A 69,742-nucleotide genomic window follows, 5' to 3' on the forward strand; every position below is an offset into this window, starting at 1 on the left:
TGGAAATGCAGGAACTTAACTGCACTGTGATGTGAAACCGACTCCAGTAGTCTCTGCCATCTCCTGACACAGATTACATGTCGTTTGATTAGCTGCTGTCTCCTCTCTGTCTTCCAGTGACTGACAATTTTGGCATCTCTAGAGCCCAACTGGAAGAGGCTACAAAATGGGAAAACCCAGGTGTTCTTGGCCATTACCAACATGGAGTCTGCATGGCCTGAGTAACCACTCAGAAGGACAATAGAGCAGCAAGACTCCCTCAATCATTCAATAATCTTCAATCATAACTCTCATCCTATGAGCATACCCTGAGGCTGTGAGACATTAGCACTGTGTGCCATGGTACTACTGGACACTTCTCTGAATCCAAAGTATAAGCTACAACCAGTGTGTGATCACTTGGGCAGGCGCATGCAAAGACAGACCCTGAGCACACACCCAAACCTACAGCATGAGCCTGGCATCAGCAGCTCAAGCAAACATGGCTGGATCAGCTGTCTTCGGGAACAGTGGGAATCTTCCACCACCCCCACCTCACCATAGTGGAAATGCTAGCTGTAACAATAACCAGATAATCTTGGTACATCGAAAACAGTGACCTTTCAAGTCAGTCAGGAGTATGTACATTCTTTATTTCCATGACTCATGTCTCAGAGCAAGCAAGGAATAACCTGGAGCTGATGCGTGCTCTGTTTGTGACTGTAAAACTGAGGTAAAGCTGTAAATAGGCAAGTTAATATCCTGAGCAGCAATAATAATTTATTCATTTATACACACATACTTTCATCCCTCTGGAACCTGCTGTTGTGTAGGGTCCTGTATCTACAGGCGGAAGCAATGAGCTATACATAGAACATCTCTACGCATTCCTACTTGTGGCATAATGGCTGCAGAACACATATTGATCAGAACACACCTTAAACTTGCACAAAGCCTGGTAAACGTACCGTTTTGCAACCGTGACTTTTAATAGAAATAAAAATTTGTTCGTTTAGTGTGTTAATTATTTTTCAGAAATGGTAGAATCAATCACAGAATTTGATCTTCCTCCAGATCTTAGACAATTCTTCCTCTGTGTATTTTAGGGTGTGTTGTTCAAAAGCCCGTTCTTCCTTTTAACTTTTGGGTCTCTTCTCTGAGGACCATTTCTCAATCAACCAAGGACAATGGGGCTGTAAGTTTCTGCAGCCAGTGTCACCTCTCACAAAGCTGCAGAGGGCAACTGAGTGCTCTGCTGTAAGAGGAGGCATGTTGGTTCTCTGTTCCTGCTCTCTGCATAAGCAGGAATCTGTAGGCTCACTCTCAGAGGTAAGAGCAGTAGCAACCAGGGCTTGGGCTTATTTTTGCCATTTGCTGCCCTGGGAGCCCCTCCACCCTTGTGACAGATCAGATTGTTCGTAATAAACCATAGTATCTATTGTTGGTACTTAGTATTTGTCCAAAAATTACTCTCTCATCCAAGACTATATAACATGTAAGGAGGCAGCTACTACCTGCTTTGTACTAGGGCTAAGCACTATTACTGTACAGCACCCATCCTGGACCCTCTACCATTCACCACAGCTGGTGTTGCAACCAGGGGACTAGGGAGTCCAAATACATTCCCTACTGAATGCTCACTTGAAACCTACCGTTTGTGTTCCCAGTAGTCATCCTTGTTCATGCTGCAACTCCAATCACCTAAAGATTCCCACATCTCCTCTTGTAGACATTCCTCAACCCTCTTACTTCAAAACTCCTCCAGTCTCCTGCTCATGCAGTGGTAGACGACTCCTTTCTCACCAATTTGACAAGACCAGGTAGGAACCAGTCACAGATGGAAAAGTCCCTGTTCTTCAGCCCCCCTCCTTCCAGGTCCTTTCCCCCTGAATAACCAATCCATTCCTTACCTTTCACCACAGCAGCTGGTGATGTATTCTTGAACTTCACCTCAGCGTAGGTGATTTCTGATGCCATTTAATCTCAGTGTAGTCACTGGTTCTGACCTTAGTTTTGCCTTTTAGGTCCGTGGCTCCAGAGGGAGATGCCAATAAGTTACTGGGCCTTTCCCATCCGTTCATTCACCCTCTGTCTAAGAAAGCTGTGCTGAACACTGGAAGCACCAGTGATAACCTCAGAATTCCTGGGAGCTCAGAAATTCTCTGAACAGATCTTAGCCCAGGAAATAAGCCCTGGCACTACTAAAACTTCTGAGAAAGAAAACAAAAATGGGAACTTAATAGCTGAAAATTAAGTTGTATTCTTCCTTCCCCATACCAGATTCTCAGCTGATCTTTTTTTAAGATATCTTGTTTTTTACTTTTTTGTGGTCATTGGATATCTGGCGGGGTTTTGGTAGTGGGGGAGAAGGCCACAGAGGTGGCTCCTTAGAAGCCTGTAAGAGGCTTCCAGAAGCTCCCCCTGCTCCAATTTCGGACCCACCCCTGGGCAAGGCCAGGCCAATGGCGCCTCTGCAAACAACTATTTAAGAGTGAAAGAAGCGTTGACTGGGGCTTTTGTTTTGCCTGTCTGTGTTGGTGAGTGGGTGAGCGAAGGGGGACGGCAGAGAGACAACCATGGGAACACCCCAGTCAGTGAGGAAGCAGAGGGGGAGCTGTGCCGGAGCAGGGGTTCCCCTGCGGCCCGCGGGGCGGGGGCGGCTGAGCCCCCGCAGCCCCTGGAGCCCAGCGGCGGCCCAGAGGTCGCCCTGCAGCCCGCGGAGGGCCCCGGGCCGGAGGGGCAGGGACCGGGCCCGGAGCAGAGCGCGACTGCGGCCGCGCTGGAGCCGCCCGTGGGTGGGAGGGCGGCAGCCCCGGGAGGGACCCGCGCTGGGGGGTTCTGGGGAGCTGCGGCCCCGCGGGAAGGGCTCGCGTTGGGGCAGTTGGAGGAGGGCTGTCTTTCTCCATCTTTCTCATAAGCCCCCTCTAAGTATTGAAAAGCCACTATAAGGTCTCCAAAACAACCAGAAGGAAGAAGGAGGAAGATTTGCTTGGTTATGCTTGGCTAGCTGGAATTTCCTCAAGGCAGCCAAAATGAGACACTTGAAGGACATCCAGGGAGCTAGCACGGAGGGTACACAGGCAGAGTTGGACATGAGACAGGACAGCACAAGGAAGAACAGGCATCAGATAACAGAGGAGAACAATGTGGCAGAAAGGTAAAGGGCAAGGGAGGAGCGTAGTGGACATCTGAACATAGATTAAGGAGAACTGCTACCCTAAACAGAATGGGGCACATGTAGCTGGATTTCTTTACCAAGGAGCCTCCTCATATCTGTTGTGCACTGGGCTGGCTTCACTTCTTTTTTGTATTGTGCACAAAGAAGGTGACTTTTATACAAGAAGAACAGCTGCAGGACAGAAGCTTGTCCCTTGAGAAGATGCATGCTGCCTGCTTTTCTTTCCAACATCCTTCCAGCACTTTCCTTTGTCTTCAGGCTTGGTCCTCTCACTAGAATTAAGCCTTCCTAAGTGTTTGCTGAAACAGTTATGCCCTCAAATTTCATGCTGAGATTTCAGTCAGAGTAAGCCTCTGTGTGCTTCCCCCTGTCCCCAGCCAACTAAGCCACAACAGCCTCATAGGGAAAAGGCTTGCTTCCTGGCAGGGTTTTGAAATTTCCACCATGAAGAAATGGGAAATAAAATCAGCAGACAGAGAAGGAAGTCACAGTGTAGCTTCATGAGCTTTTTGCCTTTGAAACAAGTCTCCAAACACAGCTGAGGCATTTCAACTGTAAATTCAGGATCTAGCTGCTGATTTTATTAAATACACTAGATTGCACTCAGACATCAGGAGATGACTCAATTCTTCCTTCTCAGCCATCAGAGTTGTTGTTTGCTGTCAAACTTCAACCCTGAATCATATTTCCATAGGGTACAACCCTGGGCTCCTGTGCAACAACAGTGAGGTGATATTCCTGAGGGTAAAATTTGTGGTTTGAATTTCATATGCACTGATGGCATGTAAATGGATGGGACACAGGGAGAATCAAACCCAGAAGTTAGTTGTGGGGCCGAAAACAGAAAAAAATATACCTTTCCTAACACACACACAGCCCCCCCCAACCCTCACACTTTGTTTCCTTGCATTTCCACTGCTGTTCCTCAGTTCCTCCCTTCCCCCTCCACCTGTGTTCTGCCCACTCCATGCAGTACTCCCTCATCCTCCCACATACCTGTGTTTCCCCACAGACATCTTTCACCTCAACCCCACTCAGCTCTGCCAGGTACCTCCCACACTCCTAACTCCCATGTACCTCACAAGTCCCAACTCCTTTCTAGGACTCCTGTGTTTGCTCACCACAACAGTCCTTCTCTCCCTCCTTAATCATGCTCCAACTGCTGCCTTTAGGTGGTTGCTCTGCAAGCTGTGCGGGCACCATTTGGCTAGCTGACCCAAACAGAAGGCAGCAGAGGCACTAATGCTCTTTCTCCCCTACCTGCCAATGAAGTTTGAGTAAGGTTGCATCTGCAAGCCTTTCACCTCACAATCAGTTTCACCCAACGTAGCAAGCAGGTCCATGTAACAGCAGAGGCTACAGCACCATTGCACATGCCTTACTTCTTTTGAAAATCAAGCTGAATCAGTTGAGTTAAAATTGAATTCATAAGCAAAGAGAAGGACTTCAGTCCTAAAGCTGTGACCCCACACATTCAAAAAAAAAAAAAAAAATTTCCCCTTTTGAAGTTGAGCACAGCTGAGGTGGAAACAAGCCAGCCAGAATGGAGAGAGGCAGCTGAGGGAATTCAGTCATCACAAGTGGTATAGAGGTTACACAGGGACATCACATTGGCAGCCCAAAGCCAATACCTAGTACCTCTTTAGAAGGTTTGACAAAAGACAAAAGGAAGCTGACGTAGAGCCAAAGGGATTGTCAGTATGCATTCTTCAACCAGCTGACCTTGCATCCAAATGAGGAAAACTGAAATGATCATGACTTCCATTAAAACCACAACAAAGCAAATGTAAAAAAGGATCTGAAAAGCAACTAGGAGAAGCCATCAGAACTAGTAATAATTCCTCTCCTATGCATACTGAAAGCAGAAACCTTTTCACAAGCTTTGAGGACAACTGAAGAGCAGGGTAAAAAAGAAGCAGTCAGTGAGAAGAAGGACCTCAAAACAAGGCTAAATTAATTATTTGTGACAGTGGAAGAAATTGGAGAAATTCCCACACAAGAAGCCTGTTTTGTGGGGGGGGACTAAACCAAAGGACCTGCCCAAAATAAAAGTGATTGTGCAGTAGGTCTGGGCAAGATGGTCCCAAGAACCTCAGGGGTGAAACAGTTGCTAATAGCAGTGGGTGGCCTCTTACTTTAAACTGCCTTTTAATCAGCAAATCACAGGATGGCAAGGAATATATCCAAGAGGGGGAAGGGGAGAAGTCTAGGGAGATTTAGGAATTTAAAGTTTTGACATTTGTAGTAGCCAAGTTAATAGAAATTATAACAAAAGAATAAAATGAATGGACATATACGTATGATGTACTTCGGGAAGAGTCAATATAACTCTTTTAAGGAAATCCTACCTCTTGTAGTTCTTTGAAGGGGTCAATAAGGATATGCATGAGAATAATCTAGCTGCCTGCAAAGTTCCTCAACAAACACTTGCAAGGAAAGTGGCAGCCATGGGATAAGGCAGCAGATCTTTTCATGGGAAGCAGACAGGAAAGGTGGGTAGGAATTAATGGTCAGTTCCCTCAGTGCAGAGAGAGCACCTACAGAACGCTACCAGGTCTGTAATAGGACACACACTAACATTTCATTAAACAACATGGCAAAGAGGAATGGTATGACAAAATCTGCTAATGATTCCAAATTATTCAGGGAGTTATTCAAAAGCCAATTGCAAAGAACTGCAGAAGGATGAGACTGAGTAGCAGAGTGAAAAAAAAAATCAGCCCTAACTTCACACGTAAAATAATGGGCTCTGAGGTAACTCTGGGCACACACAAACTAATTTTTTTCTTTACAACCATTGTACGAGAAAAATCTATTCAGAGGCAGAAAGAACAGCAAATCAAACATCAGGAATAGTGAAAAAAGGCACAAAGACCAGAAAAGAAAATATTGGCACTGTACCATTATGTCCTCATAACTCAAATCATCTCAAGAAGGATACAGTGGGTCCAGAAAAGACTCAGAGAAAGACAAGGGTGGGAAAAAAAAGGTATAGCATGACTGCCACATAAAGAAGAACAAATTAAGATAGGGCATTTCCACCCTGAAGGCGGGAAGAGACAGAGGTTTACAAAATCATCAAGGAAAGGCTGAGTGAGGACTGAGTAATTTCTGTTTCTTTTAATACAAGAACAATGGGGCATTGACAGAAGAGAACAGGATTCAGTTAGTCACAAAACAGAGTAGGGCAATGGAATCCTTAACCCAGGATGCTGGGCATCCTGAAAGCTTATTTGGCTTAAAGGTGGAAACTGGAAAAAAATAATGAGAGAGAAATGCACTGAGGGTCTACTTAATGCAAAGTAACCACACCCTACTCGGCAAGTTCCTGTTCTGGTAACATTTAGAATGGGGCAAAGTGTTAAAGGAGAACATCTTCTATGCTTGCCCTGTTTTTATTCTTTAGGCATTGACATCAGTATGGTCTTTCTTAGATTATTTGTCCAAAGGGTCTACCAGGTAGAGGTTGGTCAGGAGACAGTCAGGTGCTAAGAGCACTGCTTGAGGTTCTGTAGCCAGCAGCATGAAGGGCGTTGCTGATGTGGCTCTCATCTGCTGAGCAGGCTTCAGCTTCCCCAGCCAGCTGGGCTGCCAGCAGGGCAACCTTTGGTACAAGACCAGTCTTCCAGGGAGAAGTCTCTGCTGTTCTGCCAGTTGTGGTGCCTCCCCCTGAGCACAGACACAGGGAAGGCAGCTTGCCACATCCTGGAAACAAAGCAGAGAGCAAGAAAGGCAGAAAGAGAGAAATCGGGGTGGGGGCGGGAACTTCTTTAGCCAAATTGTATTCTCTCCATTTAATGTCATTCGTGTAACTAGGTTTTTGTCATCCCTCAGCCTTATGTGTGGTTTTGTTCAGTCTCTTGAATGGAGCACTGATAGCACAAGACCTTCTCACAAGACCTCTTCCCACAAGACCTTATTCAGGCACAGCCCACAGCCAGTCCTTTCATAAAACTCTCTGCTCTGATCTTACCTGGACCCTAGCTGCCCGCCGACAGAACAGTCCTGCATCTCTAGCTAGTGCAGTCCTCCAGGTCACTCAGATAAAGACTGCCTAAACCCAGTCCTTGAGAACTCCTAAGGGATTTGGCTGGTTAGAGGGGATCTAGTGATCCCACTGTGTACTGTCCTGCGAGGAACTGGTTAGGGCAGGATGCTGCAGGTCTTACTGCAGGAGCTGAGTTCCCTCAGCTCCAGGGGACAGTGTGGAAGCACTGTAGCCTGCTGTGACCTGAAAGAAAGGCATCCTATACCCTTCTCTCGCATGGCTGACAACACTGGCCCGAGCAGCAGGGAGAAGAGACCTTCTGGAAGGCAGTGAAACCTGCTGATGACAGAAGGTGAACCAGGGTGCTACACAGATACACTAGGAGTCTAAGAAGAATCGGGTTATATGGAGCTGTGACAGCTCAGACAAACGGACATTTGAGCATCCAGGGGTGAAGAGGAAACAGGGAAGAACTGAACGGAGAGTGAGTAATGGAGGCAAGAGCAGGGTGCGGGATGGTAGCGCTGCAAAGCCACACTTACTTCTGGCAGGTGGCAGCACTTCACCACAGGCAGGCCTGAGTCAGCAGAAACACTTTGTGTCCTGAGCAAAACCACCTAGAGTGACACTAGCACTTTGACAGAGACCAGCAGCTCTCCAAAATGCTACAGTTACAGTACCATGAAGAACATGGTGGAAGGAAAGAAAAATAGGAGAGATGAGAAAGAAATATTCCTCCTCAAAAGGGCTTATGCATTCCTCTGCCAAGTTTTAGCAAAAGCTGAGGGTTTCAAGCAGAATAGACAATGTCCCCAAGCTATCTGAGTTGAGGGAGCTCAAACTTAGCCAGCTTCTGAAAGGGAAAGTTGTGTGACTACCTGTGATGATAGGCTCCCAAAATCCCTCAAGTATAAGGGAAGGAATAAGAGAAGAAAGAACAGTATCCAGGGAACATTCAAACAGACAAGAAGCTCCAATACACCTCTTTACGTATACTGTTAACCTAGGATTGTTTCTTCGGAAGAGAAGGATATGTTTCATTTATTTCCTCTAATTAATAAGTTATCCGACCAAAGCCAACAGAGGGCACATTCAGATTCATTATTTCACAGCTTTGGTTTATGCCATTACTGGGAACATTGCACCTTTACCCCCTTCCTCTTTCAGATCTGAGCCACAAGTCTCAAGGCCAGAAATTGTTGGAGATCAGATCCAGATACTGCAGTCGCTTGACACAGCTGCACATCTGACTCCAAACCTGAGCCAGTGGTCAGAGCCAGCGGCATGTTTCAGAGGCAGGGATGTGAAGTTTAGCTTCTTAGAGTGGGCACATGGGATTTGCATGAACAAGCTGTGGCCATGTAACACCTCCCCACAGAAGCAATCCTTCATGCTTTGTTGTCAGTTCTGTCCAAGGATGGTACAGATCTCAACGGCCTTGAATTCAGTTTGGCTATACCTCTGCCCAGTGAGGTGAATGCACCTCATCTCCCTCTTTTGAAGAGGAAGTGGAAAGAAAAGCACAAAAATGGAAAACAACCACAGTCACCAAGCAGGCATGGGGGCTATCAGGTAAGGTCACCCAGACCCCTGCTGTAACCTTAGGACCACTCTTATTTTATTTCAAACCGTTTCCCTCCACATCCTCACATCTTCTTCACACATATGAGGGGAATATACAAAGCCTTCTCAGAGGGAGGTTTTGGGGAGAGCTGCACTGGTTAGGTTGTCCCGCCAGATGGCACTGGAATAGCAGCACAAACCTCCCAGGCCCTGCAGAGCTTGCATCAGCGCAGGCATCGCATGGCTCCCTCGGGCTGCTCAAGGGTAGATTTATCAGGAAGATTGTAAATGGCCTGCGCTGACCCTTACCCTGCACCCTATTGCCAAGAAGGCCCTGCATGCCATTTGGAGCCTCTGAACGCATCACATGCTACACTCTCACCAGCAGCAGGGCAAAGGACACCACCTGCCTCCAGAGCAGCACAGTCACCCTATGTGCCCAGTCAGGACGGGACAAGGCAAAAGCCGTCTGGAAACAACCACAGAAAGCTGAACTAAACCCAGGGAGTATGGTCAACTCAGCTGGACACTCCCTGGTCCTTCATCACTGAAATACACTGGGGAAGTTTAAACGCCAGGCAGTGAGGGCTCTAGCTTTGTGGCTCAACTGCACACAGGAGCTTCCTCACAACACAGACGTCAATATGGAAGGGCACTTTTTATTTTTCAAGGGCAGACTCTCCAGGTGCCTGTGTCACCCACTTTTACCACTCTAGGACACTAAAGTCAGTGATGGCACGGTAAAGCAAAGGGCAGGCAAACAGCACTCCCAGGTGCCAGCCTCCAGCATGGAGCCAGCATTGACTCAGAGGGGAAACAGCCCCTGCTGCCACCTCCCTGCAGGCCCCAGAGCTGCCAGCTGGGACTGACGCAGGGGGCAAAGTACTCCTTGCTGATTCATGCTGGCCTGCAGCACTCTGGCCCACAGCTCCTAGACTCTGCCTCTAGTTCAGTTATTTGCGTACTTAGCATTTCAAGACTGGGCAGGCACAGCATACCACTCTGGTCCTTACACAGCCTCTGCCCTTTCTGAGCTGAAGGATCACCATCAGACCTCAGCATTCCCCACCACCTACCAACCCCCTGTATCAGACATCTCACCAGACACCCACTTGCTGGCCCACCATGGGACCCACCTCACCACAGCCTAGCACAAAAGTTGTGCTAGGAAATAGTTCAGGCTGGAGGTCTTGTTCAAACCTTGCTCAAAGCAGGGCTACTTCTGAAGCTAGACCAGGCTGTCAGGGCCAGTTCTTTGCTTACAGTAACCCTACTTCTGTACAGAATATATTGCTTAAGGACTTTTCCTGTTCTTCTATACAAAGTATGCAGCTGTCATTTCCAAGCATGCTTTGTACTTGCACCCATTGTATTGACTTCAGCTTGGGTATTAGTGACAGCAACCCCTAACTCTGGGCCAGATGTGCAGCCTACGCTGCCATTCTATAGTCCCTTAGCACATGCTCTCCAAAAGAAAATGCTTTCCTACCCCTCTCCTTTTGACACTGCCACTCACTGGAGTCGAGTTCCTTGTCCCTGCCAGCTAACCAAAGCCCCCATTTGTGTAGCATTACTGATGTAGCATCTCCACACATCTTTGAACAGTTTGCTTAACACCATAATCAGTGCTTATGGGCAAGTGCTTAGACTTCATTTTTAAAAAGACTGGGAGGAGTTCAGTTCCTGTGGGCCAAACTTTAAAGCCAACGGATGTACGAGCATATACGCACACTGGCAGACCACAGGAGGAGATATGTGTCTGCCCTGGGACATCTCGATTCCAATGCCGTCTGTGCATGAGGGCACTGAAGCACAGAGGGCATCAGGATAGCAGAACATGGCTACATTTGGAAGTGCCAGGTCTATTCATGCCAAACTATCAAGCGAGATGAAGAAAAAAAAAAAAATCTTTAAACTGTGCTTCTATGAATTTGACCAGGGGTCAGTTTTAAGTCATTCAGGAAAGCATTTGAATGATAAGTTGTGATACTGGTGGACATGAAAGCAAAGCTGCTATTGGACTGAGGGAAATGTTCAGTAAAAGCCAATACAAACTCTGCTGTCACCCAAAGCTACTGTGGTCCATTTTAAACCAGACCCACCAAAGTTGTTCTTCCGACATCTTATGGTTGCCTACCTCCTTTTCCTTCATGCCTCCTGTGTGCTGAAGTCAAGACACTCTTTCATTTCCCCTCTAGCTCAGATGCTCCTGGGGTCCCCTCCAGATGCTGCAGTTCTGCTTTGTAGCTCATTCCATATCCAGGTCCAGCCCTTGCCCACAATACCTTTGAGGCACATCTCTCCCCTGCCCAGGGCAGGCCACTGCAGGCAGCCAACCCAGGAGTCGGCATGTTCTTGCTGACAGATACCAGCTAAGATTTCTTTTCAGAGAGCACTTCACCAGTGCTAGCCAGGTCCCAAGTGACGTTTGCCTGCATGCCCCTGCTCCCGACTCCTGGGAGTCCAGCCGGTCCCTGGAGATGGCTAAGCACAGGGATTGCCAGAAGCCCCGCAACAAGGGCATTCAGCAGCAGATGGCAGCACATGGTCATGGGTGAGACTGAACTTGTAAACCCTGGTCGCAGGTGTCACCAACCCAGCCAGACTAGCAGACCAGGCTAGGGGGGTAGGGGCGGGCCACAGCTCTTTACATCCCTAAAACGCAAGACTCAACACAAAGGCTGCAAGTCACAGGCGGCTCCCTCCTTCAGGGAATGTCCCTTCAAACCGCGTCAAGGATTAAAAACTGGTCTCATAAGCAAGCCAGCTGCCTCTGCCCCAACATGGTAGGAGCTGCCATCCTACAATGCCTGGCAAAGAGAAGGAAAAGCAGGCAATTGCAAGTTACTGGCCAGCCTGCCCCAAACGCAAGTGATGCAAGAAGTTCACCACAGGCTCCCATCAGTGACAACTTGTAGAACGTGGCTCTGGTCCGGAGCCGTTACATGCATCAGCTCCTGCTGACTGATCTCCCACGCTCAGAGGCAGCTTCAAGGAATGGCTGTCAGAGCCCCAACTCCACATAAAAACACACAGCTATAGCTAATGGCTGCTGGTAAAATTAGGCTATCAACCTAGAAGGGCACTACATCCTGCAATATGCTTTTCCTGACTATTAACATGGACAAAGCTATTAGCTTGGAAGGAAGACACCTAAAATGGACTCTAGACTGAGAATCTATTGTTCAAATAATGTAATGAGCACTCAATGGATTGCCTAGACCTTGGGGCATTACAATATGTTAACTACATAGACCGTAATGCTGGTTTTATGCATTAACAGTCCAGTTGTTCTCATTCCTAGAGCTTTGTAGGTTTATGCTGATTTAACAGGATAAGTTCAGGTTCAGATCCTGTTCCTTCATCACCAAAGCTCAGGAAGACTTTGCGGGTTTTGGTTCTTGTTTGGTTTTTGTTTGATTCACTTCAGTGGACACCTCTTCCTCTCCATTTCTTCAGGAGTCCACACACAGCACCAAGGCTTTGTTAAAGCTAGTGAGTTTGTGCCTGCAACCCATATTGTGTGGCTGCAGTAGGAATAGTTACTGCACAGCTGTAAGACGCAAGTTTTAAGTCACAGAATGTACAACAGAATTAATGGGAGAAGGGCAGGAAACACATCCCACCTCAACTATAACTCTCGCAAAAGAAACACCAATAACCAGACAAAACTGGGATCTTCCCTTTGACACTTGTTTCTTGACTCTGTGTGCTACAGTATGTCTCCCATTTAGCATGAACTTTTTTCCCCCCTTTGACCATTGTCCCTCTCAGACTGAGGGCAGATCTTCCAGGTGCCTGAGGAAACCAGTTGATGTATTATGTGAAACGTAATAAACGTCCAGGAGATATTGCTCAGTTTCATCTGCTGATCCACATTAAAGGCCTGGCCTTAATCCTTAACCTAGAGAATGCTATTGCCTACAACATCAGAGACTGTAAGTCTCAAGCAGCCTGCATACTGGCTTCTGCTGTGTTAGAAGAAACCACTGGCAACAGAAAGTGCAGGAAGAGATGGGAGGATTCAGCCAGTCCAGTCACAGGCCAAGTCATTTCACCAGTAACTTGCCGCCACAGCCAACTTCTCCCACTGGGGACAGACAGATTGGGGGAGAGGATTTACACAAGACACATCAAGCTGTGCATTCTAGCAGGCCTCACTGTGAGGAGACATGGGAACCAGGAAAATCTCCAAAGACTAAGCTCTCCCTCATGAACCGCTTCCCAGTCCTCTATGCACAAACCAGAGTATATCCCAGTACCTTTCTTAAGTACACCTCACCTGAAAATCTGCCTACTCTGGAGAAATACCCTCTTAGGCTATTCAACTCTTGTTACTGCAAGTACCTACTGAAAAGTCAGAGAAGCTTCACCATAGCTCATGGACAACACCCTTCACCTTCTGCCTGGCAAGGACCCACACAACATATCCACTTTATTCACCAAAAGAGGGAAACAGCTTTGCTCCTAGATCTGAAGAAATGTAGAGATTTTTTTTTTTTTGGCCACCACAGTTGCTAGAATATTTGACGACACCAGCGTTTACTGGTGTCATGCAAACAGCTGACTTAAAAGATTAAGACTTCTCATCTTTACCCAGGCCACAAGACTTCCGCTGTACTTTCAATACAACCATATGTAGAGCTTTGCTGTCTGGCAGAGGTACACTGAGCAAGAGTGGCTATGCAAGAAGAGATGGCTGTAAGCAGCCTTGATAGAAGAATGTCAGTGCCCTGAGCATATTCTCCATCTTCTGGGGGACTGGCTGGCTGGACTCAGGTCCAGCTTAAATAATATAGGTGTCCGGCTTTGAGAAACCTCAGCAAGGTTTGCCTGCAAGCTTATCTCAGCTAAGGTTCTCACCCTTGATCCCTGCCTGAGCTAGCGCAGCCATGGCCATGTACCCTGCTGATCTAAATCCTCATCCTGACCTGCTCTGATTTCCTGCTTAGGTACTGTGGGACTGTTCCTTTTCTCGGCAAGGCCACTGCCCCTGCCTGCCTGGCTGTGTCCCAGCTTCCAGTCTGCTCTTGCTTTCAGAGGAGCCTGCCTTTGCTGCTTTCTGACAAAGGGCCAACTCAGCTGACCTTGCTCATCTCTGCAGTCAGCAGAGAGACTGCCTCCCATTTACAAGCATAGCAAGAATCAATTCTGAAAACATCTGCAGGGTGTAGAAGCCTCTAATGTCTGAAACGCTAAACGGCAGCGCAGCCGAGTTCTCACTTGCTAGTTTTATCCACATTCTTATCAAGCATCATATACAACCCTACATTCGGGCCTGTTTCCATGTTGTTGTTTTGGTTGTTTGTTTTTTACCCCATTTGGAACAGCCATAGGTCATTTTTGTGTCCTTCTTCCATGCTCCGACTTCTTTGCCCAGCCAGAGCCTGTACCTGTTCACTCCTAACGTTGCTCTTGTCCAGTCTGCAGGCCATAACACACTTTCAGAAGGACAAATAGGCTACTAGGATCTTGCTGGAGACAAAGACCTTCAATCTACAGGGCTTCCAAAGCAATGACATTTTGACAACTTAGAAGACACATGATAATTCTTTTCCCCAATATTACTTGTTTAATTACCATTTGCACCAGTACATCTTATGCTTTATATACATATATCTTTAATTTTTGCTTCTTCAGCTTTTCAAATACATAATATATTATCTCCAGAATACTACCTAAGACAATACAGAAGAGGCTCCTAGTTAGTTGTTAATTGGTACCATGAACTTCCTTGGCTTGGGGAACTGATACATAGTTGAAATGACAGGACCTCACAGTGATTTGAGCAAAAAAAATGAAAACAAAAAGCCAACCAGCAGAGTCCATGACTTCGCTAGCAGATTATAGCCACCCACAAATTCAGAGAAGGCAGGGAGTTTAAGTACAATGAGACTGCAGGAGTGACTATGAAGGCAGGGAAGGGGCGGCAGGGAGAACACCAAGAGCGCCAGGGGATCAGGATTAAATGACTACTTAAAATACACCCAAGAGCAGTTTGGTCCCCACTTCCACGAGTGGAACTGCAGCAGCTTTAGAGCCATTTCCAAGAACTTGCTTCCCAGAGGGATGGTCCAAGTGAAACTGTCTCCCCTCAGCATACTAAGACATCAAAAAGGACAAGAGACCTTTGCAAGTACAAGGTGCATACAGCTAACTACTTATCTTTTAAAAGCCTCACCTAGAAATCTTTGTCCAAAGGGGAAAATTTACTTGCACAGTTGTGCTAGCAGAGTGTGTATCTCAGTTACAAAAGTGTTGCTGCTGGTTGAGTGTTCAAAACAGCAAGAAGCCTTGCAGTGAAGTACCAAAACCCTAGTGTTCTAGTAACTGAGCACAGCTGTAGAAGTCACTGAGACCAGCTTCCCAGCTACTCTTTTGGTTTATCAGCTGGCATGGAGGGCAGCTACCATTGTGAGGTTTCCAGCCTGCCCATGGGCTTTGCCCAGAGTAATCAGCAGACTTACACCCCCGATCACATCCATAGCTGCTGAAGATGGAATAGTATCCAGATCAAAGGGCCTTCGGAAACTCTCCCAAAGAGAAGAGCAGAGAGTAAGGGCCTTTTACCTCTTCCCAACCCCACAAACCAGACAGGAAATAGAGGGGGGTTGGAACACATTAAAAAAGAAAAAAATACCCAAGTTACAATAACCAGCTCACACCCCTAGAAAGTTAGCTTCAGAAGAAAAGCCAGAAGAAACACAGGTTGGAGAATTTCACTGCCACAGTTCTCAAGATTGGGCCTACTACACATTTCTTGCCCAAATGGTAAGTGTGAGCTGAAATGGGGAAGGAGACCATCACTTCTCATCAGAGAATAATCCACTGTCCCACCATAGTTCTTACTGTGGCATAGATACGCTATACTTGTAACACAGTGCCAAGTCACAACACAAGGCCAGGGCTCAGGATAGTGAGCAGGAACACGAAAAGCTGAGTCGTGGGATTACCTAGTTGTCGTCTAGTGCAAGTAACTACCAAATTATAGAAACAGGCTTTTTTTTTTTCCTTAAGTTTTTTCCAGTTACAACAGCTCAAAGGCAATGAGGCCTTTGCATGGGGTGGGAGAGAAAAAGGAGGGAAAGTAACAGAAGTTCCACCAGTGAGCCTGCAGGCCAAACAAGGAGCCACAAGATGGGGTGCTCACCTGGAGCTATAGAACAATGGCAGCAGGTCTACTCAAGGATTTGCATAACTCCTCCCATGACCACAGAAACATCCATCACTATCAAGAATTGCACCAAAGAAGAAGAGCAGTGAGTGCACGGGGAGGTTCACTCCTCACCAGACGTAATTAATCAAAGAGGGTTTTGTGTTGAGAAAAGATCTATCTCCTTACAGCTTCCATTTAGAAGCTGCAGTCAAATGCAGCTGTCCTCAGCACTGCAGGCCAACCTGCAGAAAGTTGAGTCACTACCAAAAGCAGCCACAAAAAGCAACAGTCTAACCAGAGAACATTTAAAGGACAAAGAACCCAGAGGCACCTTCCCGGCCTCCTCCTGTACCCACCCTCTTCAGGATTCTTGCTTTCCCTGTACGGAAAGACAGGGAAAAAGAGCTAGGATGTACCATGTAACAGCCAAGTGGGTAGAAGAGATGAGGCTACCGCTCTCCTCCTTGCCCATCTTGTGAGGAGTCAGTATGTTCTCTTTAGGCTCAGTGGTTTCACTGTGGGATCAAAAACACTAAGTTTTGACTGAAGTGTAGATGTGGTCTAAAAAGGAAGGATTGTCCCAATTTGTTTTTGATTGAAGACTAGAGGGGTTTGTGCCCACTCTGATCCCATTTGGTGCCTCTAGAGCCTCTTGGTCATCAGTTTGTCCCATTCCACTGCTTTGACCATTCAGAACTGGACCCAGTTGGACTGCTGAGGAGCCTGATTGGGAACAGCACTGAAATAAAGAAAGGAGAATCAAAGTCGCAGATCTAATAAAACTTCCTAACTTAGGGCTCTTCCAGTGCCCATCAGGACACTACCCTTCTTGTGTGCAGTTCCCTTCACCATAGTTTACCTGGATGCAGTGCTGAAGTCACCCCAGAGGTCTGTGGTAGCTGATGTTGGTGCCTTGGATGCAGATGCTGGAGCATCCAAGTCTAATAGAATATCTAAGGCAGAAGAAGAAAGGAACAACAACAACAAAAAAACAAACAAACAAACAAAAAAATCAAGTTAATCAAGAAGAAAACCCCACAGGCATTAAACTGTCACCATACACTAACTGCTAGATGCAGGGCAGAGAACCTTTGAAGATACTCCAGCTCTCCCTCCAGAAGGAAGTTAGACTTTTTAAGGGTTTTGTTATAACAGCAGCTTCTTTTGCTGAATGTGCATGGAGCCTCCAGCTCATGCTGCAGGGGTACATTGTCTTCAAGAACTATTCAGTCTCCACCTAGCATACAAACTGGCAGATTTGTTACATATTCCCTCTCCCAGTCGACATAAGGCTCAGACTCAGCCCAAGCTCAGCAATTATAACATTTGCCTTAACAGTACAAACTACACACTAGAGCCAGCCCTGTTCAGAAGCTGGTGGTTTCTTCTCACTCTGATTGGTGTATAGCACTGCTAAAGTCTCTGTCTTGACAGGAGTATCATCAGCTCTCTAAACACCTCTGTATGGTCACACTTTTAGTACAGCATCCATAAGACTACAGCAACCTTTGTTACAGAATCACAGAATGGTTTTGGTTGGAAGAGACCTTTACAAGATCATCTAGTCCAACCCCCCTGCCATGGGCAGGGACTTCTATCACTAGATCAGGTTGCTCAAAGCCCTGTCCAATCTGGCCTTGAACAATTCCAATGAAGGGGCGTCCACACTTCTCTGGGCAACCTATTCCAGTGACTCACCACCCTCACTACAAAGAATTTCTTCCTCATATCCAGTCTAAATCTACCCTCTCTCAGTTTAAATCTTTGCCCCTTGTCCTGTCACTACAGGCCCTGGTAAAAAGTCTTTCTCCATCTTTCTTACAAGCTCCCTTTATATATCGAAAGCCTGCAATAAGACGTCCCTGGAGCCTTCTCTTCTCCAGGCTGAACAACCCCAAGTCTCTCAGCCTTTCTTCACAGGAGAGGTGTTCCAGCCTTCTGATCATTTTCATGGCACTCCTCCGGACCTGCTCTAACAGGTCTATGTCTTTCTCATACTGGACAGACCAAAGCTGGATGTAGTACTCCAGGTGGAGTCTCAAGAGTGGAGTAGAGGAAGAGCATTACTTCCCTCAACCTGCTGACCACACTTTTTAGTGCAGCCCAGGATACAACTGGCTTTCTGGGCTGCAAGCACACATTGCTGGCTCATATCCAGTTTTTCATTCACCAATGATCCCCAAGTCCTTGTCTGCAGGGCTGCTCTCAATCCATTCATCTTCCAGTGTGTATTAATACTGGTGATTGCCCCACCACAGGTGCAGTACCTTGAACTTGGCATTGCTGAACTTCATACATACATATGTATGTATGTATGTATGAAGTTCAGCATATACTTTTTTACATTTTATTATTTTCATCTATAAATAATATATATTATACAAAATTATACACTTGTTTTTTTAAAAAAACACTATACCCACAACCCACTTCACTTTGCACCTCCTTCTGCTGCTCATAGTAAATCTTCCTTTCTCCCTATTCAAATCCACTCAAGAAGGGCTTTTCCGGCATCTTTCAACAACTACCACAAGTCTACATATATTTTTCTGCAGAAAGCAAGTGACTGTGCAGTGCCTTTCTGTACACCCTACACAGCTCTGCCAGTGCCCCTAAAGCACAGACAAATTCAGAAAAATCCAACTATTTAAATTACATACCGAGCCCCACTCCACCTCCCAGACTGTTTTAACCAAGTCACTTGATTTCTCCTTTTACAAGGACAGCAGGTGCAATGCTGTCCTCCTCGCAAGGAGAACAACCAGGTATTATTAAACATGCATGGAGATCCTCAGGTCAAAGAGAGCAAAGCCCTCAGGGCGCATCATGTCTCACATGGCATTGTTGGCACTAGACTGGACAGTGGTTCCCTGAAGCAGGCCTCGGTCCTCTCTATGCACGTACTAGTGTCTGACAGACTGTTTGCTCTATGCTAATGTTTACCTGCACTGCTCACATTACTGGATTTCATGGATTTCAGCACAGGAGGTGGTGTGACATGGTTGGCAATGGCTGTGGAAGAAGGGGGAGGTATAGGAGGGACAGCAATTTTGCCTCCTGGTGGGGGTGGCAGCAGGCTTAAGCCCCCTGATCCAGCCACACGGGGCTTGGCTGCTCCTCCTTTCTTTGTCGTCATGTTCTGTATAAAAAGAAAGGACAGGTGAGGAAGGGTCTCCATTTGCATTTCCAGAGAAGGAAGCAAGGTAAACTGACAAAACTTACCCCAATGTTCAGTTTGATGGTCTGCCCTTCCTTAAACCCTAAGTCTAATTTGGGACGTGAGTCAGCTTCCTGGGATTCCTTGGAGATCTCAGTCTCCTGTTTCACCCACCTAAAAAGAAAAGAGGAAGACATAAGACCCTGTGACAAAGGGGAACAGAGTTTCAGAATAATGAGTAGTTCCTTCTCCCATCCCACCAAAGAACTACTTTGCTTTGTCAAACCAGCTACCTCCCTACTCCCAGTGTAGTACAGCAAAAAGCTGGGATCACCACAAACCCAAGACTGTCTAACACTGCACCTGTAGCATCACAGGACCTAAGCTTAAGACTTACAGATCTGACCCTGCAGGATTCTCAGCTTGCTTGACACTTGGCAGCACACTCAAATACCCCTGATGGAGTCAGAGTAGGGCTTCATGACCACCCCAAGGAAGCCTGCGCTAAATGAACATGCACCACCACCCACCATGTTTCTACAAGGCCAGAGGAAAAACAGCATTTCAGAAAAGCACAACTCACTTGAAGTGATCCTGCAAAGAGACGTTGAAGTCAAAGGCATCACCACGATCCGTGAAGCCAATGCCTATAAAAGCACTTCGTCCTAGCAAGGAGAGAGGAGGAGTCACTAGAGGTGCCCTGCAAATGGGCCCTTGTGGTCATTCACTCCAAAATCCTTCTGTTTCTCCTAAAGCACTCTGTGCTGCCTCCCTCTGACGCACCTGCAGTTAGACACCAGCAGCCTACAGCAGTTCATTGTCCCTAGCCTTCAGGATGAACCCTTCTTCCCATGCAGCACTCTCAGAAACTGAATGGTCCTTCCCAGCCCTTGGACTCTGTGCAATGTAGAGAACCTTCCTCCTGTTAACCTTGCCTTCCTACCCCTCCAGGCATACTACCCTGCCTTTTCAGCACTTTCAATACCATTTCAAACCACCTGGAATACACTCAGCTCCATCAAGCTGTCTCCTCCACCCCTTGCATTTGGCACATGCACGATCCCTCAACTCACCAGTCCCATCCTGAATTCGAATGACAAAATAGCGGCTGGAATCTGTCACAGTCTCTACTGCAATGCCAGGGTATTGGTCTATAGGAGCTTGAGCAAAGAGCTCTCCTGCAAACAAAGAATCGATTGTTAGGGAGAGCAACCTCTTGCTAAAGTGTGGCCATGGCTGCCATGCACACCTCTGAGCAGGCTTAGAAGCACAGGATCATAAGTAGTATGATCACAGTTGCAGTCTTGCCAAGCCACAGCCTTTCCCTTACCTGAAACCTTATCCTCCAGTTTTATGTATGCAGTTTTGCCTTTGGAGGTGACACGAAGCCGCCCTGTCCAGTCCGGATGGTCCAGTTTCCAGTCAGATGCCCTGAAAAGAAAATTAACTGTTCACTGACTATACATCAACCCAACCACTTCTGCCCAACCTGCAGCTGCCTTATTTCACTTCTATTCACAAACAATATACAAGGTCTCAGCTCCCCTCCGTTGCTGCCAATCAACACACATGGCTCTGACTGGATTCTCTTTCCTCTAGGTAAAGGGAAATACATACAGTCCAGAGAATATCAATAAGCTTGCAGAAGAGGGGAGGCTGAAACCCAGAAGCTCAGTTGGAACAGTAAACCCAAAAGTGACTAATAAGTGACTTGTGAGCATCAGGAAGACGCAAAAATTAATTCATAGCATGCTGAAGAGCCACTCCATTATTCTAGCCTATTGTTGTAAAATAGCATCAAGTACTTCTGAATCTAGACACAGCTAGCTTACACTAGGTAAAACATCATACATACAGTCATCTTGACTAGTCCATCAAACCCTTTGCTACAGACTGTTGTGAAAGGAAACAAGAAAAGAGAAAAAGAGAGGAAAAAACCAACCTACAGGATTTTACAACTGATACATACACACGTGGCCACGCACAACATCCACAGCGGCAACAGTTTGCAAAGTTCTGTACCACCACACCCATCAGCACTTCAGCGCACAAACCCCCTTTTCCAGCAAGCCTGTGGACACAGTCACACTCCACTGATTTCAACTAAAGAGAGAGAAGGCATTTCTAACTCCTGAATCTGCAATCTCGTCTTAAAAATCGTGCCTAACTCCTTCTGGCTTCCTCCCTGCTACTGCAAGAGGCAGCAGGCCAAGTTCAACATGTCATTTTACCACATCAGACTCACATCCCCGGGAACGGTGCAAACTGGGAGCAGAGGTCAGCTCTGCCCGGAGGAGCAAGTTGCTCAGGTGCCCTCACCTCCTGCACACGATTAGCAGAGCAACCCCCACTCCTCCACAGCAAGGAGCACAGGCTCCCGCTTTTAGGTGCGAACCACCTACGAGAGGCGACTCAAGCCAGTGCGTCCCCCAAAGCCGCAGCCAGTGAGGGGTAAGACCTCAGGGAACAGGCCTGACTTGCTTGCGGCCGCAGGCCACGGCTTCCCAAGGCGCCACTCAGGGTGAGGACACCCCTTCCCGGGCCCGGCCCCTGGCTGCCCTGCCTGCCGGGCTGCGGCCGCAGCCCCACGGGCAGGGCGGCCGGGACTGCCAGGGGGCTGGGCCGGGCTGCGCCGAGCCAGAGAGATCCCGGACGCCACTCCCTCACCTATACCCGCGGTTGGAAGTGCGCGGCGGGATGCGGTAGACGTTGACATCGGGTTTCACGCAGAGGACGGACTCGTACTCCAGCTCAGCCGCCGCCATCTCAGCCGCGAACCCCAACAACCCGGCGAGGAGCGAGGGGTGGGGAACCTAACAGCCGGTGGTGCTTCCGACCGCCATCTTTGATGAGGGCAGAGACCGCCTATAGGCGCTGTGGGCGGCCGGGCGGGAAGCAAGCTACGAAGGCACAGAGGGAGGGATCTTGGATCCTGGCAGCAAAGCGCGGTGGGCGGGGAAGTGGCCATCTTGGGGCCGGTTCTGACACAGCAGCGGAGGTTGGTGCCATCTTGGATCCTGGCAGTTCCCCTACAGGGCCTGGCGCGGCCATCTTTGTTTCGGGCTGATGAAGTGGTGCCAGGCGCCATCCTGGACTTGGGCGCAGCCATGCCAGGAGCGGGCAGAGCTGCGCTAATGAGCCCCTGGGGAGGCCGGGTCCCTGCCTTGGGTGCTCGGGAGGCCCTGAGCTACCAGCAGCTCCGCCGAGGCACGGCAGCGGGCAGGAGGGGCGAGGGAAGGCCCTGACCTGCCGGCCTCCTGCCAACCCGGTACGCGGAGGCGGGGCGCTGGCCGCGGGCTCCAGACCGCGGTGGCACCGAGCAAAAGGGGGTGGTGTCACGCCGAGAACTGGGAAGCCACGGCTGGGCCGTGCCAAAACACGGGGCTGGGTTTCATGCCGCCACACAAATATCGGGGGGGGGCGGGGGGGACGACGACTCGTGGATCCCTGCATGTCCTTGGCAGTGGGCCTGGGCACTTTTCCCCAGCATGCTTTTCTATCCTGCAGCCTTGGGTCAAAGCTTGAGTTTCAAGTGAAAGTGGATTTTTATGTGGCCTGTGGTGCTGGGATGAGAAGGCCTTTGGTAAAACAGCAAACCAAAGAGAAAACACAGCACAAACCATTAGAAGTGGTGAAAATGCTGCAGTGTAAAAGTTAATTTCAGATTGAGTGTGACTTTACAGAAACATGGCCAAAATAAGCGTATAGGTATTAGGTTTTTTATCAACTATGATAAGGCTAGTAGCATTTAAACTGCTGGGGTTTTAACAGTAACTTCTCTGTGAAGACTGGTGTTGAAGTTTACTGCTATGCAGTAGCCTATGACAGTCTCAAAGTACTAAATGTTTACTCTGAAAACTGGAAGAAAAGCATAAGAAAACTTAGAAAGTTACATACCCACAGAGCCAGGCATAGCAGGGCTAATTGTGCTAGAAGTAATTTAAGCTATCCATGGAAGACTGAGTAAGCACAGTTTATTGCTGAGGGTAAAGTAACAAGTGAATGAAACAGCACTAAGTTTGAGGAATTTTTTTTTTCCTGTATGTAATCGTGTAAGTTAATGCAGTGAGAGCTAAAAAGGTATCTGGAGATTTGTTTCTTCTTGTTTCCAGAGATAAGTGGAACAGGATAATAGTGAACCTCATCATAGCAGTCAAACAAGCTGTCCTGTCAGATCGAACATCCAGCTAACCCAGCACTGTATCTCTGACAGTGCCCGGTGCAGAAAAATTTTGAAACAAAGAAAGCAAGTCTGTGCTGCTGATTCCATAGATCTCGTAAGTGAAGCTATTTTGAGGCCAAGGACAGGAATAGGCTTGGGTCCTTAAGACTAACCAAGTAGGATACTTGTAATTTAACTAACTTATCTAGATGTAACTGGCCAAGTTTTCCCCAGAAATGATGTTTGCAGCTGTAGGAATAGATACACAGGAAAGACGCGTGACTGGTGTGAGCTAAGTGCCTGAACAGATAACGGAATGACACAAATGTGCAGCTTCCTTTTCCTCTTCCCTTCTGTCAGCTTGCTCTGCCTCCTTGCAGCAGGAGGGAGGGGCTGGCACACTCTGCTTTGTGGCAGATCTTGGTGCCCCAGGGAGCAGAGGCCCACACCGTGCTGTGTGGGTGCCCTGCCAGGCTGCACGCTGAGGGGACAGATACCTGCCCGGGAAGAGAGGCTTGAACACTTCCACACAGCCTGCACAAGAACTAGCAGGAATACACGGCACTGATACTCAGTGCCACAGTGTAGAAGGCTCTGCCTCCCTGCTTGCAATATGCCAGTGTTACACTGCTTGCTAGACTGTGAGAATTAACCGAGAGGCAAACCTGGGAGAACAGATCTGCTTAAAGAAATCCTGTAAAACAGTACAGAATTATACTTTCCTAGTATACCAGCCTAGCAATCTGTAGTGTAAGGGCTTTGTGGACCAGGGGTTTGGTGTGCATTTGTTAGCAATATTTTATACGCTTTTCTTCTATGGATTCATCTAATTGCTTTTTTAAAAAAAATCTTATTTATACTTCTGGTTACACATAGCATCCCTGAAGCCGTGAATCTAATTATGCAATATGAAAAAATGTATTTTTTTATTTCCAAAGTTCTACCTGATCATTTCATTTGATACCTCTTAGTTCTTGTGCTGTAAGAATTCATGTCACTTTCTCCATGTGTCTCTCATACTTAGATGTCTCTTTCCCAAGGTGAAGTGTACTTGCCTGTTTAGCTTGTCCACCAAAAGAAGCCATTCTGAGCCATGGCTGTCCAGTAATAATTTTCTGTCTAATTTCTGATTCTATAATTGTTTTTAATATTGAGGACCACTACAGTATTCACTATTCAAGAAACAACTGAATACTTCCCGTTATATTTACCTTTTGAATAGCATTGTGTGTTGACATTATTTTTCATTGAACTTTCTCCAGTGACTGATAAGTTTTTTCTTTGAATAGTAATAACTTGCCTAGAGCACATCACTCTGTATGTATAGTTATGGTTGCTTTTCCAAATCCAATAATTCACAATTAACACTCTTAAATTTTGCTTGCCTCATTATTGTGCTGTCATTCATTGTGCCACAATCCTCCTACAGTTCTTCTAGAAGGAGAGTATCTAAGAAGAGAGAGTGGCAAAGGGCCAACTTTTGTGAGGCATGTGAGGAAAGATGCACACAAGGAATACATCTCCCATTCAGTGCCATTAAGAGTTAACCAGCAGAGAACATAACATTCTTCTGTCTTTTTCAGACAAGCATCTCTGGACTGAGAAAATACAAAACACTGCCAATATAGCTAAGGTTTTTTATTTTTTTACTTTTTTTTTTTAAAAGGATAAGCAGTGAGGTTGACATCTTGAGGGAGAACATATTTAAAATCAGACTATGAAAGCAATGGAGGATCCATATTCTTCCCACACAGAAATTTCAATGAATGAAACCCAAGGAATAGCAGAAATCCTGGGTGCAACTCCACAATGTTCAGTTATATGAGATGACTACACAAGTAGGGTAAAATGCACAGTTCATGTCAATCTGTAGGTAGCTTCATAATAAACCATGCAGAAGAATCATTTGGGCTTTTGCTTTGCTTTTTACTTTGCTTATTTAAGAAAAAAAAAATAAGGTGTTGTCCAGGAATGTATTTAAATGGATGGACCCAACATAGGGGAAAGTAATCTCACAAAATGACTCATTAGTTTAAAGGTTAATCCCAGAATGAGCATTTTTACAAAACAGTCCAAATACTATTTCAAATGGTGTTTTCTTCACTGAAAGTGCCCTAGCAAAACATCTGACACAGTCACCCAGTACTGAGAACCTGTTACTGTGAATACCTGCTTTTTAGTTATGTATCATCTATGTATGTACCAGTTTTGCCAAGCTTTGTTCCCTGCTTGGTGTCCAAAGCTTGTGTTACCTGACCTTATTCAGCAACGTACAAAAGTGCCTTGGGGTCATTCAGTGGATTTTCTGAAAAGGAGAGGCTGAGGAATACCAGTGCAGGGCAGCCTGCAGATACCTGGTGTTAGTGGAGAGTCCCTAAGAAACTAAGTGCACAGCTGTGATCATGAAACCAAGTGCATAGCAAAGACTGGCCAGTTGAGTCTATACATCAAGATAAACTTCAGTATGAACATCCTCGTAGACAAACTGATGGAGTATGAGCTAGATAAATGGTCAGTGAGGTGGACTAAATAGTGGCTGAACTGCTGGGCTCAGAGGGTGGTGATCAGGAGAACTAAGTCCAGCTGGAGACCAGTCACTACTGGTGTCTGCTGCAGTTGACACTGGTTTCAGTCCTGTTTAACTCTTCATTAATGACCTGGATGATGAAACAACTTGCACCCTCAACAAGTTTGCAGATGATACAAAACTGATAGGAGTGGCTGATGCACCAGGTGTCTGTGCTACCATTCAGAGGAACCTGGACATGCTGGAGAACTGGGCAGACAGGAACCTCATGAAGTTCAAGAAGCAGTGCAAACCCTTGCACCTGGGGAGGAACAACCCCATGCAGTAATACATGCTGGGGGCTGACCACCTGGAAAGCAGCTTTGCAGAGAATGACGGTGTTGTGTTCCTGGTGGACAAAAAGCTGAACATAAACCACCAGTGCGCCCTCACAGCAAAGAATGGCAATAGCTGCCAGGGCTAGATTAGGAGGAGTTTTGCCAGGAGGTCAAGGGTCTTCCTTTCCCTCTACTCAGCACTGGTGAGGTCACATCTGGAGTGCTGGGTTCAGTTCTGGGCTCCCCAGTACTGGAGTGGAGTGAAACATGTGGAGAGCCACTAAGGTAATTAAGGGACTAGTACACCTGTCATGCAAGGAGAGGCTGAGAGATCTGGGACTGTTCAGCCAGGAGAAGGGATGGCTTAGGGGGATCTTGTCATCTCTCTGATGGGAGTGTTTAATGGAGATAGAGCCAGACTCTTCTCAGTGGTGCCTGGTGACAGGACAAGAAACACAGGAAACTTCCCGAAACACAAGAAGTTCCATCTGAACACAATAAACATTTTTTTTACTGTGAGGGTGGTTGAACACTGGAATGGGTTGCCCTGAGAGTTTGTGGAGTCTCCTTTTGTGGACATACTCAAAGCCAACTGGACACAGTCCTGAGCAATCTTCTCTTGCTGACCCTGCTTTGAGCAGTGGGGTTGGGCTAGACAGTCTCCAGACACTCTTTCAACTTCAGTTATTCTGTGATTCTGTGAATTGGAGCCTTTCTAAACTAACTCGGTCTGTTTATCATGAGGGGAAGGTAGAGTTCCAGAAAAGAAGAAAAGAATGCAGTGTGTTGATTTAGGATTACCATCAAAGCTGAAAGTCAAAAGGTCTGGTCTGATCTAAGTAACCATTTTATGAAAGTAAAAAAATGTCGTCTTTCCTCTTTGTACCATCTCCTTTGGGTGTCCATGTCATTAGTCCCTGTTTGCTGAGGTGCAAAACACTTCACTTGTCAAACTGATTAAAAGGTTCATTGATCTGGAAACCTATACAGAGAGGCACCATCATCTCATCACTGTCCAGGATGAGCTGGCTGGACTGAAGATAAAGTGCTTGCTCTGTCAAGGTTGGCTGCAGGGGAGAGGTTTTAACTGAGAGGATTTGAGCTGGCCAGCTGGTGGAGAAGGACCTCCTTGCAAGGAGAGTTTGGCTAGAGCTAGCAAGTCACGTGGTGGTGAAAAGGCTGTGCATCCCTTGGCCAACAGAGGCCAACAGGAGTACCCTCCTATCAGTGCTTTCTGTCTGGGTCTGAGTAGTCCCTCAGGAGAGATGGCAGCTAAGAATAAGGTGCAGCTAGAGAAATTTTCCTGGCATGCTGCTGACAGTCTGTCCATCTTTGGGGATACAGCCCAACCCTGGGCTGCCTTCCCGTTTCTGGTTTTCATGGGTTTTGTGCTGGAGGCGGCATTCATGTGTTTCACAGAGATGCTCAGGAGTAGAACTCTGCTCCATCCTGGTTCATTTTCCAGACCAAAACTGCAATACCAAAGCTGATTCTTGTATGTCTGGGCTTTCTCATTTCTGCTAGCAGCCTTGATTTCCTGAATTGGGAGGGGTGAGGGGGAACCCTATTGTTACACATTTTAAATGCCTTGCCTTATGTGCCTTTTCTTTTCATAGTCTTGACACATTTTGTGCTATCAGCATTTCAGTTAACCACTTCTAGCTTTTCACGAGTCAGGTTCCTTCTTCAAAAAACCCCCAACCCAACAATAAGAGTTTAAATACCCTGAAAGGTCAAAAATCAGATTACAGTCCCTTTGACATGACCAGTTATGGTTTGCTGAGTACGATGCTCTGTATTTGGTGAACTCAGCTACCTCAAGCTGGGCAGAAGCTCATCTGGATTGATAAGAATCCCAGAAATGGGATTAGCTAGGTAAATGTGCTGATCTGATAAACCATGGAAGCGGCTAGAAGACAACAGATTAGACACCTCATGGTGGCATGGCAGGGTTTAGAATGATGAATTACATCAAGCAAAGGTCAGCGTTATGCCAAGACATCTGATTCAGTTGTCTTATGGAAACTATAGTAAACTATATGTCTGTGCCTATCACTCCCTTGCTTTCTATTATTCTTTGTCTCGGGGCACTATTTTATTTTGATGGCATTGAGACATCTTTTCGTTTGACTGTTTGTTTATTTTATCAGCAGATCATATCTAAAACTTCAAATATGAGTCATTCTAATCCTTTCCATTAGGAAAGCACATAGCACATGCATGCACATACAGGAAAAAAGCAGTTCCTAAAATGTCACGTGGGTTTCTTTTTTTTTTTTCAGTCACTCCAGAGACAGGACTGATGGCAGTTGCTCCCTGACACACTGAAGTATCTGCTTCAGTCGGGTAGGTATAACAAACTGCAGAATTCTGCTTTCCTTTTCAACTTGCAATTTCTTATTATTCACTTCCAAAAACCTCTCTCTCCCCTCCGTTTCCCCCTTCCATTTTCATAACCACATAGCAGCTCTTTTAGCACTCTTGAAAACATAGCGTGGGCAGTATCTTCTTATTGATTCATCCCTCAGTTTGCTTTGGAGTAGGATTTCTATTACTATCTTTACAGCATCCCTTGATTCCCTATTCCCTTCATACCATCTTCTGTAGCTATATGGGGAGACAGCAAGATTCAACTCTTGCAGCACTGTTCTCCAGTTGTCCCAGTAAAAGTCACTTCTGCATATATCACCAAGACCACAGAAAATGGAACAAACTAGTTAGAATGTTGAGCTCCAGCTGCCTTCCAGTGACTTCTATCATAGCTTTCCTTGCAGGTCACCCTCGCCTAAAAGCCTCTTAACAGTTGTTACCAAAAAGTGGTAAATTACAATGTTTGTTACAACTGTTTATCTAATTTTCTTCATGGTGAAGCAATTCTAATAGTTATGCATTACTCCACATTTAGACTGTATGTTACACAAGAAGGAGACTGATGATTTGGAATTTTTTTTTTTTTTTTTTTTTAATAATATTGGTATGTAGTCCTGTCCCTGATTGAAGTACTGGCATAGTAGAGGTTAAAATAGAATCAGTCTGGTTGTCTTACTCATGTCTCCTCAGTTGTTTCTGCAGGCTGTATTCAACTCTTACCTATGCAGTTTCCTTGTGTTCTAGTAATGCTTTTAGGGACCTTTCAGCAACACAACTGTCTTCATTGATTCAGCAAGGAATTAGTTAACAGGGATTTTACCAACAATTCTATTAATGCCTAAAGGATGAAGATCAGGCTCTCTTTCTCAGTTCTATCTTGACTTTGCTATATTTAATTTTCTTTCCTTTCTAAGTCCAACAATAATTGAGCAATTAAAAGTTTTTCTACTACTATTCTGAGTTTTAAAACGTCACTTAAGTGTTCTGTGGCTCAGCTTTGTTGTCTTGCAATAAGATACCTCTCCTTATATCTAAACTGGTTCAAGAACATTACTGCTATTACTCTATTACTATTTTTTCTTTCTACAACTAAATCTCTGTCTGTTCTTCTTAAATCATTAATTTCTTGCCTTTCTCCTCCTCAAGACTAGCCTTCCAAGGAACCAGCAGAGAGCTCAGAACAATAGCAGGCAAAAGGAAGTTCTTACTGAGACTTCCCTAAAAATACCCTTTGGCACACAAGAGTTGCTGTCCTGTCTGTACTATTTATAATGTCCAGAAAGACGAGCAGGGTTGTTTCATTAAGACAAGCATTGCTTTCTTAACCTAAACCTATTTTGCTGGTTATGCCAGAAGAAGTTACTCATTTTAAAGGAAAAGGGTACTAAAATGCTGACTTAACTTTCTGAAGTGTATACAAAGCTGGAAGTCGATCAGGAAAGACACCTGGTGACAGTGTGGGCACGTGAATAGAGAGCTCCACTTTGAGTGGAGACTAAAAAGAACCAGACTGAAATCAAAGGGGATGACAGAGATAGAACTTCCACGTATACAACCCTCCCTGTTTGAATAGTGGGGCTTATGTAGCTTAGCCACCATGAGAATGATGAAGGCACATAACGGTCAGATTACTAATCCTTCAGCACAAACTTGTATAGACCAATGCCTTTGTACCCTGACAGCTCTGTACTGTCACCTGACTCAGAGATGCTTCAGTACAGATAAAGAGAAGAATTTGGGGAGGGGGGTGTGAATTGCTTACTAATTTGCTTTCTGTTTTATAGCTGCAGAATGCCTCAACTCCTGGCTAATAGCAGTTGACATGAACAGGCTGCTGTATATTATGCATCAGAATCCATTGTCTCCATTGCTATCTTCACCATCATCTTCATCATAGGTATCCCAGGCAATGGATTGGTGATCTGGGTAGCTGGTCTGAAAATGAAAAGGTCTGTGAACATTGTTTGGTTTCTAAACCTTGCTGTGGCTGACTTCACATGCTGCTTGTCCTTGCCATTTTCTGTTCACCTGGCCCTCCATGAACACTGGCCGTAGGGTTGGTTCCTCTGCAAAGTCATTCCATCAGTCATAATCTTCACCATGTTTGCTAGCATCTTCCTACTTGTGGCCATCAGCACTGACCAGTGCCTCCTGGTGATGAAACCTGTCTGGTGTCAAAATAATCGAACAGTGAAATTTGTATCACTAATATGCAGTGGTGTTTGGATCCTGGCCTTCATTTTCTGCTGTCCTGTCTTCCACTACCATGACACTAGTGCTCATGATGGCAGAACTGAATGTGGGTACAATTCCGGACATGATGAGGTGCTAGACTGATGATTCTGTAAATGAGTTATTGGAAGAATACTCACCTTTAGCCTACAGCCGTAATGACTCATGGGGAAATTTCTATGAAGGTGATTATTCTGTATCCCTTGCCTTAGTGGTAATCATCACTAGGGCTGTCTTTGGCTTTGTACTCCCCTTTGGCATAATGGCAGTTTGCTGTGCCCTTACTGCTTTCAGAACGCGCACACATCAGTTTCACAAGCCACGCAACAAGATGCTGCGAACAATTGTGCTCGTGGTAGCTGCATTCTTCATCTGCTGGGCTCCATACCACGTAGTGGGGATTCTGTCCCTTGTACCTACTCCTGGAACAGGACTAAGGGAGTCATTTATCCTCTGGGACCACCTCTCTACAGCACTTGCATATGCCAACAGCTGCATCAACCCCCTGCTCGATGTTTTTGTGGGACGGGACTTCAGGGGAAAGGCACGGCAATCAGTGCAAGGAATCTTGGAAGGTGCCTTTACTGAGGAACCAGCATGTTCGATCCCTTACTCCCTTGACAGAAGCAAGACTTCAACAGAGAAGGACATTAGCAGCACAGTGTAATGCAGGACTTCCGATGACCACTGTAGAAAGAGCGAGCTATGGCGCTGCATATCAACCACACTCCGCTTAACAGCTTTTGTTTTGCTCCAGCACATTTGATTAATCTGAAGATCCACACACAGGGCACCGAGATGGTTCAGATCAGAACAGCTAACCCCCTTTATATCCTACTCTAGAGAAATGGGAAGTTGGAATTACCAAGAGTAATAATCTGAGGGAAGACTCTGGTGAAGCAGGAGACAAAGACTACTTTAACCTTCAAAGAAGAAAGCAGGCTTGCAGAATGATTTTTGGTGGGATCACGTAGTTTAACCTCTGAATTGCTAGATGAGAATGTCATTAGAGTTATTTGCATAGGTCTATGTTCTATATCTCCTGTCTCTCATAAACTGCAGATGAAACTAACTTTGATCTCTCTCCTTGGAATCTGTCATCCCATCTTTCCTCTCCTTTGACTATACTTGGGGTCTGAGGGTTTTTTTTCCTGAAGACTTCCCTACAGGGTAGTGCTACATTTTCCTACAGCAGTGCATTAGAACAGCACTTGCCCCAGTCAGCTGCATTGAACTGACTTTCATGCCCGCGTAGATGCCCAAGATATTTCATTGTCCCAGCAAATATATCACTGTACAGTAGTAAGTGGTCCAATGCACGTGCTGTAGCTGTTTGTTCGCATGCACTCACTCACTGTCTTCCCAACACTCCCTCCACCACCAAGAGTCCCAAATCTTCCTTTTAGGAAGTAGTCCAAGATTATCCAAGATTATCTAATTGCATTTTACAATGGCGCATGAGCAGAATTTGACCAGGTGCAGTCACTGATGAACCAGCCATTTGGTAATACCTTGGAATTGAGAAATGATAACCTCCAGTCTGACCCCAAGAAGGTGGGGAATGAGCCTGTTGTGGCATAGTCGTGTCCTGCTCTCTAGAAGAGATACATACTTCTTGTGTCTTTCTGCTGGAGGAAGATAAAAATTTAATCTAGTCAGGCTATTTGGAGGCGTTTCCCAAGCTTGAATGTTCCCTAAAAAGCAGAAGTATGTTTACTCAGTACTTGAAGGAAGTGGTTTAAAATCAGCTTTTCGTGTTAGTCCTTCCTTAAAGGAGTAAGGTCAACAAATGGTATGACAAACGGCCATTAAGCATTGGTATACTTTTCACTTTGCCTTTCTGGTGAGCATGAGTTGAGACTCCCTGCCTCAGTGCCCCAAGAAGAGCCAGCTGTGAGAACTTCAACTCTTTCTCTTGACATCCTAAAAAGTCTCAGTCATAAAGATCATATAGGGGTTGGCTGTTACCTTAGCGATGTCCACACCCAAATTCTGTTTCTAAGGTAAGCAGCCAGGAACCGAGCCCACCTGACAGGCGCCGCTGAAAAAAAATTCAATACTGGCACCAAAAGAGTTAAACCATAAACATTCACTTTTTCTTTTTATTAAGAAAGCATGCACAAAAATAAACTCGTGAGACCACGCCCCTCTCTCCCTGACCACTGGCACAAAGCACGGGGGGCCACACCACGCTGGAGGAGCCTGCAAGAACCCCCTCCGGGACAGGCTGGCATCACTCCCCTCCCCACAGGCGTTACCCGCACACCCTGCAGAGCTCCGCGCCGCCCACTTGATGCCTTCCCACGCACTAACAACGCACATTTACTTCAGGGGCAGAGGAACGAGGCTAATTTGCACACTGACCGGCATGTATTTACATATGCAAATGAGGCGCAACTTAATACGCAAATGAGTCAAATATGCAAATGAGGAGCACTTGGATACGCAGGAGCAGCCATCGTGGTTTGTTTTTCTTCTGGTGGTGTTTTCAGATTTCCACGGGGATGGCTCTCAGTAACATCCTCTGCAAAAGCACTAACGGGCACCGACTCTCATGGCTGTCTCTGGTGCCACTTTCCACAGAAACCCATCGCATATGCTTCCAAGCTGTATCATTCCCATCCTGAGGCAGCAGAGATAAGAGCTGACTCCATGTTAAAGTTGTCTGGGATTCCTCATTTCTCTTGGAAACACTCAATGACAAACTCCCCCCCCCGAACACACACTTAAAGAAAAAAAAAAAAAAAAAAAAAAAGAAAACAAAAATGTCCCCCTCCTAATACAATGAGACTCTAAGACTCTGTCCACTTCCCTGACAAAGATCCAATTGGCTTATGCCTACCGCAAATTTAAAAAGCAATGCTACTTCCCCACCTTCCTGCAGTCAGAGTAGAGGTTATTACTCCCCTGCCCTAGGTCTGTCAAGCAGCCATGATGTTTTATTTCCACTTTGGTTCCCTTCACTGGTAAACAGGGAATAAGGGCTGGGGGGAGGCTTTACAAAATATTAAGAGGAAACAAGAGGTTTGACAGAACAGAGCTATACCAGAAAAAAAGGGGAACACAGGACACAGCTTTGGGGAGGAGGCATCTCAACACTTACTACTGCTCCTGCACCTTTTCCACCTTCCTGCTTTGCAAGTGCTGACAAAACTCATCCTTCTGGATTTACACTAGATTCCATCATCTCCCCAGCTGAACTGCAAGGGGTCTGACCCACCCTCCTCCCTTTTATACTACACTGTTTGCCTGTTCAGTTTAAAAATCTGCCCCACTTGGTCCTCTGTCTTCTAATACGCCTCTTACAAAAAAACACTTGTGAGGGCCTCTCAGTTACTCGACCAGAGGGTCCAGCCCCTTGACCAGAAGTCCCCTAATTCACCTCCACTCTGAGCAGCAGCTTCCTCTTACCACCATTAGCCCATTCACAAAGTGGGAACCACTGACTGTGAACTTGCACCTACGCAACAGGACTCCTGTTGATGGCTCTCTCAAACCACAGGCAAGGACAGTCTCCAAAGAAATATGAGGGGTGGAGGGCCAAATAACAACTGAAAAAATACTGATGGGAGAAAACTTCCAAATTTGCATATGCAAGTAAGAGCCTCACTACATATTTTGGAGAAGGGCTTGGAAGGGGTGGGGGGTGAAATTAAAAGCTCTGGGGAACAGAATTTGCTGAATTACGTGACACCCCTGACTGCTTCTTTTACCTGATGGGTATGTAGACTTCATCTGGAGACTGCAAAAGGCAGTGTAGAAAATAGGTCAGGATTCCCTCAAAATCTCTCTCAGTCCCCCCAGATGGCACTGCATTCTGAAACCCAGCTTCTCTGCTGAAACACCATCTCTGCTACATTCTCCTTTCTCCAAACTCAGGTCACCCTCCCAGCTCAGCTCAGCTCTCCCTACCTCAGGGATTACCCTCTCTTTATACCTGGGAACTCTACTGCTTTTCTTGCTTTTCCTGGTGCAAGAAAGTTCACAGAGCTAAGATCACCCCTCCAGTGTCCCTTTAGCCCCCTGACCTTTACAACATTTACGAAACAACATAACTACAGGCTCCCAGGGTCCACTAGGCTCTCTCACTCCAGTAGCCAATACAACAGATTCACCGGCCACCTTGAAGGGAAAGAGGGATTGTTAAACGCAAAATGACGGAGGCAGAGAAAGATGCACTCGAGGATTCAGCCTTCCGAGGTCTTTCACGGCACCAAGGACACATTTTTCTGCCCTCCGCAGGGCGCCACGCAACATAAAAGAGCTGATCTGATGCGTCTGAGGCCACCAGAGGAGGGGGAAGGCTGTGCTCAATTATTGGTAATAATAATAACAATAATAATAATAAACAAAAGAAGAAAAAGAAGATAAAACAGGACGCAAGGAAGGATTATCTTCGGCAGCATCTTGCGGTGGCTTCTCTGGCGGAGATACAGAATATATATCTATATACAGGCAAGGCAGGGAGGCTGGGGAGGGTGGTGCTGGCACCATTGACCCCACGTCCCCCTCCCCTCCCGCGTCCTTCACAAGGACGGGCTATCAAGTCTGTAACTCGCTAGGTGATCAAGTCCCAGTCGAAATCATCGGGGATTTCCTCATTGGCACCTGGAGGAGGCCCTGGAGGCCGAGGAACCAGATGGTGAGCTGAGCCAAAAAACAGAAGAAAGAAGAGAAAGGAAAAAGAACAGTTAGAATAAAAAATGTCATGCTTTTTCACAGTGGACCCTTGGGCAAAAGAAAGCAGAAGGGGTTTGGGCCTTCTCTCTTCCAATAGTCTAACAAGCAAGAACACTACTGGCATGAATTTCTCCATCAGACAGCACCTACCAATATCTGTAGGTGATCTGCTGTGATATTCTCCCCAGCAGCTTCTACGGAGGTCAAGTTTCAGCCTTCTTAACTTTCTTGACAGCTGACTGCTCATAAAGCACAAAGGACTTTATCAACAGAAGCTTCTCATGTAAAATTGCCTTAAAGCAACCAGCTGAGGGTGAGGCTGAGCTAGAAGTCTATTTATGTGAAGAAAGAAATCAGGCCACTGAAATCCTAAACCTTGCCAGAGCTATGGCAGAGCCGTAAATGGAGGGTCCCTTGCAGTCCAGGCTCCCTCTCTACCCTCAGTGCTCCATTTGATTAGTAAGTGCTTTGGGAGAAATGCACAAAGGGCTTGGGAACCAGTTCTTTAATGTTCATTGGTATCATATGCCTTAATATCACCCCTTACCTGGGCGATTATATCCCGGAGAGTCCTGGGTAGAAATCTGGTACATAGGAGATGGCCCAGAGAAGAGATGGGGAGGCTGGGGCTGACCATAGGAGTTCACTGCAAACAGAAAGAAAAAAAAAAAAAAAAAAACCAAACTGTTAACATTCTGGTCAGCTGTCTTGGCCCTGACTGGGTGGCGGCTCAGACACAGAGCAACTCACTCAGACCCACGGGATACTGAGGAGATGTTCAGCTGTTGGGTCCTAACTGCAAGCTATAGCTTGGTCGGGGATCCTGTTCTTGAAACCAGCAGGAGTTTCTCTATTATTATAAAGGACGAAAATTTTCATCCAGAAACACCACAAGCTGGCTCAGTACCATCCATTTAGTTCACTACTAGATGACATGCCATCACAGTTCTATCAAGACCATGATATCCTCTGTGCTCTCCTCAGAGTGCATCCTCCTGCTCCTTCTCCAGTCAGTATTTCTCCAACATGGATGCAAGAGCTTTCTTCTTTACAGCTCCTACAGCTCCTGCCATCTGGAACAGCAAACTCTCTACCTTGTCATTCTCCTTTCTGTTGGTCACCTACAAAAACCACCACCCCCTTCTCCTTTTATGGGTTTACCTTTTAAATATATTTCTGCCTGGAGAGATTGCCTCTCAATGGTATGCATCACATAACAACAGCCTGTCTAGGACACAGCCATAGGACATCCTCCTAATCAATAAAGCCAGGGGAAGCTGAGTTGCTATGAACAGCTCTGACAGCCTAGCCCCGAGTTGCTTGGTGCTACATTGCCTGGCAAGGCTGCAAGTAGTTTAGGATATTCACAGAATTGGGCCTTCATTTACGTGTCATTTTAGTCTCCCTCCTAATTACCCTGGTTCATGGATTGCTCCTGTTTGCCACTGTTCAGGGCACAAGAATCAGAGATTCGGGGGGGCTGCTGTGGGCCAACCAGATGAGGGAGCTGACCAGTCTGGGTAAGGAAGTGATTAAGGGAGTCACAGAGATTGGCAATATGGTGTTGATCCAGCGTCCAGTTCTTCCGCTCAGCCTGGCGCAGGCTCTCCATCAGCTCTGCAGGGGACAAAGGACAATGTCAAAGACAGCACTCACACTGTGGTCTTCCCTGCAAAGAGTTTCTGTTTTCTACCCCTAAATCCTACCTTCTCCCCACAAACCCAACTTCAACACTTTGAATCTGTCACCAAATTCCTAGAGAGCTCCGTATCTAGGATACTGTCTCACTGACTCACGTAGGAGAGGGAAGAATAGGAGGGAAAAATCTCAGTTAGCTTTCTGACATGCTTTTATGAATTAATTCCCCCTGCCCCAGATTTCTGCAGTGCTCAAGTGCTTCCGGGTCTTTAACAGAACGCATGAAGTAGGACACCTCATTTTACAAAGGGAAGAGTTGAATCACTGAGAAACCCATGGACTTGACACAGTTACACTGAAAAAATCGGGGCACAGCACTCACATAATTCTAGATGATACCCCTAGTCACTGAGTCACTAAACCTAGTCACTAGGCCAACACTGACCTGAGAATTGGGAGTGCTCAATGCTAGACCAGTTCAGCCGGTTTACCATCTTGAAGCTTTCCTTCAGGGAATCAATGTTGGAGCACCAATCAGGGGGAAATGCTGGAATGAAATGGGGACAAGATTATTCGAATACAGACTGCCCTTTCCCTCCACCCCTTAATATAAAACGATTGGCCCCTCTTCACCAGTAGCTAGAAATCCTTTCTCCCTTAGAAGACCCGGGATGGTGCCTCCTTTTTCATTTAGCACCCCTAAACAGAATGCCCAACCCAGTGTGAATGTATCCTCCTTTCCTTCAGTAAGGAAGCAACTTCCTGCTCGGATTTCAATCTTAACTGGCTTTCACCCTTTTACCCCCACACAATGTAGGCACTACTTAGGGAAAGCTCGCTTGTGGAATTTCTGTCTGGGGGCTCCTCACTGCTTCCTTTTCCGCAGCTGTTCTTTCCATTGCCTTTGACTCACCAAAGCCAGCATTGTTGATTGAAGCCTGTGACTGCTGCTGCTGCTGGTGCTGATGTGGCTGCTGCTGTGGGTGGGAGTGTGGGTGATGTTGTTGATGCTGGTGGTAGCCTCCATGCTGCATTGGGGGTGGGTGCATGGACATCACTGGTGGCGGGCCATAACCTTCACCACCCTGCTGCTTTGCCCCTTGGGATGGGCAGCCCTCTGGGGTTGGAGTGTGGAGTGGGGGAGCAGCACCCACTGATGAGGGGCCTTGCTGCTGCTGCTGCTGGTACATGTAGTAGTTGTGGTTGGAGGGCTGCATGTCACCAAGGAGAGAAGAGAAACCTGCCAAGTAACAGAAAGAGGAGGGAGCTTTAAGAGATACCTGGATCAGACCTCTGCTTAAATTGTCCGTCTCTTAATTTCACACTGCTCATCCTGCTATTTATGAAGCTTTCGGAGTGCCCTCTACAGGCTGCCAACAACTATCACCTGCATAGTTATGACCTCACTGTGCTCCAGATTCTGTTCAAAACAAAAGGCTCTACAACAAAGACCCAGCAGGATTTAAACTTCCAGTACAGAGTTAGACACTTAAATTCCTCCCTAGATTTTTCCTGTATTTACCAAAGTAACCCATGTTGTCCTGAAACCTCATGCATGTTGTTTTCCTAGAAATGACCATTAAGCAAACTTAAACAACAAAACATTTAGAAAAACAGGTAACTTGATAAATCTGACTTGCTGTTTCCAAAAGCTCCCTTCAGTTCCTGTCTTATAAGCAGCTTGGTTGGGAACCTTCACAATTTTTCTCACACAGATCATTAAAGGTCACACATTCTACTGCTTTTGTACACAGAGCACATTGCACACATCAGAGCTCCTTTATTAATTTCTATCCTCTTTTATTTCAGGCATCCCCTACATGCAAGAGCATCAAGTGCTCTCCATTCTTCCCCACATCGGCAGCTCAGCATCTCTCTTATGTCTGCTTCCACAGTTCATTCTCCCCTTACATTGCAGAACCTCGGGGGGGCGGGGGGAGAAATCACAGCAACAGGCATTACATGCCACTAACCTGAGCTACCCATTTCTTACTTTGAGCACCTTACTTCACCATCTGCAACCAAGCCTCAGTTTTTCACTAGATCCAAAAATCAACCCTTAGAGCATCCTACTACTTCAATGGGGCAAAAGGATGGATACTGCCATCCTGACTCAAAAGTTGTCCACAAATTTTCCTCAAAACCTGCAAGCTGTCCTAGACTACCTTCAGCTGAAGACTTGGGGAAAAAACCACAGACTGCTGCTACATTTTTACAGAGGCACACACTGAGTCAAGGCACACACTGAGTAAAGGTTCTTTTCTACATTTTTGTAGCTTGCCCATTCTACAACACCTCACACAACAGGCTCCTACTAGGAATCCCAAGCGCCAGCATGATGAAAGCAGTAAAAGTAATAAATTTTTATTTCACTAAGCTACAAGTTCAGGAGGCTCCTCCTAAAGCAGCAAACTTTGCCTGCACTGTATGATGGCTGACAGCATAGGTGAGAGGATCATCTAATAATATATTCCATTTTACACCAGACTAATACTTAGAGCGTTTAAAGGCGGGAACAACAACTGTAGATTTTTTTTGAAAGTTTTCCGTGGACATCTCAGCTCATCCCTACAGCCATTGTGCCCTCTGGTGGCTGCCTCCTCAGTCTCAGAAATGCAAGCTAGGAATGGAGTTGGAAGGTCTCTCTTCTTCCGTGTTCTCAATCCACAAAGCTCAATCCTCCAAGGCCTTGTACGATCCTAGTTTTAACAGATCTGGGCAATGACGACTTTCCACTCTCCTTCTGGAGAAACTCCACATGCAACAATCCCCTCTCTTTTATGGTTTCTAGCCTGACAGACTGTGAATACTTCTCCAATATGCTTTTCTTCAGGACTTCGTTTCTCTAAGCTTCTGCCATTTTAGTATTTGCTTTTGTATCAACACAAGGTATTTTTAAATCATTATCCTCTTTATTCTGAGAGAACTAGGGGAAGCAATAGATAAAGGACATGCAGATTTCTTATCTGCTCCTGGCAGAACTAATTACAGCGCGCCAAAGAAGGAAAGGCTGTTTGCACAGGCTCCTAAATGACGAAAGATTCGAGAGATACCAAGGATAGAACAGTGGACAAGGCTGTGTGGGCAGACACCTGCCCACCCCGCATGACGCATATAGTTACTCACCGTGCTGAGAGGAAGATGATTTCTCCAGCATGGATTTGTAGAGATTTCGGAAGGACCAGCTAAGATCCTGGAAGTTGATCTCGGAGTAGGAGAACTTGAAGTCATGGTTGGCACTGTACAGCGGGGGTGGCACATCAGCCCCTTCACGGCCCTGCCCTCCTGCTACAGTAGAGGCAACATCCACAGGCCCTGTACCCTGCTAAGGAAGGCAGAAGGAAGGCCTTTAGCTTCTACTAGGTTTTATAACTTCAGACAGAGATCCAGAGGCTAGATACAGGTAGAACATGCACTGATATCCCATATCACTTAGCTCATCTCCCAACAAATGTTCCCAAATGCCATTTTCCTTGAGGAAAAACCAACACCCTCCCTATGCAGCATATCCTAGCTCCAGCCTTTTCTTCAGCTATCCAATACCATTATGCCTTTATACTTATCCCCATCCAAACCTTTGTTAAAATTCACTTCCTCCTTATTTTCTGTCTCTGCAATTTCAGCTTCTTCCCTTCTTTTTATTTTTGCCTCTATATCACCATTTTCCTGATTCCCTCTCTTCTCACCACTTTGCTTTTCCATTCATGCACTCCTTCCCTGCTCCTTTTCCCCCACCATAAGGCTTCTATCCTTTTCCCTGCTGCTCACCTGACTGTAGTTGGCAATGGGGGTGGAGCTCTGGAGCGACAGCTGAGGGGTGGCCTCAGGCGGCAAAGAGGCTTCTGTGCTGACTGGAACAGCCCCTCGGGGGCTTTTACTTGCCTCTTGCTCTGGGGAGTCTTGTGGTATCTGTGGATGAGGAAGAAAGAGAAAAGGAAAGGAGCAAAAATCAAAAACAGATGGAGAAGTGAAACTGCAGATGGGAAGCCAGCTCCCCCACTGTAGAAGTTAATGGCTTAGAAAAGAGGAGGACTGGGCCTTAGTCACTGAAGAGTCACGATAAAGGACCTTAGCAACAACAGCCAAGCGACAGGACATACACACTAGTTCATTCAGTCCTAGCCTCCCCATCTGTACACCCTGCCCCCCAAAACAATACCATGGTGCTGGAAGGACTCCTTGGAACAAGAAGGGAATTCCCCCTCCTGCTCCACGCTGTCTGGAAAGAACACCACTCACGTCATCATCTGGAGGATGCCGCCTCTTGCGAGATATATCTGGACACGTATCTATTGTCCAATAAGAGCCCTGGAAAGAAGACCCATTGGTAAATGCATGGTTAAATCAGAGAGCTTTCTGAAGTAGGGGGTTACTGACTTGAAAGAATGCAGCACCAACTAAACATTAGGACCAGAAGGACCACCCTCCAGAACATCAGTCAACCACAACCTGGGTGTTGGAAAGAGACTCCTCTCTTGCATTGGGTTGTATTGAACAATGAGGTGTGATGCTACGGGTGGAAGGCAGAATGCTCTACATTTCCATCACTCCGAGACAGGACACCAAGAGCAAAGGATGTTTTGATCCAAGCTAGGCCAGCTCTTTTGGGCCTGCACACCCCTTTCAGTACCTTCCTCACAACATGAATTTGTTATTGACTGATAAGAACCAACTCGACGTTCAGATTGGGCAGACAGATAGGAGGATGGCTCTTATTCTATGCTTGCGAGACTCCACTTTGATTACTGTGCCCATTTAGGGGATTCCCAGTGCAAGACACACTAAAGTGCTAGAACGCATCCAAGAGGGGCCACCATGACGGTTAAGAACTAAACCACACAATGTACAAGCAGTTCACACAGAGAGATCTGTTTATCCTGAACAAGAGACGGCTAAGGTAAGAGGATCTATCTAACCACTGTCTTCAACTGTGTAAGGAGATTATAAAGAAGACAGAATTAAACTCTTCTCAAATATGCACAGCACAAGAATAAGAGGCAATAAAACACAAGTTTGGGAAGGGAAGCAAGGGAAATTACAATCAGGTATAAAGAAAAATTTATTCACAATGATGGTGATGAAGCACTAGAACAACTGCCCAGTTATGTTATCTTCATTCTTGGAGATAATTCAATACTCAACAAAGACCTCAGCAATGTGATCTAATTGTCCCTGTCTGGGAGGGGGGTGGGGATGTGTGTTGACCTCCAGAGGTCCTTTTCAACATAAACTGGTCTATAATTTTGCCTGTTGTTTTCTGAATAAGCATAAAGAGAACTCCAGAGTGTGATTTAGCTCATTTTAACCTCCAAATCTGAATAATCAGTGACAAGCACAGGACAGGTTTTCATTACAAACCCAGCTCAACATGAATCATCAATGAACACCTGCAAACATATACACCAAAGTCAGTTAGGATTTCCCGGAATAAGTCATATAATCGATAGTATTTTTGAGCAGTGATCTTCAAAGATATACTACTTCCATTTACAGATGCCAACTGAGAACCACTTAGTCCTTTAGATATAACCTGAAATAAAAGGCCTGAGCAAGTGGCCCTTTCTCGTAACTTGGGGGGGGGGGGGGGGGGAGAGACAATCGAGACAATCTTTCTGTCTAAATACATAACTTCTTGTGCCCACCATCTCCTTCTACTTGTTTGGTTTTTTTTAACAGTAATAATATCTGCATGCCAAGATGCTAAGTCTTAGTTTTGTTAGCAATTCCCCTTTACGATCTATATGTACTAACAGACATTGATTAGCCCTTACTTAGCAACAAATTCCTAGATTCTTGAGTTTTACTTGTAAATAATTTCTACAGATTTGAACTATCTGATGGTGACATTTTTGCCCAACACCAAATGTTTTGCAGTCTAAATAGCTAGTAGTTCTGCTCTCACTTCCATAGATCTTGCCTTCATGAAACCCGTGATGTCACATCATAGTCCTTTCGTTCACCAGCAGCCACTACGGTCTTTCATAATACAACAGGTTGGATTAGACCCACATTTTACACAAAGATCAAGAAGAAAAAGAAACAAAACTAATAAAGTACATTCAACCCCCTTTTTCTTTCTTACAGTATCTTTAAAGTCAACCAAAGATAACAAAGAAAAATAATTGCTAAAACCATTAAGGCCCCTTTAAAGGTTCCCTTTAAGTGAATGCTTCTGTAGCCAAAGCACTGCAGTAAGTCTTACTATGCTTCCATTTTTGCTTACACTTTAGGTTTCAAATTCCAACCATGAGTTAGAAAGGGCAACCCCAGCTCATTCCCTGCAGTTTTAAATTGCTTGCCCAGGAGCACGCGGTTTTCTTACCTTCCCAGGATCATCTCTTGGTCGAGGCACCTTCCGAAAACATTTATTCAGAGAGAGGTTATGACGAATAGAGTTCTGGTGAGAGAGTAAGAGATACAGGTAAGCGCTGCAACAAAAACATACAGCCTTCTGAGTATGCCCGCAAGCACGTAGAGAAAATAGAAGGATGGTGCGTACTCAAAAGCTGAAGCTCATTCCATATACCCAGAACAGAGTAGAACAGAAGCTGTGGAAAGGAGAGGGATGGATTAGGATGAATAATATGGGGCTGAACCACCTATACATCTACAGAAGATGCAATGAAAATAGTAACACTGTGATGCAGAGGTTAGTAGTGATGTGGGTTTTGTGGGGTTTTTGGTTTGTTTTTATTGGTTGTTGGTGGTTTTTTCGCACGTTCCTTCTTAAGGGACCACCACACACATACAACAAAATTCTCAGAGAAAACGGGACTTCTGGCTCTGCATTTTCTCCAGTTGGTCAACTTAGTTTCACATCTATCTTTTTATTTCGCTCAGTAACAATATTTGCAGAGCATCAAGCAAGTAAGTCTTGTAATTAGACAAAAAGGGTACTTTAGTGATGCAAGTGCTCACCTTCCAACCAATACCAGCATTTTTGTAGTAGGGAAAGTTGTCACAGATCCAACGGTAGATCTCACTAAGCGTCATCTTCTTGGCAGGTGATGAGTTGATGGCATACGTGATCAAAGTGGCATAGCTGTAACGTGGCTTTCCATCTTGGTGCACTGCAGCCTCATCCTTACTCAGGGTGGCATTGGGATCTGTCGGTGAACCTGGGGGACACTTTCGGGCAGTCCCTGGAGGTCCTGCTTGTGAGGAACCCCCTAATTTTTCAATAGTAGCCCTTAAAGTAAGCTGTGGGAGCCAGTCTATGGAAGTGAGGCTGCTTTCCAGGTCAGAGGCCATGATGCTGGAAGCAGGAGTATCTGTGAGGAGAAAGGACCAGAAAGGGAACTCTTGAGATATAAACAAGGTGAACCCTAAGAACAGAAAAATCCATTTGCGTTCCTCCTCTGCTTCTCCCCCTATCACAAATACCTGTGTGAAGATCATCATAGTTCATCTATCTTATTCACAGCCAGACAGAATAATCCAAAAAGGCCTATGACTGTGTCTCTGGGACAGTGCTGATGGTAACAGTCTCACCCAGAGCATCCCAACTGTTCTCAGGTAAAGAAGTAAGATCTGTTCAAAGGAAGTGGAGCCTTTTCAGCATCTGTATCGTATTCAGTCCTTTACTACATAGGCAAGATAACCTTGGGGCCCTTCACCAAGATTACCTGTAATCCAGTAGGTTTACTGTGTCAGGTAAGAGGAAAATCATAGCTAAAAGAGAATATACGAACCACAATTTAATTACATCATCTGGAAAAGTCAGGACTGTCTTAATTTCGGGGAAAATTAATTTCTCTCTAAGGCCTAGCCTCTCTTTTTGCATCAGGTGACATTACAATGAATCCTATTCCTTAGAGCTAGGATTGAATATCTCATTTTAAAACACAAAGATCATGCATAATACTATATATAGATAATTGCATCTACCATGTTGAGGTGGAACAGACTATATTAGGCTCATAATAGTTAAAGCTTTGCCTACCATAACCCATTTTTCCTAAATATAAATACCATTTTATTGAATTAAATTTTGCTTAATTCATAACATAACAGGCAAGTATTTTTCCCCAAATCTGAGACGCAAGAAAAACTTACTCATCCAAAGTCACACAACAGGTTTGCCACAGGGTGGAAACAGAATAAGGACCTTTCCTCTCATAAATATTATGTATTTTCCCTCATAAAAATACAACACACCTTTCCAACATGGGTAGCACTTATACCTAGGGTTTTCTACTTAATTATTTAATATGAAGAAAATATTTAGCAGCATGAACTTGTATGAACTTGTACACTTAGCACACAAACTTGTATGCCGTTTTTTGTAGTAGTCAAGGCAGCAGAAAGACCATCATTCTTACTCATAATTGGCTGCATCACTATTCTAGGCGCAATCCCTTGAAGTCTGGACTGAGGTAGCTAAGTTTCCATGGCCACAACCTGCACTGCTCTGCACTTAGTCTTTGCATAAAGAGAAGAATCATGTCTCAAAGGGCTGCAAGTTCTGCATCTTTCATTTTTAAAATTAATCTTTTCAGAGGATTAGATTATACTATATTCGAGCATGCTAACACATACAAAAGCTGAACACACAAATACACGTGCACGCGCACACTTATGTGCACACTCATGTAACAAATTAAACACATGCACACATGTAAGAGAGAACAGACTGACATGAACACACTCTGCTTAGGAGAGATTCATCAGCAGACACCTCCCACCAAGTGCATCACTCAGATGAGTGGATCAGATGAGACAGGGAGACACCCATCTGCATGAATACCAATTAGATACTCATTCTAAAAATAGGTATTTGACAATAACAGAGTGTGGATGCACAGATCCTGAGACAGATGCACCCAGCATTTTGACACAGAACCTCCCCATTCTTCCCCCACAACCATATGCATTATAACTTGCAATTCTGCACTGCAGTGCTCTCATAGCACAAAAGCACTTAAGAGTCTAAACTCCAACACCTTTGCATGCACTAAACCTTTCAATTTCATGCATGTGCTCATCACACCTTTTTGGGCTCAAACACCTACACAATACCCAAACAAAATCCATCCCTCAACCACCACAAGCAGTGGCTCCAAAGCCCTGGGCTCAGAAGACACCTCCTAATTGCACAGCTAACATTATCAGTCATACTCATATGCAGGCACAGACTGAAAAGTAAAATTGCAGCCCTACAGTATCTGTATCAAGTTGAACCTTTTTTCTGTTTGTGGAGGAAAGGAAAAGCCCAGCTGCTACTAACTTATCTATCTACTCATCTGCCACACTATCACATATGATAGCGATGACTACTTGCTACACAGCTAACTAGATGATCAGAGCCGCAAAAGCCTTTCCATTATCCACACTCCTCAAGTTGTTATTTATTGAATATAGCTCTTTTTTGGCTGAATTGATCTAATCTCAAACATTTTAAATTTAAAGAAAAAAAAAAAAGTCAGCACTATACCTTCCTGAATTATACAAGGGAAAAGCAACAATGTATTTTTATCCAGTGGGGGACGGACAGACATCTGAGGTATCCATGTAACTGAAATACAGCTATATTTGCATGGTAACTTTACAGGTACAGCCCTCACTAAAAGTAGTATTCAACTTCGGAGAACACAAACATGAACTAATTATCAGTTAAATGCTTAATTTTGTAAGTGTGCCTCATAAATTTTAATTTCCACAGTGCAACCAGAGAACACATTACTGCTGCTTATTATATGCATGTTAAACCATTGTGAAATATCAGTTGTGCTAACAATACAAATCCAAAGTAAAATAAAAAAAAAAAAGGGGGGGGGGGGCGCCTGGGAAATTTGTATTTAAGACAAGCACAGAAATCAAGAAAATGAGGTTATAAAAGCCTATGGCAGATTAAGATACCAATCTGAAACACCAGAAATTCAAGAAGCAGAAGAAAACATTGCAGTTTTTCACAGAACTTCAGATTTGCTCAGGTTATACCAGTAAAGCATTTGGGATGATTAGTTAAGCAGTAAAACATAAGGTTGATATGCAACACACCCATCATCAAATACACAAGCTTTTGTGTATTAGTGTAAAATACACTTGTCAGGGAGACAAGCAAGGTTAGAATTGGGTCACATCACATCCACACTAAGAATCTGAACATTTTCATTCCCTGGTTTATAAAAATCTTTGACAAGAAAACAAAATCCCAAAATCTTAAATAAAAAAATTCTGTATGTACAAATGAACTAATTGCCCAGTACTGAAACAATTACTTTTCAGTAAAATACAGCAGCTTTTTAAGAATATATACACTAGACAGTAATACAGGACAGAAAGTGCAGACTCAGACCCAATAGCAATCACATGGGAGATTTCAAACCAGCAGAATAAGATTTTATTTTTTTTCCAACTTTGAACTTAATCATGCTACTGGATTTACAAGGCTGTATCCTGGCAATATGGGATCTATAATAATCAGGCATAGTAAAACCTTAGGTAAGGTGGCAATTCCAGAACACTGTCAGTGCAAAAATAATTTGGCGTAATTGGCTACTAAATTTTTTGAAAGAGTACTTACTATAAGAGTAATACGTGCTACAATTTGTGCTGCATATCTCATTCACCTGATCCAAGCAGTACACCAGCTTGACACTACTTAATGATACAATAAAACAAGACTACAGCCAAACCAGAGCAGCTGATGATTCTTCCAACTTTCCCTTCCCAGTTTATTGCCTGGCAAACCTTCTTTGAAACTCTTCTCTTATTATCCCCCTCAAACAAAGAAAAAAAAAATATACTAATGACTAACAAACACACTGAACTGAAACCAAGGGTGTTTAGAAAAAATCCTACCACGTTAGCAAGCCAGAATTAACTTTGAAGAAGTAAAAGGAAGTCGAAGCCCAGAATTCACAATCTTCCACTTTACATGGTAAATGGTATCTGTTTATGTTTTTGGCTGACTTTAGAAACTTTAGTAGCCAAGTCATAACCACGATCAACAGATGGAAATTGACTGCAGAGTCTTCATTTCTCAAGCACTAACTAGTTCCACTACAACCCCAAATCAAGACAGGTCAGAGAGATGCAAAAACGACAGCCAAGCACTGATCCAAAACTACAATTAAACAGGTGAGAATTTGTCTGAATCGTAAGAAAAAATTATCAATCATTAAATAAAATCCTAGCATTGAATACCTTTTATAACCATTAATTCACTTGGGACTAGTAATACTTCACTACAGCTTTCCAGGAAAGCTACTGCCTTCCTTTGAATATTTGCAACTAGCAAATCAAACCTCAAGCTGAAATTGCAAGCCAGCCTTCTGTCTATCAGACAGTACCATCCCTGACGCTGGACTAAGAAATGTGTACTTTGCCCGCCCTGCTATTTTGCAAATGCTCGCTCTAAGCCAGTCAGATCTTATCCAAGATTACCACTACTATGTATCAGGACTGAAAAATGTATGAAATGTGGGGAACAGCACTCTAAGGGTCATATTGAATTCAGTTAATAAACATTTATAGCCTGAAACATTCTCTTAGGCTGAACTCAAAAGCTGGCTAGTCAGAATCAGTTACAACTGAAGCAGAGTCATACAATGAATGAAACAATGCTGTGCACAGCCTAGAGAAGATGCACATTCTAGAATATGTCTCTACATTTACTTTTCTATATTTATTTTCACTGTTGCTTTATTTGCTGCTATTTCAATTCAATTAAACACTACTGGCAAAACATTCAAAGGACACTCAGCTTCACCTTCTCAACATAAGCTTTGAGAAGGAAGAAATGCATAACAGACTACCAAGCAGTGAAAGACATTGCTGTAGAACACCTATAAAAATAAGGCCACTTCTAATTAGTTACCTGAAGGACAGATCCTGTGATCTAACTAACAATATCCATCTAATATACTCAGAGAAACACCTAGCTTCTAAGGTATTAAACAAACAAAAGAACTCGAACTCAACAAACTGGTAAAAAAGAATCACCTGACTGCAATCTTTCTGAAACAGAAAGGTGAGCGTGATGCCAGAGGAAACTGCCTTAAAAAGTAAGGAAGCAAAGTAACACCTAAGAACACCACATACATGGAGAAACAGACAGCTTCTACTTTGATGGAAAAAGGCAATTTTGACATACTCATGTAAATTACACATGCAAGAAACCTGTATTCTTATGCCATTACAGAAAGGGGAAAAGAATCAATCAACTCCAGCAGGAAGAGAAATTTGCCATTTTAAGATATGCCTTCCCTCAAAAACAAGCAGGTGTGAACTAAGAGGGCAGGAACATAACACTTAAAAATCTTATCTCGTCTAAGCAAACATTCTCACTGAGAGGTATTTGTTTCATGTAAGAAATCAATAAAAAGGATACTGATTATCTGCATAGTCTGAAATTGTTATCCATCATTAGGTAACTACTTGTGAGAAGCCTTCAGGAAATGTTTATGTTTCTGGAATCAAATCCAGAAGGAAAAGAGAGGCTGCTGGGTATTGTTCATATAAAGAAACTTAACCTGGACGGAGCGCTAAGTGTCATGTTAGCATATCGGCAAACCAAAAGAAAAGCACTGCAGTTTGAAAGTATACTTCTGTCTGCAGTGCAGTATGAAAGAGGGAAAACCAGTCCCTGAGGCTGAGGTAAGAGAAACCATCATACCCTAGAACCATGTTTCCCTTATTTGGGAGCAGTAGAACAAGCCAAAGAACATTTTCCCAATAAACTATAGGCTTGCAGATGTAGTAATAGAGGGCACACAGTTCTCGCTAGTCATAAGCCACAAAGGTGGGGGGGAAAAAAAAAAAAAAAAAAAAAAAAAATCAACAAAAGGAAGCTACTGTCACCCAAGAGCACACAGCATGGTATCACCTGTATGAATACGAACTGTCACGATCTGCACCTGTCCATTGCACAGAGGTCTAACTTGACACCCCTACCCTTGCACTCTAGTGTGCAAGATGGAACGGCTTTCAATGTTCGATGCTATTGCATGTAAAGTAACACAGGTGGTATGGAAATTATGGCATCCTGAACTGGAAATTTGCTAAAAGTTACAACACAACACACTAAGATAGTACTGAAAAATCAGAGTTAGAGGAAGATGAAAACTTTTAGACAGGTATAGCTTAATACAAATCAGTAGACTAACTGGTTTGTTAGAATTAAATTGTTATACAGATATAGTTTTCCTTTAACAGAATTCTCACAAAATAAGGTTCATATTAAGTTGCAAGGAAAAATAAAAAAAAAAGCAAATTTTATTTCATAATAGTTACTAATTACACAAATATCATAATAGCACATTTTAATATAGGACCTTTTGATTACCTCCATTTCGTGAAAGGTGCACAAGCAGAGTAATAATTTTGTATTTTGAATTTAGTGAATGAACGGCACTGACTGTGCGTGCATTCATGGTCCTAACGAAGCATGATGTCTTATGAGGACTATAAAGCCACCAAAATCCCCATGTTGGAAGTGCATCAGGATTCAATTCCAAAAGCAATTATCTACTAGTTTTGTACGAAAGTGACAAAATGGTATAGTTTACAAAACCTGACCTGATTATTTAAACTTATCAACAGATAGCATTACAGCCAAAGTCTAAAACATTCTCATGTCCAGGGAAACAGTATCTTTACAGGCATAAAAGGCCAGGATCAAGCATAGCTACTGCCTTGCCGGATTTTAATAAGATCAACTAATCAAATATTTTTGTTGTCTGCTACATAAACACACAGCAAAAATGCATTGAGAAATACAACACAAACATTGCAGAGACCCCTCAGACAGTCTGAAAATAGGTGTTCAAAGTTAAGATTAGTTTGCTTATTTATGATGCTGCCTAAGTGAAAGTGGGGAATACATAACACCTGTCAAAAGAAACAGCAAATGATATTGAGAATACTGGTATGCCTAAAATATTTTGAGACAAAAATTATTTTCTTTGTAATAAGACTACTATAAAAGAATTATTCTAATAATAAGCCAAATGTCCCATGACAACCCTCCCAATAACAGATTTGAAGTAAAAAGTAAAACAAGCACTTCGAAGAAGCACAAAGAGAATACATCACCACAAGAGAAATGCCTCTACAGCATCCCTCCACCCTCAGTACCACTACACAATATTTTACCATTGGAAGTAGGAGCTGTAATTTTAAACACAGGAGAAATCGTTGGCATTTGCTTTAAGAATATTAACAGAATAACTATTCTTACACTGAGAAAGGTATTGCGTATTGTTTTTGAAACAATTCAAATTTATGAGCATATATCTGGAATGAAATTTTCCCTTGGAAACCAGGAAGTCTGTGGTAGAGAAACTGTATCTAAGAGAAGGTATTTCCCTCAGCCTTGCAGGAGCACCCAGGTTGAAAAGAAGGATTTCAATTTTAGCTACCTATCAGAATCACATCCAGTAGTAAAGCTTCAGTACAGGATATACAAACACTGATACGGTAACCTAGACTGTCTCTGAAATAAGAGACAATATCAGAAGTAGATCAGCATGCAGAATATCTTGCTCAGAAGATCTTCACATTGTTGCAAAGACAGGTACAGAAACACAGGTTAAAAGAATGGAACAAGCACTTAAAAATTAAAATTGTATTCTTATTCCCATTAAAAAATGGGTCTATCAGTGAAAAATGGCTGTTAACCTTGCAGTTTAATAATAGTAACACTACAAAGCTCCTATGTAAGAGAGCTCTCAGGGCTAAATGAATGCCAAATGAAAATCTGACTGCAAGTAGTCAGAACCTGTCCACCAAAGGCTGAACCACTGAAAACAGATTAGTCAATATGAACTCTGCCATAGTTGCTGAAACAAGCCACAACCCATTCCGTCCCACTTGTGGAAATGGGTATCAAGCACTAGCAAGAACTATGTGCTGAATTCATAGAAAATAAGGAAATTGGTATCAAGTGCAAATTAGTTGTATACCACATGGCCAAAATGTACATACAGCAGATACTCCCAGAGTTAAGATTACCAAAGCACTGCAGAATAGCCTGTTAAAGAGGAGTGTGGAAGCAAAGTGCAGCTGAAATGGAAGTTGGAGAATGATCAGAAGAATCAAGTAATACTGCGTGAAGCTCATAAATTAGGTCTCAACCACTGTTTTAACATAATTCCTTTTCATTATTCTGTTAGCTGTTACTCTGAACTAAACTGACTGAACTGTCTTCCAGAAGACACACCACCTGACAGCCCCTAGCCAGGCTCACAACTTGTAAAGATTTGTATCAAGCCTGAAGGTCAAGAGGATTCAGAACCACACTAGCAAGGAACACACCCATTAACAGCTTCTTCTGGCTTAAAACGCTAGTATTGCTACTTGGTTTTTGGCATCCTACTAATAAAACGCTTCATTTTATGTGTCATACTCAAACTAAATCTCCTGTTTATTTCCTTACAGAGACTGAAAGAAGCCCCTTTCTTCCACACACGTACTTGCCACAGTTGCCACCTTGCAACTGCGAGTAAATATTATTCTGTTCCAACCCCGACCTTCCTAACCTGAGATGTTGTGTCTTTGCTTATGATGATCTTTATTTACTTTTGTAATCGTCCTTCTTTACAAAAGAAGTCAGGGAGAGGAGGGTACATCTAATAAGAAAACTATCTCGGAGTATCATTCAGACCTTTCGAACGATTTTCAAATATGCAAATAAGTAGTTTCCAGTATGTGCGGCCTCTATTGGCTGGCAATTTTCCTATATATATATCTCAAGGTATGAGTCAGCTGAGGAAGAATGTGAAGAGATGCTCATGCAAGAAATGGAAAAGCACAATGTCCTGCCTGGGTTGCTGGCAGAGTAAAGGACAATACAGTAAGAGACAGTGACAGATAGGGGAGAAACATAAATGTGCAGGCCCCTTAGAGGGAGTACAAGGAGCGGGAACCTTCTGTGGTGGATGATAGCCAAAGAGCAGGCTTGTCAAGGAGGAGATGGCAACATGTCGAGAAAACATGCCAGGAGGATAGCTTCAGTAACTGTGTTTTTAACAATACAAGAAGGTAACACAGTTGTCAGAGGCCAACAAGAACAGCTATCAGTAACTGAATTGGCAAATGAAAGAGAAAGCATAAGGGTTACCCAAAGAGAAGAAGAAAAAAGCAGCAGGAGATTTGGGCCATGAAACTGGAAGATGAGTCCCTATTCTGTACGTACAGAGCAAGAAGACCGCAAGAAAACCCATGTTATAGGCCCAACTGTGGTGGCCTGTTAAGGTGGGTATACCAAGTTGCATAATTTAATATCACTGGCATGAAGGAGGTAAAGAAAAGCAAAGAATACCAGAGGTGGGTCTTTCTGCCTAACTTAGGAAAAAAAAAAAATGGAGGAAGGTAAATAGCTTAGTGCAGAAGCTACTTAATGACTAGAACAGTAGGAGAGAAACCAGGAAAATACTGACACAAAAGTCAACAGAGGACAAGATTTCAAGACCGGGCATGATCAAGTGTCAAAAACGGCAGGGAAGCCAAGAAGGATGAAGACGGAATAGCGACCCTGAGACCTGGCCAAGAAAAGGTCATTAGAGATCTCAGGAGAAGCTTCAAGGGAGTCAGAATATCTATACTTAAGTCAACTTAGAAAACAGTTCTAGGCTGCAGACATGGTACAGGATCTTTCAGTTCTGGAGTCACAGGTCCTTCCATTAAACAAAAACTAATTGGAGCATCACACTTTCACTGTTTCTTAATGCCACAAAAAGTGGCATATAAAGGTTTTGATTTCTACATCACATTGTAATTAAGGTAATCAACAGCAAGAAGAACAGACAGCCTTTATAAAGTACTTTTCATCCTTATACTTTGGAACCCTTATAAAGGATCAATAACCTATTCCAGAACAAATGGGAAGCCATGCATGGAGAAGTGCGCAGCCCAAGGTCAGCCAGCAAAGGAGTAGAACCATGCAAAGAAGACAGGACTCTCAAATCCCAGAACAGTTCCCTACATCCAAAGCTTGTCTGCTTTGTTCAGGTAGAGATAAAGGGAATTTCAGAGGTAACTTTTAGCAGCTTGTTTATTTTTCTCTGCAAGTTCCTGATGGGGAGGAAGAATTGTTTTGGTTTTACTTAACAATAGTTTTCTGGGGGAAACTGAGAATTCAGAAACTTTGCTCCTTTAATTTGTGACCGCAAAGAGTTCAGATTCCTTCCCAATTATTCAGATTTGAACTTTTAACAGTAATTACATATTTCTGCTATAATCAGCCACAGACTTTAAACAGCAGAGAGCATAAACAAAATTTGAATTGCTAATTGTAAAAAAACAAAAAAGCAAATATTTTTTTCCTTGAGGTATAAAAACTCTCACTCATCATCTTCCCCTCTCCCTCATTACTGAGTCTCTCTTATACATAAAAAAGGGCCAAAAAAGAACACATAATCACTTTTTTCTTGACTTCACATCAAGCAAACTGGCCAGCTTACAAAGATGAGGAATAAGTTACTGGGCCTTGCACAAACTGTTCACCCCAGTTCTCAAAACCATGATCCTGAAGTGCTGGAAGGAACCAGAAAATGTAACTCAAGGGTTTTTCATTCTATCCAACTAAAATCCAGCTATTCCTGAGGACGGGAAGGGGACACGGGAGAAGGGTGGATGGGAGAATGAAGGAGTCGGATTATGGAGACAAAGCACCATTCCCTAGCTCCTAGCAGAGCTGGATATTTTCAGAGGAACAAAATTCTATTTATTATATAATGGCAAAAAATGAAGAGGTTTCTTGACATAACCTCAGACAAAAAACACTATGTGTCCACAAGCATATAATCCAACGAAAGCCAAACCAAGAACAGGTCAAAATGCAGGTATGAAATAGTGGGGCCTGTCAGATGTAGTAAGAAAGAATTCCTGCCAGTGAAGAATCCTAAGAAGGAGACAAGGGACACTTGCTTGATGAAGAGAGAAGCAGCATTTTAAGCTTATAGGACCGCAGGACAGAATGCCAAAGGGACAGCATGGAAAATGAGATGCAAAGAGCAGTACAGCAAGAACTGGGAGGAGGAGTGGGGTGTAACAGGAAATGAGAGTAAAGAAGTAGTCAGGGTGGAAACATGCTGGGCCTTAAAGGTGCAGGAAAGGAACCTGACTGTGACGATGCTAGGAAGCCCAGGCCAGGATTCAGGAAAGGGTTCACAAAGGTCAGGAACTAGCAAAATCTGTGCGTTGTCTACCTTTAAGACGCCAACTCCAAGGTTCATAATAGGATGGGGCAGGGGATGGGGCAGGTCAAAGATGGAAGGATAAAATGACAGTCTAGTCCAAATCTTGGCAAATCACCACAGGACACAACATTAAATCGTCCTAAACTCTGCTGCAAAGTCTCCAAATTTTGAAACATTCCCAGTATTTTGCATTTTCATTTCAAACTTAAAATGAAAATTTGCAGTTAATTAATTGTGAAAACATACTGCAGCATGCTTGCCTTCTCTCAGTAACACATACACAGACTGCCTTTAAAAGTGAAAACCTAAGTACAGGGCAGAAATATGTTATATATTTTTAAGTTAATCATATATCCCTTAGAAGTAAGCAGGCAACAAAAACAGCAGAACAGATAGCAAGTAGCAATACTGACTCCTACCAAGATGATAAGCATTTTGGGGTTGAACACATCAACTGGATATTCTTGCTAAAATAACATGATGTGCAGCATCCAGCAATACAGAGATTTAAATGCTTTTCTTTAGGCTTCAGAGTTAACAGAACTGGAGAGTTCAAGCACTTCAGAGATACCACTTTAGGCTGTCTATTAATCTATGCCCTACTCATCTTGTCAAAGTTGCCTTCCAGCACGAAGATGCTAGAAACAGTATTTTTTTTAAGTTTTAATTCTGAAGCGTCACTCAACAACGGATTCTGCAAATGGAATAATACAAAACACAGAGGGTTCTGTGTGAAACTCACTGGTTACAATTCTACCCAAGGCTAGGAGAAGCAAATGGAAAAAATAGTCCAAAAGCATTTCATCTTTTGGTTGCTAATGACCGACACATAATTCCTGTCTTACAGCTGCGTAAAATGAGACAATAAGCTCAGTCCTGCTCTTGAGGGACAGCTGTCTATATCACAGTTACTATTAACCATACTTCCTTTCTGACACTTGAAGTGCCAAAGATGCAAACTCTGATGCAGACTGAATCTCCCACTATATGAAGGTCAGCTGAAGTTTAGGAGAGGACATAGTAAGGAAAGATACCTGTACCTCTGCAGTAAGAAAAAAATTCTCCAGAGACACTTGCATTCAGCTGTATTTTTACAGAGGGGGAAAAAACCAACCAACCAAAGTACTATACTAGTCACAATCCTGTCTGGGACGGGGAAATTATATCCAAACTCCTCAAACTTTATTGTGTTTCATTCCAACATTTCTGACTCCTTATTCTAGCCTAGAAACTTGCCTACAGAACCAGATTTCAAGATAAAACCCAAAAACTTACAGAACACATATTTAAACATTAATATAACCTCATGATCTTTCATTAACGTAATCCTTCCCCCACAACTCTCTAGACTTTCTCATTTCATTTTACTTAAGTGTTTGACCTGACAAATGCCACACACACAGTTCTCAGATGGAAGCAGAGTGCCCATAGGACAGGATCAGACTGCTTCAACTTAAAAAGTCAACTTTTGGAAGCATGAATTTAAAATTACAAACCCATACAAGCGTATCAAAGTGTCTCTTTACTCAAACATTGAAGACTCCATTGCTTGTGTTGAAGTCAACTCTATGTTCCTGAGCATTTACAAGAATTAGGCTATTTACTTAGGTACCAAAATGTGGTTTTTAAAGTCTAATTTTAGGTGTTCAGGTTTAACATTCCTAATGTGAAGTCCTAAAGACATAGCACTTTCATTTAAACGGTCTATAAACTACCTTGGACTTTTATGAAGATAAATAATATCCTCCCTTTTTCTTTTATTGGATACTTTTTTATAAAGTAAATGGTGCAGAACAGCTGCAGTATTCCACCTCAGAAGAAGCTGCATTTTTGCCTGTAATAAACATTTGATTTAAATACCATGATCAAACTGAAGAGCTATGGTCTCAAAAAATTATTCCCTTCCTTAAATTTATCAGTATGTCCTAGCTTTTGTATAGTGTTTTAGACTATGTGATCTTCAGAGCAGGGATTGTCTTAAATTTTGTGTCCAAGTCAGCACTCGGTACCCTGTCAGCAATTGACAAATAAACAATAATTACCCTACAGCACATGACTTTCAGCCTTGTATGTCTGTTATGAATATTTAAAGCTCAGGTAGCAAATACAAAATCTTAATATTTATCATTAATAACAAAGAAAAAAACCTCTTCATATACAGAAAGATAATTGTTGTGGGAGAGCAGAATTTTGTAAGGCTGGCATATATATTCTGTAAAGTGCCCTGGCATCCATCAGAGCCAAAAGCACTTGAAAAACGGCAAGTCATTACTGCGAGGAAGTGGGCAGCACAAGGTAAATTAACCTTAAGAGCCTGAAAAGTCAGTTACCCCCTTGAATGTACAAAGGCCAAAATGCCTGAGTTATCTCTTCACTTCTGCTAGATAACATAGCTGTACTCAAAACAGGCTGATTGCATAACTACAGGGCAACAGGTAGGAGGGTATCTAACAGTACCCCCAGAACATATGTACGCTTCATGGTTCAGCCTTCCCTTAGAAAGAGGCACCTTCTGAAGCTATAGATAACTGTCAAAATTGTCTGCCAAAATGGGGAATCACTTCGGAGGGACCTGGCATCTTTTGTCTGATCTTGCTAGCAAATTACACCAAGGAGTTCCTTCTTCAGGGACTCCCGGTTAACCATTGTGCTCCCAAATGGATTCCAGAAGGGTTCCTGTCCTGGCCAAGGATCCTTTGATCTTGGATTTCCTCACTGCTATCTCACTGGAGAACAAAACCAGGAATATCTCAAGTGAGATATCCTTAGGCATGATTCTTCTGCTACAGGAATCTGCTTTGGCTTCATTTGAGATGAAGTCTCCCTCGGACTTGATTTCTCAGGAAACCGCTACGTTAGTGTCAGAATACTCATTTGTAACTGGAAATTAACCATCTCGTTTACAAAAAGCAGCCAGCTTGGCTCACCACGGCACTAGCATTAGGATTCACATTCCTAGCCCCTGAACACAGCATAAAACACAGATGAAGACTGGTGGCAGTGGAATGGATTCTTTTAGCTTTCAGAGTAGGTTCCACCAGCACCGTCACAATTTTCATTCCCAGGCGCCTGAGCACTACAGAACCCTCTCTCAAGGGCACTCTTTGCAGAATTCACCCCACAGCCCCTAGGTATATTAGGACACACATCTCCGAGTACTAACACCGGGATCTGTACATTCAGCTCCCAAGCACAGCAAGGTCTGCATCACACAATAATTTTATTCCCACAGTTACAAGCATGGTAAGAGACCCACATGAAGAACAACTGACATTCCAACCCCACAGGTGCATCCTTGAACACTAGCACTACAAATCACTGCTCCTGTCTCCTCAAGGCTTTTTTGGCCAGTATTATCCTTCTCAATGACCCCTACATGACAAAAATTAATTTCACACCAGTGATGATGAAGGCTGAGCCCAGGATGAATACACCAGTGAAAGAAAGTAGAAGGGAAAGGGCACAGAGGTTTCCTACAATTAAATAGGTCTAAGGTCTCCCCTAAGCTAAATAGTGAAGGAATCAGGACAATTTCATATAGCATATAAGGAAGCTAAATGACAGAGCTAGAGAAAGACACACAGAAAAAGAAGCCTGGGGACCGGTTCAGAAACAGCGAGAGAGAAATTATTAAAAGGAAAGCAGATACAGTGAAAGAAGAGATATGGAAAGCAAGGACAGAAGGCACAAGAGAAGGACATTAGGAATAGAGAGGTGATACAATGTGGTCACTCACTCTGAAAGATTTTCTGGAGGGAGGTGGATTATCTTCCGTGCTGGTTTCTGGGGTGCTGTCCTTCAAACTCCTTCTCTGAGATCCATCCTCAGAGCGTTGCTGTCAGCTACTCCAAGAGCTTCTTCAAGAAGTATTTTGAGGGTGGAGGGATTGTGGATGAAATGAGGATCTTGAGTATTAAAACAATCTCTTTGGGATTGTCAGTCCCCTAAAACTGATAATTTTATCCCAGGATCTCTCTTTTGGCAGCTAACTACTAAAGGGGTATTCCCCTGGGAGACCGCTTTTTCACCGATTGTCAGATTATTTCAGAAATTAATTTCCCCAATCTCCCTACCTGTAAATTTCTCTTCTCTTTCCTCTAGGTATACCTCGTCCCTAAGAGCAGGCAAATCTCTTTGAAAAAATTCTTGCTATCTCTGTGGATATTATCACCAAAAACTGCCTCTTCCTTTCCCTGTAACTGGGAGGTTTGTCTTCTCTCCTTGCACAGGGTATTTGAAGAAAACCCTTTTGGGATTAGGGGATGAGGGATCCTCCTTAGGATGAAGGAGGATGAGGTCAGTATTGGAAATTACCTTTATCTCCAGTGGTTAATAGCAACTGGAAAAGGGAAAAAGAGTTATCTCAATCTGCCTCTGCTTTCTCTCCCTTGTTTTGCTTTCTCTGCTGCCTGCTAAGCAGATGTAAATAATTAAAATTACTAGGTAATTTTAGGTAAGTATCTGGAGCTCCTGCTTATTTCTGTCTTGGTCATACAGGGTTTCTTCTGTGAAGACTCCCCTGTACTACCTGGTCTGGGGAAGAGCTGTCTCCTCTACTTGGGGGAGGAATTTCCTCAGTAGCAGCGAATAGGTGGTAAGGATTATTCTCACAACCCTCAGAAACTGGTGTCTGAGGACACCTCTCCCCTAAACAGGTATTCAGGAAGCTCTATTCCACAGCGAGGAAGAGCAGACCTGTTTCTAGTTACGAGGGCTGGGTGCCGGGGGCTTCTGCCCACCCTCAGCTAGTTAGTGGGGAATAGGGCAAGTGTTAAAGCTCCCCCACCAGTTGCGGGGAAGGGGGCTTGCAGGCGGGTGCGCCCCAGCCTGCCAGCAAAGCGGGGGCGGCGAGGAGCCGTCGGGCTGTCCCCCGCCGCCGGGAGCGGGGATGCCTAACGGGGTGTCCCCTCACGGCTGCGGGTGGGGCGGGGGGCGATGGGCAAGGTCTCTCCCCCACCCCGGCAGGCTACGGGGGTGTCCCCCCACCCCGGCTGCCCGGAGGCTGTCCCTGGCTTCCCCCCAGGCCCCAGCTCCTCTTGCCCGGGCCCGGCTACCACGGGAGGCCGCGGCGGCTCACGGGCCTGCGCGGGGCTGAGCGGCCGCCTCCGCCGCCTTCCGCCGGGCCTCGGCTTCGTCCCCGGGGGCTCCCCGGACTCCGGTGCGGGGGGCCCCGGCCGGGCGGCGCTGAGTCTCTCCAGGCCCCACCGCTCCCGCGGCTGCTGCTCCGGGCTGCGGCTCCACTGCAGGCCCCAGCTCCTCCCCGGCCTCCGCTCCGCCTCCCCCGGCTCCCCCCAGCCGCGGCCGCCCCCGCCTCCCCGGGTTAAGGAGGCGCCGGTCTGGGGGAGCAGCTGCTGCCCAGCAGGGGCCACGCCCGTTCTACCCGGTGGAGAGAAAGCCCGGCTCTGCCCGGGGAGCCTGGCTGCCCGGGACCAGCCGGGGCCACGGCCTTCCCCGGCACCCCTGCCCCCGCCACACCCCGGCCCGGGGGCTCGATTCACCCTGGAGATGGCCGCCGGCCGGGGGCCCTCGCCCCTCCAGGCCGCTGCCAGCCCCAGCCTCGACGCCTCCCGCCTGGCGGCGGCAGCTTTTGGGCCACCCCTGCAACAGCCGCTGCCCCACCCGGCAGTCGTCTCCTCCTGCCCGAGGGCACTCCCCGACCCCGACCACCTGCGGGACTTCACTCGCAAATGGCCGCCTGGGCCTGGAACTGGACGCCCCCGCTGCGGGGGGGGGGGGGGGCATGCCTGCTGCCCTGGGTGACCTACCTCACTCCCACCAGCCACGCAGTGGTTGTGCCCTGCTCCAGCCCAGGAGAGTTTTCACCCACCCCCAAAAATACAACTCCATCCCTAGCAATCTTCCCTCAAGCCTTGTATTTGTCAATAACCTATTGCAGTAACATCCACAAATATTAAGAGGTGTTTCCACCACAATCTTGTTAAAAATCTCATTGCGCTCTCTCTCTGATGTGTTACAACCAGCTAAAACCATACAGAAAACCCCATGAATTACACACAGTGTTGTCCTGCCTTCACCCAGTTGGCTGAAAACTGGGAGGCTTCCATGTGTTGCAAGGCAGGTCTTACAGACACAGACTGAGACAACTGTCCATTATTTTACAACATTAAAGGAGACTGTGCAGTGAAGTAAACTAAATAGATACTCCAAAATGTGTGCGAGAGAAGGAACAGGCAGTGCGTGGGATCCCACTGCATCTGAGGGCAAGGTCATACGCAGGTCACTTCTACCTGGAAATTGAAAATGCAACCATGAAACCACCTCCTTCAGGGTCCGTACTCCAGTTATCAGAAAGACACCCTCTGTATTTGATAATCTCCTCTTTCTGTGGGTAGTTTTACATTTGCATCCCTCCAAATGTTAACACTGCTGTTTTAAGGTTTGGAGTAAAGGTTAGGACACACGCTGGGCCAAAATTGCATTTTCTCAGTAAATTTCTTTTTTTATTTCCTCCTCGAATCTGTAATATAGAAATTGTTCTGATAGTAGAGGGGGTGTTGTAAGTCTTGCTGCTTTCACAAGGCTTAGTTTACCATTGCATCCTTGCATTCCTTCAACAGGTCAAAAACTATGCCAATGTTTCATGCCTTCATTTGAAGTCACAGGAATGAACACTCAACCTCCATCCTCTCAGGATGCTGTGTGTCCTCTTCTCCCACATCTTTCTTCTGCTCCTATGCCAGCAGGTCTAGCCGTAGCTCTTCTCCCTACTCTACTCCCTGTTCTCTCTGTCAAGGAGGGGTTTCTGCCCCCTTTCCCATAGAATTCATATTACCTCATTACAGATCCCATTACAGTGTTCCTAATCATTACCAAGGGCCAACAAACAACTCTTGCCCTCACCTCCACAGCAGAGCTCTGTCCTATTCTGTCCTTTCCCCCAGCCTCACTCCAGTCCTTGGTAAACCTCTTGGCTTCTGTTCCCTTGGCCTTCTGTCTCTCCTAGGACTTCTCTTTGGGCTAGGTGGTCTTTGGTTCTCCCTGCTATCCCCACACCAAGTTCCCCAGTTCCCCTCTAGCGACGATTTGTGTCCATACTGTGTGCAGGCTCCTCATAACTCTACCAAGAGACAAGGCAGCAGCATCATTGTGCTGGGAGGCATTGATGGGTGGTATCTGCAAGTTGTTTGATCTATAGCCAACTGCAGAGGTGTTAGAAAACTGCGGTTGGACTCAACGTGTGCCAGGCATCCAATGTCTTCCCCATTTATTTTTCCTTTTTGTTTTCAGGATCCTGTCTCCCAAATGAATGTCTGAAATATTGCGGGCTTTTTATAGACAAAAAAAAAAAAAAAAAAGATATGATGTAACTAACTTATTTCACTACTTGAAAGAACGTAAATACAAAAATGCCATCCCACACAAAAAAGGGCCTTTGGGAGGCAGGCCAAAGAATCAGTGTTGCAGAAACACACAGAAGTGAATGGATCATGATCCATTATCATATTTAGCATTCAAAGAACAAAAAGACCCATCCCAAAGTCTTGGCAAGCTAAGTAGAATATAGAGGATAGCAGATGGAGACATGGGGAAAAAAATAAACTACTCACCATGTAACTTATTTTTACATTGTATTCAATGTATTTTATCCTTCTCCCAATTTTTCAAGATGCCACTGGCTTTGTGCATGACTGAATTGTTAATATTTATCTAAGCAAAGCTATAAATTTTGACAGATGGGTAGCGGGCAGTTGGGTCTTCTGGTATCCAGGAAGGTGTAGGAGGTGGCTTTGTTTTTTGGCAGTTAGGACACTGAAACTTACGGTATCTGGGAAGGAATTCTCTTCCACATCCTGGCTGAAGGACAGTAACAGGCATTTCAGCAATCCCGTGTAATGTACAGATATCCTAATGTATTTTTCTCCCTAAGTACGGTTTGGTGGTTGGTTTGTGGTTTCTTTTGTTTGTTTGTTTTTTCCCAAAACTACTTCTTATCAGGAAAATATTTCTTTTATATATTTGTGTGTAAATACATATATAAATTTACTTCAGTTGCTCATGTTATGTCCTCTGAATCAATTCTCTGAGTACTATATAGAAATGATGTATCTGCCCTCTTTTCAGGTTAGCACCATGTATTGATGTGTCTCAAAACTATCAAGAGGCTAAAACTGGTCATTTAAAACTGGGCGCTTTAAGCACGTGTTTAGGATCTTGACTACAAGAAAGGCAATGTACCCTACGCCTCTACCAGTGCCAAGTGGACCCGCCGGGAGCTCGGGAGTTTCAAGGGCTGGACGAGCATCGAAAGATGTTTGCTGGCCCAGCCTCAGACACCTGTACAAGAAGACGCTTTGTCTCCAGCTGCCGTTCCCTTGGTGTGACAGCTCCCCGTCTCCGTACCAAGAAGCCCCCACGTGACAGACTCTCATCTCCCGGTACCTTAAGCCAGGAGCGGCCTTCCACTCCACCCGGCCCCCTCACACTGACGGCCAAGCGGGTTCACTCTCCCCCGGCCCCTGCCCTGGAAGTCCGCTGCGGCCGCGAAGCCCCCGGGCACCCCGCAGACCGCCCTCACACCTAGCAGCCCCCGCCTAACGCGCGCGGCTCCCCGCGGCGGAGAGGTTCGCCCCCCCCCCACCCCCCCACCCCGGGAGCAGCCCCCCAGCACCCCGGGCAAAGGGCGCGGCACAGCCGTCTCCCCTGCGCCGCCCCCGGGCAGGCGGCGCGGACAGAGCCGGGCAAGGCAGAGGAGCGCAGCGGGCGGGCCCGCGCCACCCGCCGCGCCAGGCCACCTTAAGAGCGCGAGAAGCCCCCGCACGCAGCGGCCGGGCGGCTCCTCCCCGCCCCGTGTCGCATCCAGCCTGGGAACGTGTGGCGGAGAGCGGAGCCCCACGGACGCGCCGCCAGGCCTTCCCAGCCCGGGGGCAGCGGGAGGCCCCGACAGCGGGGCGGGGGGGGGGGGGGGGGGGTGGCTCCCCCGGGCAGCGCACGGGCAGCAGTCCCCCAGCGGACGGGGACGCCTGACGCGACCCTCCCTTCCCTCCCCCGCTCCTGATAGCGCCTTCCTTCCACAGCGTCTATTGGCGGGAGGCGGGGGCAGGGCTAGCCCGCCACCCACTGTGTGGTTAGCTTCTGCATCCATCCATCAAACAACGACGGCGACGAAGAAGAATTTGCCCTTCCGATTGGCCGTGGCCCGACAGAAGGTGGGCCAGATGGGAAGGGAGAAGTAGCTCCCATTGGTTGTCCCCCGCGTTGTCAGTCAAATGAGTCAACAAAAGACCGCGCGGCCCGCTGGAGCAGGGCGCGGGCAGCGGGCCCCGGCGGAGCGGCTGTTTGTTACAGTGCGCAGAGGTCACTTCCTGTCCGGGGCTGGCGGCTTCCGCTTAATTCCGCGGCCTGAGGTGGGGGTCGTTGTCCTTCGGCTGGCGCATGCGTGGCAAGGATGGCGGCGCCTAGCCGCGCTCCTGACGCCGCGCCAGTTACGTCACGGTGGCTGCTGGCGGGGCGCTGCTGGCGGCCGTGGGCGGGCCTGGGGGAAGGCTGCGCCCCGCCGCGCTCCGCCCCGCCCCGCCGCTCCCGCGGAAAGCTGCAGCCCTGACGCCATGCGGTGGCAGGCGGGCTGCGGCGGGGCCTTTGCCCCCCTAGCCTCTCGCAGCTGGGGGCCGTGCGGGGAAGTCCTTCCCCCGCGCCCCCCCCCCCCCCTTCGTATCACCCCCCCCGCGCCTGGCGAGCGGCGCCCGCAAAATGGCAGAAAGGGTCAATGTTGTCTGTGGCAGCAGCGCCCGTGCTGGATCCGAGGGGCGCGGGGCCGCGCCCGGCTGCCTGGCCTTCAGGCGCGCGCTGGGCGCGTCACGCCTTCGTGATCAACTCAAGCGTAGCACGCAGCGCCTGGGCGGGTAGTGATGATGATGCACGGGGGCGCGCGGGATCCCTCGTCGCGTCAGAAGAGTTATGGTCCTGCCACTGTAGATGGAAATGAAAGAAACCTTTAAATTTAATCTAGCTGCTTGCTCGGCCGGTATGACTGAATTCGCGGGGTGCATTGTATCCTGTTCCCACTTAAACTTGCCTCTGGCTCTCAGCAGGGCGGCCTGTTTTGTTAACGACGGTGTCTGCTGAAGGAGTGCACTGGTGTGACCCTGCCAGATTACATTGAAAAAATAAATCAGACCTGCTCCAGAGGTTTTTGTCACTGGGAAAAATAATAGAATATTTCAGATGGACAGAAGCCCTTCTGTCTCTCACCGCCCACGAAAGTACAGTTTCTACCCTGTCTCTACCATGGGCCCACATCCTTTCAAGTAGGACTTGCAACTATATAAGCGCTTCCCTGAAACCCTCAGAAGTCTAAGACAGGGACGACGGCTGTGCTTTCAACACAGAAAGTTTTTTTTTTCAAAAGAAGGAAAGTCCCAGTCTTCGTTTCTGAGTGATTGATGGTTTGCTCTTTGTTTCCTCCAAGCCTGACTCTGTGCAGGCTCCATGCCGTTGCACGTGGTTGTGATAGTAATTTTTCAGGCTACAGCTGCACTTTGAAAGTGCTTTGAAGCAGCTAGTTCTGTGAATTGCAGAACTAACAAAGCCTGATACCTTATCAGTTTTGGTCTCGTAATTGGATTTTTGGCATGCAGTAAGGCACAAATTCTAACTGAATCTTTTCCCCTAATTGGTACATTTGTAATGTCTCTTCTCATTCTGGTTCTCTTATGCCTTTTAAATCTTTAGTTTGTACCATGACCTTTCCCTCTGCAAGGACAAAAATAGTCTTTCTGCTGTATTTGGTCCCTTATTTTCATGACCCCTACAGGAGTTCTTGGGTTTTTAGATCTCTGCAAGGGGCTTTCATTCTTCTCATAGCATTATAGCAAAGGTTTAAACCTGGGTTACCTGCTTTTCCCTCAATCTTTCAGACAGGTGTAAGTGGTACCAAAGCAGAGCAGGGTTTGTTCTCAGGGATCATGAGCAGAAGGACACGGCTCCTTCTGGGTCTGCCCAAGGTCAGACACCCTATTTGAAAGCAAGATGTGCCAGCAGATCTTGGGTAAATGCTCTTATTAGCCAGGTTTGGGTAATTGGAGGCAGTTGACTTTTCAAGGCTTTTTTTCTCAAAGCTCTTCCTCTTTGTGAATGATTAAATATTCACAGAAACAAAAATAGATGGATTATAAACCACGGTCTTCAGGACATTCAGTCAGTATATGGGAGATACCAGGGATACACAAAATGACAAATACTTACTGCAAAATACTTAATTGTGTGTTTAGGCTGTGGTATCTCCGACAGAAAGTAATGCGGGTAGGCAGGAGTTGGGATCCAGGTCTCCCACAAGCTGGGGAGAATGTTGTAACTGTGACGTGCTTGGTCTGCCCCAGACCTTTCTACAGGTTCCCTGAGGACAAGATGTGCTCAGAATGGGCCTCTGGGGGTGATGTCTTCTAGACAAATCGGTGGGGAAAATTGTACATAGAAGTCTTGTTCTGGAGCTTCCTCTCAAGCTTGGTCAGAGCTGGCAGACTCAGTAAGTGCTTACATGAGAATAAGTAATACTTAAATGCAGACTCCTGCGTGATTTTGGTGCTTGTAAGGCTAGAGTGCAGGGAACACCAGGGAATGAGATTCCTGTCTGTCACTGTCTGGCAGAACAGGATGTTGAGGTCTCCTGAAGAGCTTTCAGTGGCCTAGGGTCTGTTGTGCTCTCTTCTGGCAGACTTGGGAGAGACAAAGTAACTTTCTCAGGAAGAGAAGAGGGTGTCAGTGAATGAAGTGAGTTTGTTCTACGTACATTTTCAATTCATGCTGGTTTTCCCTTGTTGTAAAACATCTAAAAGTTTTCCATGAGAAAATATTTCCGTGATAATTGCACTTTCCTGACTCAGAAGCTTTAACTAGTGTTATGACATTAAAGATTATGAAGTACTTGCAAATGAGACATTTCACTAGTTAGACAGACAGACAAACTGGTAACTGTCAGATTCTAGGGCCCTGAAGCGCACAGAGGCATTGTTACACCTGTTATGTTACTATAGGCTCAATGAGTACCAAGGAAAGCGCAGCAAAGTTACAAAGTGATTCTCCACTAAAAAGCTGTACATGAAAAGATCCTTCTTACTCAGCAATTAAGATGCTTAGGTGCGTTCTGACTCATCTTCTGCCCTGATGGACTGAAATAATTTTTACTGTGTTTCTTGCTTGTTAGCCCTGCAGAATTAAAATAGGTCTGAGAGAGGAAGCTGGATACTGCTCCTTCCGGTATTGAATAGACAGAATTGTATTCTAAGTTTCAGATAGTTATAGTGAACAAACCAAAAGATCAATTAGGGCTGCCCTGTTTTGTGCCTCAAAGTTTGGGTCTTCATATTAGGCAATGGTGCCAGGGAAGGAAAGCTATGGTCACATCCCAGGACTGGCAGCTAGGAAAGCTCTGTCTGCGTGTAAGTGCAGACAGAATTTGCTGTAAAACAGTAACTGCAGAACCACCTCAAGTCACTTTTCATAGAGCCACTACACTTCACAGGCACTGGAGCACAGTAAGTCTGATTAACAGTCTGTCTGCCACTTCAAAAGCAGATGGTGTGAAAATGCAGACAGGATGCTGATTGTAATAGCTCAAACTAATGAGCAGTTCATGCTGTTGCGTTCTTGACTGAGAAGCAGACATCCGAATTAATAGTAAAAGATTAAAATCCTTAGAAGTGCTGCAGATAGCTATGATATCAGCAATAGCAGTCTCAGATGATAAGCATCCCTGTGGATCCAGTGGAAAATAGGATACCCGTGTGACTTAAGTTATCATTTCTGAGAAACTGGGAGTCATGCAAAAGGTTCTTCAGAATTTACGGTAAGGAGAAACTTGAATTTGCAGCATGTAATGATTAGGAGGGACGCTAGAACAGGGAGTTGCAGAGCAAACAGTGAAATTAATGAAAAGTATAAATGAGGGTCTACCCGTGTGTGAGAAGCAGGAAGACTGTGGAAGAATTAGTGGATGTGTTGGATCAAGGGAGGTTAAAGAGAACAGTCAAGAAAAATTTTGCTTTTTCATGTCCACCTTCAGTTTTGAGGATGGTGGAGGCTTTTATATTCTTTTCCTGTGTCCATTCTATTTTTCACAATGAAGCAACTTTTGGAGATTGAGATCTCATAAGGAGAAATATAGACCAATCTAATAACTTTTAAATGTGATATGGCATACCTCCAAGAATTCCAGAGAACTTCAAGTGAGAAGTAGTTGGCTTCTTGGGTAAGGAAAATATGTGGTCTCTCATAGAAAGCTGCCGTAGTACAGGAGCATCAGGGGAGACAATACAGACTGCACCCACAATTTTAAAAAAGGTGCTAGGGATGAAGCAGGGAAGTAGGACAGCTCTAATTGATCTTTTGGTTTGTTCATTGTAACTATCTGAAACTTAGAATACAATTTTGTCTATTCAATACCGGAAGGAGCAGTATCCAGCTTTCTCTCTCAGACCTATTTTAATTCTGCAGGGCTAACAAGCAAGAAATTTTTATCTGTTTCTTGAAAGCCGGTTGGAATGGTAATTAAAAATATGTCAAAAACACCTGGAAGACTGTGATAACCAAGATGAATTCTTTAAGCAAAGAGTATCTCATAAATCCCCTTCTCATTTTTCTGGATGTGTCAATAAAAAAGTTAATAAAAGCTAAACATTTAATCTGATATATTTAGATTCTTAAAAGGCCTTTGAGACTGTTTAACAAAGACAAAATCTTGATAAAGAAAAGGGATTGCTAATGTCAGTCAGTTTGGGGCCTTATCTTGTTTCATATTTCAATTCATGGCCTTGACATAAATAAAAAGAGCATTTGGATGAAATTTGCTGATGGCACAAGGACAGTAAGATCAGGATATTATAAATGAATACTGAAAGACCTCAGAGATTCAGATGAAATGAAATCTTGGATGAAATTCAGGTATGCAAAATTTAGTGCCATGAATATAGGGACTAATAGTTTTTTAATTATTTTTTTTCCCCTGGGAACTCACCAACTGGAAATGAGAGAAAAGGAGGAAAAGGATCTTTGAGTATTAGCAGGTCACACACCATGCATGAACCGCTAGAAGGTAAATGGGATCCAGGAAATTACCAGGAGAATTTTCTATTTAAAAAAACCTCATATAGAATATTGTGAATAACTCTGATCAGTCATTCTCAATAAATATTAATTCAAGATGAAACAGGCATAAGAATGGCTTCTGGGATTTTCTGGAGAATTGAGATCCTGTCACTGGAGTTTTGGCTTAAAAACTTTGCCTAGTAAAATGGAGACTGGGAAGGGATCTGATGGCTGGCCAGAAACACATCTGACAGTAAGCAACAGGTAGGGGAAGGAGCTTTTAATTGGAAGGATGCTACTAGTTTAAGAACAAATAGATATAAAGTGGACAAAGTTAGGCTGAACTGTAGGAAAAAAAATCCCATCATTAAGTAGGGACTTTCCAAAATGGTCTTCCGTAATTGTGCAAACAAAACATGTTAAAAAAAAATTAAGCATTGCAGCGTAAGATGAGATGAATTGTCTTTGAACAAGAGCTGTCCTATAAGTAGCAAGCAAGGTGTGGAATAGAGCAACTCATTTTCATCATGGCGAAACGTTAAATGGAAAACGTCTTAAGGATTCATGCTGTGCCCTGTGTTGTGTTTCTTGTTCATCTGGAAAGAGGAGGGA

At 45.1% G+C, this 69,742-nt stretch overlaps 3 protein-coding genes and 1 pseudogene across 5 annotated transcripts; 1 reads left to right on the forward strand and 3 right to left on the reverse strand.

The window, feature by feature from the left end:
• LOC104351456 (C-type lectin domain family 4 member A-like) overlaps positions 1-1,960 on the reverse strand; it is a 6,881-nt pseudogene extending 4,921 nt beyond the window's left edge.
• Positions 1,961-14,257: 12,297 nt separating this feature from the next.
• Positions 14,258-21,852, reverse strand: NECAP1 (NECAP endocytosis associated 1). Of its 2 annotated transcripts, none has more exons than XM_086465213.1 (8): positions 21,689-21,852; positions 20,352-20,452; positions 20,095-20,199; positions 19,605-19,686; positions 19,087-19,195; positions 18,826-19,003; positions 16,724-16,817; positions 14,258-16,603 (listed from the first exon to the last, which is right to left on the reverse strand). In XM_086465213.1, exons 1-8 carry the CDS (start codon positions 21,784-21,786, stop codon positions 16,555-16,557), a joined length of 816 nt encoding a protein of 271 aa, XP_086321339.1. In that variant the 5' UTR covers positions 21,787-21,852; the 3' UTR covers positions 14,258-16,554. The 2 variants fall into 2 exon arrangements, with proteins under 2 accessions (XP_086321339.1, XP_009957384.1); XM_009959082.2 differs by having other exon boundaries at positions 18,808-19,003.
• Positions 21,853-28,336: 6,484 nt separating this feature from the next.
• C3AR1 (complement C3a receptor 1) lies at positions 28,337-31,296 on the forward strand. Its single transcript, XM_009959081.2, is given in 3 exon segments — positions 28,337-28,373; positions 30,182-30,730; positions 30,732-31,296. Coding segments are annotated over 2 exon segments (1,107 nt in total). The 5' UTR covers positions 28,337-28,373; positions 30,182-30,188.
• Positions 31,297-32,703: 1,407 nt separating this feature from the next.
• FOXJ2 (forkhead box J2) lies at positions 32,704-59,060 on the reverse strand. Of its 2 annotated transcripts, XM_086465233.1 has the most exons (11): positions 58,827-59,060; positions 43,866-44,218; positions 43,270-43,344; positions 41,187-41,255; positions 40,716-40,856; positions 40,074-40,272; positions 37,861-38,187; positions 37,393-37,494; positions 36,726-36,926; positions 35,857-35,955; positions 32,704-35,276 (listed from the first exon to the last, which is right to left on the reverse strand). In XM_086465233.1, the coding sequence occupies exons 2-11, from the start codon at positions 44,196-44,198 to the stop codon at positions 35,188-35,190; spliced, it is 1,635 nt and encodes a 544-aa protein (XP_086321359.1). In that variant the 5' UTR covers positions 44,199-44,218; positions 58,827-59,060; the 3' UTR covers positions 32,704-35,187. The 2 variants fall into 2 exon arrangements, with proteins under 2 accessions (XP_086321359.1, XP_086321368.1); XM_086465242.1 differs by lacking the exon at positions 58,827-59,060 and having other exon boundaries at positions 43,866-44,236.
• Between the last annotated feature and the right edge of the window lie 10,682 nt (positions 59,061-69,742).

The sequence above is a fragment of the Leptosomus discolor genome, chromosome 1 (genome assembly GCF_034619465.1).
Source record: "Leptosomus discolor isolate bLepDis1 chromosome 1, bLepDis1.hap2, whole genome shotgun sequence".
NCBI classification, from domain to species: domain Eukaryota; kingdom Metazoa; phylum Chordata; class Aves; order Leptosomiformes; family Leptosomidae; genus Leptosomus; species Leptosomus discolor.

Coding starts and splice junctions, on each gene's coding strand:
- NECAP1 (XM_009959082.2), bottom strand. CDS start 21,786: ATGGCGGCGGCTGAGCTGGAGTACGAGTCCGTCCTCTGCGTGAAACCC. Junction 19,687..20,094: donor TCGAATTCAGGATGGGACTG/GTGAGTTGAGGG, acceptor TCTCCTTGCTAG/GACGAAGTGCTTTTATAGGC. Junction 19,004..19,086: donor CCATCAAACTGAACATTGGG/GTAAGTTTTGTC, acceptor CTTTTTATACAG/AACATGACGACAAAGAAAGG.
- FOXJ2 (XM_086465233.1), bottom strand. CDS start 44,198: ATGGCCTCTGACCTGGAAAGCAGCCTCACTTCCATAGACTGGCTCCCA. Junction 40,273..40,715: donor CCATTGCCAACTACAGTCAG/GTGAGCAGCAGG, acceptor TGCCTTCCTTAG/CAGGGTACAGGGCCTGTGGA. Junction 36,927..37,392: donor TGAGCACTCCCAATTCTCAG/GTCAGTGTTGGC, acceptor TGTCCCCTGCAG/AGCTGATGGAGAGCCTGCGC.